This window comes from Hippocampus bargibanti, linkage group LG08 (assembly GCF_051943395.1).
Source record: "Hippocampus bargibanti isolate YZ-2025 linkage group LG08, ASM5194339v1, whole genome shotgun sequence".
NCBI classification, from domain to species: Eukaryota; Metazoa; Chordata; class Actinopteri; order Syngnathiformes; family Syngnathidae; genus Hippocampus; species Hippocampus bargibanti.
Window position 1 is genome coordinate 14,760,286 of NC_142741.1, and position 72,089 is coordinate 14,832,374.

At 43.6% G+C, this 72,089-nt stretch overlaps 1 protein-coding gene across 4 annotated transcripts; it reads right to left on the reverse strand.

Moving 5' to 3' along the window:
- Nucleotides 1–892: 892 nt before the first annotated feature.
- Nucleotides 893–48,161, reverse strand: maoa (monoamine oxidase a). 4 transcript variants are annotated; one of them, XM_089003525.1, is made up of 16 exons: nucleotides 48,062–48,116; nucleotides 45,537–45,598; nucleotides 32,632–32,726; nucleotides 30,196–30,333; nucleotides 21,326–21,430; nucleotides 21,140–21,231; nucleotides 20,876–21,017; nucleotides 20,181–20,330; nucleotides 18,095–18,254; nucleotides 17,909–18,005; nucleotides 13,874–13,927; nucleotides 13,732–13,789; nucleotides 6,991–7,088; nucleotides 6,802–6,913; nucleotides 3,363–3,425; nucleotides 893–3,277 (listed from the first exon to the last, which is right to left on the reverse strand). In XM_089003525.1, the coding sequence occupies exons 2-16, from the start codon at nucleotides 45,577–45,579 to the stop codon at nucleotides 3,122–3,124; spliced, it is 1,563 nt and encodes a 520-aa protein (XP_088859651.1). In that variant the 5' UTR covers nucleotides 45,580–45,598; nucleotides 48,062–48,116; the 3' UTR covers nucleotides 893–3,121. The 4 variants fall into 4 exon arrangements, with proteins under 4 accessions (XP_088859651.1, XP_088859649.1, XP_088859650.1 ...); XM_089003523.1 differs by lacking the exon at nucleotides 48,062–48,116 and adding an exon at nucleotides 46,298–46,526; XM_089003524.1 differs by lacking the exon at nucleotides 48,062–48,116 and adding an exon at nucleotides 45,728–46,526.
- Between the last annotated feature and the right edge of the window lie 23,928 nt (nucleotides 48,162–72,089).

The window sequence follows — 72,089 nt, forward strand, 5'->3', positions numbered from 1 at the left end:
CGAAATGAAACAATTATTACCTGCAACACAGTCTGGCAGAAGGGATGGGTGAAGTCGCATGGGTTTCGTCTTGTGATTAACTGCGATAGAAAAGCACATATGCTCCAAAGTTCCACTCGACAAAACGTGAAGTAAATAATGACACAAAAAGTAATCTGGACTCGAAATGAATAAGGGGACTAATTAGATAACACTAGACAGTACAAAAGGGGAAACAAAATAAGATATTGTCATGAAAATGCGCGTTAATCAAGACCAACAGAAAATTGCGACTCACCCTGAATCTCCTCGAGATTGTTCTGGAAACTATGGGCGGGACATAGTGCCACACTGTGCGCCGTTGCGTCACTTCCTTCATAATTTAATAATCTAAGCGCACAACTCCGTTACATATATACACATACATATATATATAGTATAGACACACACACACATATATATATATATATATATATATATATATATATATATATATATATATATATATATATATATATATATATATATATATATATATATATATATATATATATATATATATATATATATATATATATATATATATATATGCGCGTATGCGTATGTGTGCGCGTGTGTGTACTGTGTATATAGGTATATATTCCATTTTCCGATCCGCTTTATCCTCAAAAGGAAGGCTCCACACATCTACACTGTGAGATTGATGTACTAACCACTGGATAACCTGGCCACCCGTGTATATAGATATAATATTTCTGTTATTTCTGTTTAAATATTTTCAAAATGCAGTCTATATGTTTTTATGATATATGATTATTAATTAATTTTTGCCCTCTAGATTTAATCATGTCATTAAAGGTTCAAACGCCAAACACACACGCACACACACATTAAAAATCCCCTAACAAATGGATTGCACGTGTTAAAAGATTTATTTAACTTTTTTTCTTGCTGTAAATATCATCACTTTCTTTTCATCAATCAAAAAAGTACGTACATCAAAAAGGGTATTCTTAAGGTATGTTCACACAAGACTGATATTGTTAAAAGAGGTGTGACATTTTAAAAATATTTTACGCCATGCCAGAATGTGGTCTGACACATTTATTTGCAACATGTGTGAATGAGGATAACAGACAATATCCGGTCTCTTTTACCAGACCTATACTACCTATGAAAGTACAACATTGATGAAACAGATCGACATTATAGGAAAGCAACCCCTCCCTCTGTGAAAAAAAGGCTTTTTCAGGGGGGATAACGGTATTTTCTATCATATGCACTGTGTACTATGTAGAAATGTGCTTTCCCGATGACATTGTTTGGGACCTAAAAAAATACAAATCTTAAATAACCCACTCTTTTTAAGTCGAAAGTTGTATCCAGCCCCTTTAAAGGAGAGTTGCATTATTAATCAAAGAAGTTTCTCAAGCTGAGTGCCAATGATTGGACTCCTCAGAATGCTGACCTCCAGTGTAGACAGTGGGGAGTAAGGAGTGTGAGGAATTTTTAGTCACACAGGCACTTCAGAGGATCCAAAAATATTTGTGAAACACCATCATTTTCTCAAGTTTACACATTTTAAAAATGCAGTGTATATATTTTTGTAATATATGATTATTAATATTCCCCCCCCTAGATTTGATCATTTAATTAAAGGTTAAACAAACAAATTGCAAATTTCCCCATTGTGGAAGTATTAAAGGCTTTCTCATTCGGAATCTAATAAAGGCACAACAAATAACACTGATGAAACAGACACACATTATATGGGACAAGAACAGTCTGAATTTCCCAAAACACATACCGGTACACATGAACACAAACACACACAAATTGTACGACACAAGAGTTAAGTGTGTGAGTGTGTGTTTTTTTTAACAATTAGAATTTTTACAAGTGACGTAAACCTATTCTTTATTCATGTTTTAGATTGATGACAATTATAAACAAAACCTTCATATTTATATCCAAGCAACATTTGTGATTCAAAGATGTCTGATTCTTTAAATAACATTAAAGCGATACAACAAGAAGCACCTTTATGCAAACTGTCAATAGATGATGTATGCAGGAGAAATAAATGGGGAGTGAAAAAATGTGCGCAATTTGACTCCAGGAAATACATTCAAATGCTTGTAATACATCGACAGAATCTCACACTAACGAGCAGCCATACAGCAATCGCTGCATGTCGCTAAAAATACTCCTCATATTAATCGTAAACGTCAAAACTTCCCTGCAAGAAATTCCTATTCACATCTATGTATGGAACATACTGTATTTTCTTTTTTGTCGACTAATCCCATAAATCCATTTTCTTTTCAATTTGTGTTGCTGGGCAACACATTGAGATTAGGGTAAACTGAAACGTGTGTTCGAACCTCTTTCTTTTTTTAATGCTTGCCCAGTGACGAGTCTTGGGTTTACTCTACCTCTTGCCCAAAATCAATGGGGATGTCTCACTTGTGATCCTGAAGACAACAATCGCAATTGAAAAATGGATGGATAAAATTACACTACAGTAAAGTCTCGTTATATCGATATTCTCGGGAGTCGGAAAAAATATCGATATAACCGGACTATCGATATATCCGATCCTGCGGCATGTAAATGTTCTCCTTGCGTTCATAGAAATAGTATCGTAATAAGCAGTACTATCGATATAACCGATATCGATATAACGAGACTTTACTGTATTTTCATGATGACATCTTGTCGCCATCTTGTCACACTGTCACCATCTGCAACGGCCCAGTTGCTGCATCATCACAGTAAATCAGCACCGAAAATCACTAGTGTACACATTGTCCCCCCCCCCCCCCGCCCACACACACACACACACACACACAGGCAACAGAACTATAGATACATATATCTGAGCAGGATCAGTTTTTTAAAAAGTCACATAATTGGCAAAGGCATGGAGGTTAGTTGGGAATGTATGTTGTGTGTGTGCGCGCATACGGATGGACATTATTATAACAAGAGGTATCCATGTAGCTTAGCTATTCAGATTGCCATCTGTATAATTTTGAAAATTGTACCTATGAATCAACAGTTAGCACACTTCTTTCCATGTGTAAAATCGCGCTCAGCAAGTAAGTACACAAGTGTAGTGTTGAGATGGCAGCGCTGGTATCTAACAACGAGGGATGAGGCCTTTCTTGTAGGCGGCAACACCAGCCACTGTGGCGACAGAAAGAAAGCCACACACTGCCACAAATTTGACCAGACCACCGACTGAAGGCAAGTTCCTGTCCCAGAAGGTGGTGACAAAGGGGCGAGCTGGCACGTCCTGTTGGAATGGGGAAGAGGCAGGGCTAGAGTCACACGTGTCAGTTACGGATGTGTGGAAAAACATTTCGAAAGACTCTTTTCACCTCTGACTCCGGCTCTGTCTGCCAGATCTGGCTGCGGTGGATTTTTCCCATCGTGCACAAAATCTGCAGCACAGTAAATAGTGGTTATTGTGCCATTTGGGAAGTGGGCTTTACAAAAATAAAATCAAGATATTATTTACATTTTCGAACAAAATGCCCTTTGTTTTAATTTACTTTGAATTTTCCCTTGATTATTACAGCTAGGCTAATGTAATGTAAGGCAAAGTAATATATGGTGATGTAACATCACATATTTTTTCATGTCATTTAAAGGACAACCGACGCCTGCGTTCAAGTTGTATCCATAATTAAAATCACTTCAAATGACTTCTACTGAGCGTATTTTACAAAGATTGCACCGCATATAGCTATATGTTATGTTTTAAGACTCACGCTGAACATTCAGGAAGTCTTGTTTTGAGTTGGTGACGATGCCTACCGTGACGTCACGTCTGGCACGCCCCTGACCGAGAAAGCGACACACAATGCATTTTGGGTACTTTGTTTGGTCTGAAAACATTGTGTTGATCTGTATTGATGGCAAAATTAGAAGGAAAAACACATTAATAACGCGATGGTGAATTGTTGTGTGTCGCTCCAACACTACCAATTGCGGTAACACCGTAAAAAAGTGGACACAAATTCTCAGCAGACAAATCAGCCCATTTCCAACGGAGCTTGGGCTCCATCTTGTGCATTTTCTGGGAGCTACATTGGAGTCCAGACGACTCGAATTGATACGGAAGGACTTCTTTAATCGATTGCAAACATTTATGTTTTCCTCTTCAGAGCTATTTGAATCATATTCATAACTGGATAAGTAACAAGCAAGCATCTTCTCCGAATCTGAACTCTGTGAAGCCATTGTTTTGTGTCTGGAGTATCCTGGCGTGACGTCACGAAACTCGCCATTTCCAAGGTTATTTTGAAGCAGTTTTGGGACACTAAGTCATTTTTATTGCCGTTTTGCATTTGACTAAAAAGATCAGCCTGCTTGTTTTGGGTATTTTAGATGATATAAAACGTTTTTCTGACGTCAGTTAGGAAACAAAAAAATGGTGTCGGTTGTCCTTTAAGGTGACATAATGTAATGAAACATGATGTGAGGTAGCTCAACATAAGGTTATATGATGTAAGGAAAGCTCACATGGTGTAACATAACAAGGTATCATCACTCAGTAACAGTCACCCAAGGCAATATCATGTAACAGATGTCATGTAAAGTCATCGCAGAAGGTCATTGGAAGAGCAGTGTAAAATTCACGTCAGGCATTTGCTTGGACATTTCACCAAAATGTTGTGAAATGTGGCATTTACTATTCTTCTCTTACAGTTTGAATCTATCTCCTGTAAATATTGGTAACCACCAACCATACCACCAGATATGATTCCTATTTGCCATTGCATCCCAACAGTGATATTTACAAAATGACAAGACAATTTTATTCTCTTCTACAGTAAAATATTTAGGACGGATTTGTATTGTTGTGATAAATCATCAAACAAGAGTTGATTCAAGAGGCAAACAGGACACTTGAGACACTCTCTGCCAGCAGTGTCAGGAAAATAAGTACAATATCAAAAGACATTTATTTATGATTTCTTTTAAAATAGATGACTAAAACAAAATATTTAAAAATAAATTTGTAGAGCGAAGGGATCGTATGTCAACAAAGCCTGTTAAGAAATCCCAGTACGTGGTGCGATAATCTTGAAAGGTGTCTTTTATGGGCTGTGTGAGGGACACATGAGACATGTATGGATTCACAAGTGACTTTCGGGTTCCATCAAAGCGAATTAAGGTGGGTCGGAAGCCTTCCAATCACGCAAACAAAGCCAAGCTGATCCCTGGTGATAGTGAGTGAGTGCCAGCCAACCTTGTTATATGTAGGAAGCAAAAGGGTATCGCATGATGCTAATGACGTTAGCATGGCACCGGATGCTCCGCATAAATCAGAAGAAAGGAAATTGCGTCAAGCCATATGTGATGTTGGTTTTCCTGAGATTTAAGATTAGAAATTTGTGCATCGGCAGAGACATCCTTTAACAGTACAACATAAGCACCGTGGTTTATGACAGTCACAAAGTTACGAAACAACCATACATTAGGAAATTAAGTATTTATATAGACACTTGATATTCCACAGTAAAAAAAAAGATAAAGACTGTACAACGAGATAACACATCGCGTCATTGCATGGCATAGTGTTTTATGGCATCATACTGTATTGAAAAGGTTTCTTCAGCCGTCATTTGTACTTCTTTGAAGGTGTCAGACATTTCACTTCTTATCCAAGATGCTTCGTCAGCAAACTAAAGTCTTACTGGTAATTTCGGCCCTATATATATCCCTACTGTCCAGACGTGGCGGTGCTGGTCTCTGCCTCGATTGGTCCCTACTCTCAGGTTGAAGGGAGCAGAGGACTACTCCCTGCGGCTCCACTGATGACTTCTATTGTCCTGCCTGAGTATGAGGTCTACGACTGGCCATTTGCTTTGGTATCACGTCATCAGCATAACTAAGCCTGAAGAGGTGATACCAGAGCAAATGGCCAATCGTAGACCTCATACTCAGCCAGGACAAGAGAAGTAATCAGTGGAGCTGCAGGAAGTAGTCCTCTGCTCCCACTAACCTGAGAGCAGGGACCAATCATAGCAGCGTCCGGCACCGCCACATTTGGACAGTAGGGATACATATAGGGCAGGAACTACCAGTAAGACTTTAGTTTGCTGACGAAGCATCTTGGATAAGAAGCGAAACGTCCGACACCTCCAAAGAAGTACAGATGATGGCTGAAGAAACCTTTTCATCGATGGACCACTCCTGTACGACTGAGAGCTTACACAGACGTATCATACTGTGTTGTACCATTTGAGTCATATTGTAGGTTCATTTTGGACAGTATTATATTATATGCTATGGAATATTATGACTGGTTGTGATTGGGTTTATTGTCTCTGTTGGTGCATCTGTCCATTAGCCTATCTCTTCCCGTATACACTATACAACGATATACGATATTGCTGGTGACAAAACATACTGTCCAAATTTGCTCAAGTGTAAATATTCACACCGCTCATTTTCCCCCGATGTTACTGATTAAAGTGTAGAGAAGAGGGAGGAAAAGGCCAACATCAGGTGGCCATGCCTGTTAGTGGAGGCAATACCCAAACCTGGCTTATCGAGACATTTTTTTGCTGCGAAAGATCAGTGGGAGCTGATGGGTACCAGCAAACCACTGGGAAAGTAGCTTTCGTGGTTGCTGAGGTTCTTTCTACATTCAGTCACATCTTTAATTATCAGGTACCCTAAGGAGAGTAAAAGCAAATGCCCACCATATGCCGGCTAACTTTTTAAACAAGCTAAAATTCTGAAACGCGAAACGACAGCTACATTTTTCCAACATACAGTAGTCTGATATGTTGTGTGTGTTCTGACCTCTCTGGCTGCCCTCTCTCCAGCTTGGACAGCACCTTCCATGTAGCCACTCCACTCAGTGGCGGTCTCGGTGCCTGCAAAGTACAACCTGCCCACTGGCTCTCTCAGCACCCTGCAGGGAAGACACAAAGAGGGTTTCACTGCTGTTTATCATAGACACAGCTCATTCATTCATTATACAGTACTTACTTTCCAAACTGCGTGAGAATGCCTGGGGGGAAATATGCGGTGTAGCACCCTCCTGAGTACTGCTCTTCACACCAGTTCTTCTCCTCGTAGTGGATGGCCTAATGCACACATCAATAGCTTGATTTACAAGTATCACAAATTGTAGATGTGTGTTCACTCTCACTCTGAACAGACTCTGAACTGTTTGTGAGTATATTTTGTGTGATTTATTAGATCTTTTACAAAAGCCCCAAAAAGTTTGTGCTAAATGTAAAACTGAAACAGTTCTGGCTAATGGAACAGATTGGAGAGTAGTTCAAGTGCAAAACAAAATTCATAATAATGGAATTGAAAATGTAATATTTCATTTGCACTATGTTCCTCAATGTCAATGCTAGCCCCATTTGACCAAAACTTTCCTCCGTCAAGTCCTAATAACTTTTTTGGAAATTTGAGGGTGACGCAGTGATCCAGTGGTTAGCGTGCCGACCTCACAGTGTACAGGTACCAGGTTCAATATCAGCTATGGTGCCCCCTGTGTTTGTGATGTTCTCCTGTGTGCGTTTTCTCCAGCTACTTAGGTTTCTTTGAAATTATCCCTCGGTGTCAGTGTGAATGGTTGTTCATTTGCGTGTGCCGTGTGATTGGATGGCAACCGGTCCAGGGTGTCCCCCACCTACTGCCCGAAGACAGGTGGAATAAGCCCCAGCAACCACCCACAACCCTTGTGAGGATAAAGCGGTCCAGAATATGAATGAATAAAAAAACATTCACATGGGGTCGCTGGAATTTCTTACATATTGCAACAGCTTTCTATGAATGAAACATGGAAACTGATAGAGATTAGACAGAATATAAGAAGTTATCATATTTAAAAGTTTCATGCTGTTTTATGCTTAGTCAACACTTGTGACTCAATACACAATTGAAGCACAGACAATCAGGTGGGGTCAATCAGGTCAACAGACACAGCAAGTTAAACGGTCGGCTTTACATGAGTAATTTAGGACTTGGGGAAGTCCTTATCACAGGTGTGGTGGATGGGGTGTATGGGAGAGGTAGTACCCTTGAGGGAGATACGGTCGCAGCTGTATTGCTGATGCTTTATAGCTGGTTGATCCCTAACTGGTCCTCACCATCACCCAGCTCTTGTCTATGGCTCCAAGTAGTAGAGGTTCTGCGGCCACACCACGGCAAACTGCTTCGACCGGCAGGCTAAACTAGACAAGGGTAACCAGGGGGGGCTCCGGAACCCCTGGTGAAGAGCTTGGAGAGGAGATAGGCACCACCAAGTTTAATTGCCTACTGAAATGTCATGATGTACAAACAGTCAGGATCACTCATGCCGGATCGGTCGAGGCCCGGAAAAACAACCACCGCGCTACCCACAGATTTGCCCCAGGGTGGGGACGACAAGTATGCTACTGGGACAAGAACACCATCAAATCACAGACTCCCAAGGAGTGATACCATTATTGGTACATGGAATGTCCGCACACTGTATGCCTGTGGGAAAGTGAAAGAGCTGACCCATGAACGAGACAGATACAGGTGGGATGTCTTGGGACTGGAGGAGGTCAGGTGGACCAGCTGTGGCGAGACAACCACAGACGAAGGCCACAAGATATGGTATAGTGGAAAAGAATCTAGACACCAACATTGAGTTGGCTTTATTGTCAACATGAGCAAAATTAACTCAGTCATCAGCTGCACGCCTATATCCAGCAGGCTCATCAGCATCCGGATTGCTGCGCGGCCCATGAATATTACCATCATCCAAGTGTATGCCCCAACGACGGACTATGATGATGATGCAGTAGAAACATTCTATGTGGAGTTAGAAAATTCCATTAAGGCAACACCCAAGAAGGACTTTCTCATTGTCCAGGGAGACTGGAATGCCAAAATAGGCACAGATGCGTATGAGCACTGGGAAGGGACAGCAGGGCGTTTTGGGATAGGAGAAACAAATGATAGAGGCTTAAGACTTCTGGAGTTTGCAAGGAGCCATAAGCTCACCGCAGCCAACACACTGTTTCCACATAAAACCTCCCGCAGAACGACATGGCATTCACCAAATGGTGCCATACACAATCAAATTGACGATATCTTGACCCCTCGAAGATTCAAGTCAAGCATAAACAAAACCCAAACCAGGACGTTTCCTGGCGCAGACGTGGGAAGTGACCACGATATGGTGCTGCTGACACTCAAACTCAAACTCAAAAGCCAAAAGCAAGACGGTTCACCACGAATCAGGTTTAACTTAGAAAAACTGAAAGACCCACAAGTTGCAGGAATATTTGAGGCAAGCATAGGAGGAAAATTTGCCACCCTTAACCTTCTACAAGACATTGACTCACTGACAGACGCTATGGAGAGCACATTTGTGGAAACAGCGACTGAAGTACTAGGGAAGTATAGGAAGAAGAAGAAACCGTGGGTCACAGATGACATCCTTGATCTGTGTGACCACAGAAGGACACTAAAAAGGACCAAGAAGGATGACCCAGAGGCTGCGAAACAGCACACTATGGTGAACATATATTAGGAAGAGGATGAGGGAAACAAAGGAGAAGTGGATCAAAGAGCAGTGTGAAAAAATAGACACAGGTATACGACAGGGCAACAGTAAAGCAGCATACGCCACATTGAAGGCTTTGACAAAGACACAGCAACACACTGCAACAATAATAGAAGATGGGGACGGTGCTCTGCTAACCGAAAAGTCAGCAGTAATCAGAAGATGGACAGAGTACTGCCAGGAACTCTACAACCTCAAAATAAAACCCAACCAGAACATAATCACTGACGCCGCAAAGGTCACCAGCGAAGATGACGACGTGGCAGAAGTGGAGGAGGCAGTAAGGAACCTGAAGATCGGCAAGTCACCTGGCATCGACAACATCCCGGCTGAACTTTGGAAACATGGAGGACACGAGACAATTAAAGCAAATATTTGGAGAACCAAGCAATGGCCCCAAAAATGGACACAATCTCTGGTTATCCCTATCCCTGAGAAGGGGAACTGAACGCAGTGTCAGAACTACAGGACCATCAGCCTGATCTGCCACGCAAGTGCTGCTAAGGATCATCCTGAACAGACTAAAGAGTAGGGCAGAGGAAATTATCGCAGATGAGCAAGCAGGATTCCGACCAAAAAGGAGTACCACAGAGCAGATTTTTAACCTCAGATTACTTATCGAGAAACACCTCCAGCATCAACATGACCTGTTCCACAACTTCATCGACTTTAAAAAAAGCCTTTGACAGGGTGTGCCATGAGGGGATGTGGCAGATGCTCCGAAACTACAACTTCAACAAGAATCTCATCCAGGTCATTCAGTCACTCTACATCAACTCAAGCAGTGCAGTTCTCATGAACAACACCATGGGGGAACTTTTCAAAACATCTATCGGTGTCCGACAAGGCTGTCTTCTGTCCCCCGTCCTATTCAACATCTTTCTGGAAAACATCATGGATGAGGCCCTGGAAGAGTTTCACACCTCCATATCCATCGGAGGAAGACCCATCTGTAACCTCCGGTTCGCTGATGACATAGATCTGATGGGAAAAAGCGAAGCCGAACTCCAGGAGCTTACCACCAGACTGGAAAAGGCAGCGAGGGGTTACGGTATGCAAATAAGCGCAGAGAAAAGCAAGATACTGGTCAATAGCTACAATAAAACAACACCAACAAAAATCACAATGAACGGGCAAACCCAAGAAGTGGTGAAGGATTTCAAATACCTTGGGTCCTTTGTGAGTGAGGATGGCAGCTCCACAAAGGAGATTAAATCACGAATTGCAATAGCAACATCAGCCATGACAAGACTGGCCAGAATTTGGAGGAGCAATACCATCGGCTTTGCAGTGAAGGTCAGGCTGTACAAGTCTTTAGTACTGTCCACTTTGTTATACGGCTGTGAGAGCTGGACACTTACAGCAGACACGGAGCGCAGGATCAAGGCGTTTGAGCATAAGAGCTACAGAAGGATGCTCAATATATCGTACAGGGAACACCGGACAAATGACTACGTCAGACAGCTAGTCACCACCCTTTCTGGAGACACAAGAGCTTGTACTCTCAATGGCGAAACGTCGTAAAATGGCCTGGTTTGGCCACGTTATAAGGCATACCTCACTATCCAAAATCATCCTGGAGGGGACAGTGGAAGGGAAGCGGAGAAGAGGAAGACAGAGGAAGTGCTGGATGGACAACATTAAGGAATGGACAGGCTGCAGCTTCCACACCCTGCTACGAACTGCTAAAGACCGAGAGCCCTGGAGATCTCTGACTGCCCAGACGTCCATCATGTCACCCCATGGGATGAGTGAGTGAGTGAGTGAGTGAGTGAGTGAGTGAGTGAGTGAGTGAGTGAGTGAGTGATCACAGGAGTAATTTAGAACTTGGGGAAGTCCTTATCTCAGGACTAATTTAGGACTTCAAACTCCTTATCACAGGAAGAGGTCATTAGCCAGGTTACAATTTTATCAGTTCATAGGAAAAACCATGTTTTATTGCTTACAGCTGTTGGTGCTCAGAACGTCCAGAGGTGTGGTATTATAATCAAGATACAGTAAAGTCTCGTTATATCGATATCGGATATATATATATATATATATATATATATATATATATATATATATATATATATATATATATATATATATATATATCGATAGTCCCGGTTATATCGATACCATTTCTATGCACGCACGGAGAAAATTACATGCAAACAGGGTCGGATATATCGATAGTCCCGGTTATATCGATATTTTTTCGGACTCCCTTGAATATCGATATAACGAGACTTTACTGTAACTATGTTTTACTAATGTATAACTTTAATTTGCATGCACTCTCAATAAATAGGTTGGCAGAGGGACGCAGAATTCAGACGTATGTCATGGGTGACAATATTTCTGGTTCCGAGTCTCTGTCCACAGTGTCTGACTGTCATATCTCTGACATAAACCAGGTAGCTTTAGCTCATCTGTGGCCCTGGCAAAGTTGGATGAAGCTAACCTATATTTTGTGAGTGTGTGCGCGCGCGCGAGTGTGTGTGTGGGTTTTAAGTCAATAACTGCCATAATTAACTCATCCATATCTTGTACCAGAATAAACAGAAGAAGCCATTATTCGTAAAAAACACTGAGCTGGTATTGGGAGTTTCCTCTCTCCTCTCTATTCTCTGACACATGGTTCAGCCTCCGAAGAGTTGCAGGAAGCAGTTATAGGGCAAGTCAACCCAAAAATGTAAAATAATGTATTCTATGAAGTCCCACGAGTCTTAACATGGCATTCTGATTAATATAAGCTTCAGAAAACAGGCAAGCAGTGATTGTTCGTTACCCGAGCCCTGAGCAACTGTGATGTCATTTTCAGTTGGCAAAATGGGACGAAATGACCGTCACACTAAAATGGCTAAACATTGAAATGTTTTTGTTGCTCAATTGATGCATCACAAACAATATTAATCAGAATGGCGCAAGTAAATTTCAGGGATTTGATTCCCCTTAAACTGTCACATCATCCATGATTGAATTGAATGACTATCTTAATAAAATAGTACCTTATACATGAACTTGCCACGAGAGCCATTGTAAAACGGGACACAATGTACATCAAACGTGACAAAATTTGAGAGGACCAAGAGATAATGAGGAAACTGCTTCCCATCGCTCAACACACTTGACAGGACAACCGACATCACTTTTTTGTTTCCTAACTGATATCAGAAAAACGTTTTATAGCATCTAAAATACCCAAAACGCGCAGTATGATATTTTTAGTCAAATGCAAAACACCAATAAAAATGACTTAAAATGTGCTGAAACTGCAAAAAAATTAAACCGGAAGTGGCCAGTTTCAGGAGGTCCCGCCCCCTTGTTCGTGGTGTCACGCTAAGACGTCTTGCCTTGCTCGAGAATCAAAACAATTGCTTCAGATTTGGAGAACATGCTTTCTTGTTACTCATCCAGTTATGAATATGATTCAAATAGTTCTGAAGAGGAAAGCATACATGTTTGCAATCGATTAAAGAATTTATTCTGTGTCATTTTGAGGCATCAGGACGGGGTGGGGGGAATGTCACACCCAAAAAAGGCAGAAGATGGCGACAGAGCTCCGTGTGGAAACGGGCTCAAAATTTTTGTCACAACACACAAGGATTCACCATCGCGTTATTTATGTGTTTTCCTTCTAATTTCGCTATCAACACGGATCAACACGTTGTTTTCAGACCAAACAAAGTACCGCAAAATTCATTGACGTGATTAAAGGACTGCTACAGTGTGTCCTTTCTCGGTCAGGGGCGTTCCTTCAGTGACGTGACGTGAGGACTCGTCAACAACTCAAAAACAAGACTTCCGGAATATTCAGCGTGAGTCTTAAAACGTAAAATATGTCTATATACGGTGGAATCTTTGTAAAATACACTCAGTAGAAGTCATTTGATGTGATTTTACAAATTATGGACACAACTCGTCGGGAGGCGTCGGTTGTCCTTTAATTAGTTTGCCTTGTTTCATTTCCCCAACTAGTTTTGACACGTTTTGCACATTTTGTGTTCTTTATATCAGACATTGTGTGATTTTTTTTTTTTTGCTTTGACCATCATGATGTGTGCAGATTCGCATGCAAAACCTGTCAATATTGTCCCTCTTTTTGTGTGTACAAAGCAATAAATCAAGCCCATAGGGTTTACAGAGACTGTCAGAGATTGCATTCCCGTTTGTGTTCCAGATTCCAAACTCACATGCAAAGCTTCTTCAGTGCCCAGCACTTTGGAGAAGCTCTCACAGATCCTTTTGAATCTAAATACGAGAGAACGTTGTGGGTATAGAAATGAACATGTGATCAATGTTTGTGTTAATCTTTTGTCCCTGCGATCACAATACCTCTCTTCTTTGGTGAGCCCGCAGAACCTTCTACATTTGCGGGCCAGGATAAATCTGCCGGAAAAAAACAAAAAACATTGTGATCTTAAAATTTGCCTTAAAGGACAACCGACGTCACTTTTTTGTTTTGTAACTGACACCAGAAAAATGTTTTATAGCATCTAAAATACCCAAAACACGCAGTATGATATTTTTAGTCAAATGCAAAACACCAATAAAAATGACTTAAAGTGTCCAAAATCTGCAAAAAATTGAGCTGCGAATTGGGCATTTTCAGAAAGTCCGCCAGACGTCTTGCATTGCTAGTGAATCAAAACAATGGCTTCAGATTCGGAGAATATGCTTTCTTGTTACACATCCAGTTATGAATATAATTCAAATAGTTCTCAAGAGGAAAGCATACATGTTTGCAATCGATTAAAGAATTTATTTGTGCCATTATGACGCAACATTGGGGGAAAATCTCTCACCCAAAATAAGAGGCACAAAATGGCGACATCCTGTGGGTACATCCGTTTACACAGGCTGATAAATTCCTTATATGGCGCTTGGACGCCCTCTTCTGGCCTTTTGGCGGCTTTTGGGTGCAACACGAGGTCCCCAGACCAAACAAGTACAGCAAAATACATTGATGTGACCGCTATAATGCGTCACCAACTCAAAAACAAGACTCCTGAATATTCAGCGCGAGTCTTAAAACGTAAAATATAGCTACATGCGGTGGAATCTTTGTAAAATACGCTCAGTAGAAGTCATTTGAAGCCATTTTATAAATTATGGACAACTTGTCCGGAGACGTCGGTTGTCCTTTAATTGTACATTAAGTGCGGGTTTATGGACAATGCTGAAATGTTTTGAGGTTATGAAAGGAGCTAGTTAATGCTAATGTGATGAACAATCTGTACAGATTATGGAAACAGACTCCGGTTTACTCTCTATTCTCATCCTCCTCGACTTGACCGCAACCTTTGACACCATTTCTCACCCCATTCTGCTCAACAGACTTTCCACTTGAGGCATCACTCACACCCCACTTCGCTGGTTTCACTCCTCTCTCATTGGCCACTCACAGTTCATCCAAATCAACTACTTCACTTCACTGTCCTCTCTGGTTGTCTTGTGGTGTGCCCCAAGAATCTGTCCTGTGGCCCCTTCTCTTTATTATCTACCATCTTCCGCTTGGCAATATTTTCCATAATTTTGGCATACACTTTCACTGCTTCGCGGATGACACCCAATTCGACCTCTCCAGCAAACCCAACGCCTCTCTTCCACCTTCATCCCTTTCACAGTGCTTCTCAGAAATTAAATCCTGGTTTTCCCATAACTTCCTCAAATTTAACAGCATGAAAAACTGAACTCCATGTTGGTACAAAATCCACCCGACACAAAGTCAACAGTTACTCTCTCACTATTGACAGTTCAACTGTGTCGTCCTCCCTTCAGGTCAAGAGCCTGGGTGTCATCCTCGATCGCTCACTATCTTCCTAGTCCCATATAAATAACATAACTCAGTGCGCATATTTCCACTTCAGTAACATCAATTGTCTCCATCCCTCTCTCACCCCTGACACCACTGCTATCCTCGTCCATAGTCTTCTCACCTCCCATATCGACTATTTATAACTTTTCGGTGTCAATTAAAAAATTCTACATAAACTCCAACTAGTCCAGAATTCCTCAGCCCGGATCGTCACAAAACCCCCTTCCTTTCCCCACATCATCCCATCCTCCACCAGCTCCACTGGTTCCCTATCAAAATAATAACTTAATTCAAAATACTTCTATTTACATTTAAAGTTATCCATAACCTTGCACCGCCTATCTGTCTGACATTCTTCAAATTTCCGTTCCCTCCCGGTCCCTCAGATCCTCATCCTCCACCTCTTTGTACCCTCTGACCGTCTCACCACGATGGGATGCAGAGTTTTAAGCCGCTCTGCTCCCAAACTCCGAAACTCACTTCCACCCAACATCCGAAATATTGACTCTCTTCCCACCTTCAAATCCCACCTCAAAACCCATCTACAGTAAAGTCTCGTTATATCGATATCGGATATATCGATAGTCCCGGTTATATCGATACTATTTCTATGCACGCACGGAGAAAATTACATGCAAACAGGGTCGGATATATCGATAGTCCCGGTTATATCGATATTTTTTCGGACTCCTTTGAATATCGATATAACGAGACTTTACTGTATTTAAAATTGCATTCACAGTTTAGTTTAATCAGTTCTTTTATTATTTATCATTTTATTCATGGTTTTATTGTTCTGGTGTTTATTGTTCTTTTAATTGTAAAGTGTCCTTGGGTGCTTTGAAAGGCGCTTGTAAATTAAATGTATTATTATATGGCCGTGGGAGGTGCTGGAGCCTAACCCAGCCGTCTTCGGGCACTAGGCGTGGGACACCCTGAATTGGTCGCCAGCCAATCGCAGGGCACACAGAGACAGACAACCCTCCGCGCTCACACTCACACTCACACCTATGGACAATTTAGACTGTTCTATCAGCCTGCTGTGCCTGTTTTTAGATTGTGTGTGTGGGGGGGGGGGGGGGGGGGGGGGGGGGGGGGAGGAGACCAGGGGACCTAGATCAGATCCAAAGGGAGTTTGTCCACACAGGGAGTGTGAAGCAGGATTCAAACTCAAAAACTCTGCACTGTGAAGTCGGTGTGCTAACCACTGGACTACCAGGCCGCTCTATAAGCAGAATATTTACTGTCAATATAAGTATATTCTGAGCAGCCATGTAGTCGAGTGGTTAGCACAATGACTTCAGAGTGAAAAGGGGATGGGTTAAATACCCACTCTGGTGACCCTGTGTAGAGTTTGCGTGTTCTCCAGGTGCTTCGTTTCCCCCCCATTCCAAAAAAAAAATCATACACTGCAGGCTGATTGAACACTCCAAATTGACCCTACGTGTGAGTGTGAGCGGGAATGGTTCGTCGTTTCTATGTGCCCTGTGATTCAGGGTGTCCCCCGCTGACTACCCGAAGACAGCTGCGGTGAGGAATAAGCGGTTCATAAGCAAAATGAATGAATGAGTAATTACAGTAAAGTCTCGTTATATCGATATCGGATATATCGATAGTCCCGGTTATATCGATACTATTTCTATGCACGCACGGAGAAAATTACATGCAAACAGGGTCGGATATATCGATAGTCCCGGTTATATCGATATTTTTTCGGACTCCCTTGAATATAACGAGACTTTACTGTATATTCAAACAAATTATTCTTAATAACCACTTGCTGGCATGTAAATCAGTCAGTGATCCTTCCATTGTTATTTCAGGCCAGCCCAGTGCGATGTCATCTACAGCAGCCCATCAGTGTCAAGAGCTTACTTAATTGCGTTACTGGTGAACTGGTGGTTGGTGAAATAAAACACTCACACATCTCATTGCAGTCTGTAGGGTATTCAACTGAGTTTTTTTTTGTTTTTGTTTCTCCAAAACTCAAGTCGGCTGGTGCTTCATGTGCGTCTGACGTAGCATGTACTTCAGGCAGACTGGCTGTCCCTGCCCATGGCAGGTACACCGTGATAGCCTGAAATAATGAGGTAAATAAAACCTCACCTAGGATGTCAGATTGGCTGTCAATCCTGGTGACTTGTAATCATTTACATTGAAGGTGCATCGCTGTCATTATTTATTTAGTATTATGTTCATGTAGGTTTTTTTCTATTTTATGTCTGACGCAATGTTGATTTTATTGTTTTGCTCTTATCACTTTTATGTAACGTCCTCTTATACTGCCTCTTGGCCAGGGTGTCATTATAAATGAAAAAAATGTTCAGTTGACCTACCTGGTTGAATAAAGGTTGAATAAAATAAAATCTGCGTTGCGCAAACTTAACAGGTAAAAAAAAATGACAAGAAAAGAATGACAAGAAAAGAAATATGTAATCGAAAAACCTGACGTGCTTGAAAAATAAGTTTTTAAAATCAGCATCAAAATGACATTTTGGGGCACAGAAAAAAACATCCTGGATAAAAATATGGTTTTCGGACAGTGCATTCACCCCATAAGGGCCGGCATACTGCCATCAGGTTTTGTGTCATCCAATGTCAGTCCAATGGGCGCCCCCTCGTCCTCGATCACCATGCTGCCACACAATCCTGAAGAAGACAAGCACCGTAAAATTGGGAGAAAAAAAAAACAATCAAAAGAAATTACCAAGTTCTTTCCACTCCCTTGTTTCAGTCACCTTTTTTCCTCCAGAAGTTCTCTTTGTAGTAGACCATGCACTTGATGACCGAGCCCATTGGGACACGATTGATGAGCTGGTTCCTCAGTGGGGGTAGCTCGGGGTTAAAGTGCATCTTGAGGTTGAGAACAGGGGGGGTGGCCAAAATCACTAGCTTGGCCTAAAGATGTTAAAATTAAAAGCAGGTAGATTGTAGCATGCAGCAATAGATAGTTATTGCATTTGGAAATCTGAATTATCTGTGTTAGGACTGCAAAGATACACGGTAGACATTTGAATAATATTTGTTTTTAAAAAATAGGCCACAAGAAACTTCCAGGTGGTAAAAGGAGGTGAGAACCACTGACCCCAACTCAAAACATCAGAACATGATTGCATTTGGGGTTGCAGTGTCAGACATAAACCCAAAAGGTTTAGAAGTAAAAAATAATGACTCAATAGTGTCAACTTCAGTTTCGGCATTCATCCTCACTAGCATTTGGCCTGCTGTGAAACAAATAGCCTATTGAGTGGTTACAGAAACTTGTTTTCATCGGATACAACCTCCTTATTTATACATTATGAAATAATGTACAGTGATACCTTAGCTTACAAACTTAATTGGTTCCCAGACAGAGTGTGTAAGACGAAAAGTTTGTATCCCAAAAATAAATTTCCCATAGGAAATCATTAAAATGAGAATAATCCGTTCCCAGGTCCCCATAAAACATTATTTTCTACTTTCTAATTTTCTAAGCCTTAAAACTACACAAAACATTATCTTATGTGTAATAAATGTGCTATGGTATTATGATTAAAGACATAAACTGTACTGTCTAATAAAGTTGTTTTATTTACCTTTGTGAGGGTTGTTGATGGCTTGATGGAATGGAGTGGCCACTTTCATCAGTATTAAACACTTGATGAGGAACGTAACCTTCTTTCACCATCTTGAGGAATGATCCCTTGTAGGTACTTTCTCTGCGATAATTTTATCTAATTCCTCATCAATTGTGTTCTGTTTAGCTGGGTTGATAGCTTTTTGCATCAAGTGTACAGATGGCTTGTGCCGGTTGTTTGTGGAGCCTGACTGATGGGATATTTTAACCTCGCAGTCTACACTCTGCCTTTGAACTATCAAAGTTGAAATTCTCTCACTGTCATCTGCCTGTCTCTAATGTTTAAACCACCTCCCCTCACTGCTGCATCCTTGACCAATAACGTGGCTTTAACCGAAGACTGGGTGGGGAATAGAGGACAAAAAAAAAGTTGGCAGCCATTTTCTTTTTGGAGAACGGCTTCACTCTCTCTGTGTAACACCCACCCCCTCATTGCTGCATTTTTGACCAATCACGTGGCTTTAACCGACGCCTGGGGGCGGCAAATAGAGGACCAAAACAAGCCGGCTGCCATTTTCTTGTCAGGAGAACGGGCTCGTTCGCGAACGACACATCACTCATTGTGGCAGCTCCGTGTGTAACCCGAAAAATAGCTCGTATGCCAAGGTAAAATTTTCATAAATTTAACGTTCGTAAACCAAAAAGTTCGTAAGCCAAGGGGTTCGTAAACCAAGGTATCACTGTATTTGTATTTTATTTTCACTGCCTAAAACACCCAGTAGAGAACAGTGCGAGTTAAAAAAATGTTTAACAATATTCAAACTTTCCAGTAGGAGGATAATGGTGTGCAAGTGATTATGTTCATAAGCCACAATGTTAGTTTAAACGTTAAAAGGGATGTGAACAAATTGGGTGGTGAAAATAAATTGGCTAAAAATCATGGCTCCCCAAAAGAAGTACGAAAGCTGGGGTATATTTTATTAAACAAAGACTGTTTTTGAACCCATACACATGACACGTGACATGAACACTTCTTTTTTTCAACTCTGGTCGACAAACATTTACACAACTAGCTCCATGGATACATGAATATGGAATACGACATGCTCCTTTTGCGCTTTATGCAAACAGCTAAGCTAAACTTAGCTAATGTGAATGCTTTCGATGGCAAAGTTGTCTTTGTCAACATAACCATCATATTTGGTTACTCTTTGTCACACCTGAGAAAGATTTTGCCACCTGAAAGAATGGGTGAAATATCCTGTTACCATGTAGGTCTGTTTATCCGTTGTCTCCACCAGCACCATGTCGCCACTTTGGTCAATCCTACAGACCGGAGATTGTAGCTTGACCCGATCGCCCAATTCTCTGGCCATGAACTCGCTGATCCTACCCGATCCACCCACAAACTTCCGCTCCTGTGGGGGATAGAGAGAGCAATTACATTGTGGTATTCATTTGTGAATAAAGTTGGAATGTTCTCGACTGGACATAAAACAATACAGGTTCATAAACTGGTCGACTCGGTGGCATATCCGCTTCATCGTGCAGAGGTCATGAGTGCAAACTCCAACTTCCTGTGTGGGGTTTTCTTACTCTCCCCGTGCCTCGCACATTCCCAAAATGTGCATGTCATGTTAATTAGATACTGACTATTGTGTAATTGTCAGTGTATGGTTGTTTGTCTATGCGTTTCCTGGGAACTATTTCAGGGTGTCTGCTGCCTACTGCCCAAAGACAACTGGGATAGGCTACAGCATGCCCGCAAACCTTGTGAGGATAAGCGTGTTAGAAAAAGGATGGATGATGGATGGCTACATATGTACCCACGTCCACAAAACTTAGACATCCCCCTGGTTGTAACGTATGTTCAGATTGGACGATTGCAGAGTTCACAAACATGACATCATACTATACACATAGGCCAGTGAAAGTGCTCACATTCATAAGGTAAGCATCATACCTGTCCTCCATTGGTTGTGGAGAAGATCCTCATGGTTCCTCCTGCCTGCTTGATGTACCACAAGAACCAGAGGGCTGATACCTCGTGGGGTTCGGAGGTCACGTTCACGTTGACAAATAACGTGGCGAAACGACGGGTGGCGCTTCAAACAAATAAAGGCAAGGAGGGGCATTTGGGATAGAAACTGCGCAACTATAGGCCATGCTCAATTGATCTTTTCTTGACTGAAGACAGAGGTGTGACTGTTTTGTTTGTATGTATTACCTGGTCCAGCAGATGTTCTCTATGAGCTGCTGCATGCTCATCTTATCCCACTCCTCAGCATGGGGGGCTTTCCAGGGGGCTTCTCTGGGGATCTGCAAGCAATAAAAAAGTCCCCCTTGAAGAAAAAAATCATTTTTCTACAGAAAAGAGGGGCATGTAAATGACACAAATGCGTCCGGATATTACCTCCTTGCCCATTTCGTCAAAGGTCCTGAACAGATTGTTGAAGTCCAAAAGGATGATCGGATTCCATGTGGGTGGGAACGACGCTTTGTAGGTGGACGACTTTCCCTAGAGACACAATGTAAAATTGATTTCTGGATTCACCTTTCAGTTACATTTTACCAACAGTAGGCAGAACGTCCTTTTATTTGCCAGAAACATCGTACGACCCCGAGTAACATTTCTTACATTTTTCAAGGCTTTCTATGAATGAAACATAGACACCGGGTAGCTTTGATCCACATCTGTGGCCGGCCAGTCTGTCAGAGTTGAATGCAGTTGCCCTGGATTGTGTAGGTATGTGTGTGTGTGTGTGTGTGTGTGTGTGTGTGTGTGTGTGTGTGTGTGTGTGTGTGTGTGTGTGTGTGTGAATTCCAGCATCAATGAGCCTTATTCCAGCTGCACCCCATCAAGTATGCATCTGTTTAAGTAAGGTGTGGACATAATGTACCGAAGGTTATGTCCATTGACCTTGAGTTTGAATGAACTTCACACAAATACACCAGTGGATAACAGTTATGTGCTCTTTAACACGCCAGACTGGTTTTATCATTGATTGTCTGATTGACATGCATGCACGCAAGGACACGTACACGCTTAAACACACATAATGCAAACAATGATGCATAACATTTCATGGTCATGACTGCCATAAACGCTAGACTTTATCTTGACACGAAGGGTGTTGAAGTATTTTTAATTTCACATATTGTGTTTATTAAACCACAAGCTTTGATGGCTGGTGAGGCATTAATATTACAGTCAGGTTAAATATTTAGGAGTTGAACACATTGGCATAGTGGCCATTACAAGAGTAGGCATACATTTAAAAAATATTTTAAAGATTATGTCTGCATTCTTTTTACATACAATATTTGGCTTTAAAGAACATGATGATCTTTTTTTTAAACACGCAGGTCAGTCAAAGAACAACCAAAGAAATGTCTCACTTCCAAATGTAGTTTCATTTTGAATTTTGGATTATTTGTTTTGATTATTATTTGTTATCGAATATTGCCAGTCAATAGCAGTGTCTGAAACTTATGACAAAAAGTTAGCGGACACCAGGCCAGACAACTCTGAAAAGTTGCCTGCCCCATTTTTCACAACTTGAAACACAACTAATCGCAAAAAAAAAAAACTTGTTGCGAAGTATAAAGTATTTTTTTTTAATTAAGGAAGTACCTACCACAAATGCTCCCTTGCTTAAGTTATGGTAAATATCCTTTGCTGCAAACGTTCGTTTGGCAATTTGCATACTCGGCACGGCAGCCAATCAGAAGCCTGTTTCGTGCTTCACACGATACCGTGACTGTAAAGTGTACTTGAGAGTTTTGAAAGGCACTTAGACAGAGAGTCCACGTGGCTTGTAGCGGTTTGCTTGTAGTTTTGCTTTATAGAATAAAACAAATGTTTGATTTGAAAATAATCTTTCGTTTTTTTCTTGAAGAAGTTGTCGGCCACCCGGGCCGAGACGTTTTGAAAGTTGTACGCCCGACGTAAAAGTTGTAAGCCCCGGGCCTCCGGGCAGACGTTATTTCAAACACTGTCAATAGTCTTTCTTCCTTCTTTCAGTCACATCCAAATTGAATGTTTGAAGTCTTTTGAACTCACCTTTACCTTATTTTTGGACTCCAAAATTTGGGGTCAAGAAGAGAGAAAAGAGCCTTCTGTTTTAGTCAAGTGGTTTGACCAACAGATGGCACTATTGAACGCTGATATATCTGCTTTTTGTGGAGGGATTACCTGTTCATAACCCGAGGTGAGCCTGGTTGCTCTCTGCTGCACTTTCTGTATCTCCAATGTATTTGGACAGAAAATATGTAAACTCAGCAGTTTTAACAATTAAATCATGGACATGAATGAATTTCAATGTTTTTGCTCCCAATGCTTCCTTGAAAATAATTGTAAAATTTGAACAGCCCTTCTGACATTTCATTTGGTTTCATGGTCACCATGGCCCTTCGAAAGGAAACCATCACTACGATGCAGCACCCGACAAAAGTTAGTTTGCCACCGTGTCTGAAACCACATTTTATTCTTTGGCTTTTGTTTAGGCATTAAACATTGTTTTGGTTGATTATTTTGTGTTTTCTACTGTTTTTATGTGAACATTTTAATCTAACTGTCTTGATTGTATGAATACATTTTGTTGACAGATCTTTGTATGCAGCTGTGGTTGTTTTTAAGTGATCTAAAAATACAGTTGCGTTTATTGCTTTTTTTTAAACAATAAAAAAAGTAATTACATGAAATCAGATATTGATGCCAAAAATGCGCTAACGGTTCTAGAATGACCAATACATTTCAAATGTGTTTTGTACTAATATAATTACTGTCAAAACACATTCAGATGATGATGATTGCAAAATGTCTTCCACTTTACTTCAAGTGATTTAATACTTTGTATGACAATTGTGCTATTGTTAAAGGCTGGACATTTGAACTATTTCTTAACACTTATGAAGACAGTTTGATTAGAATCTCACGCGGAGAATGTTCATTGTGACAAAGGTCAAAGATTGTCATTGATTATGCAAAACAATTTTTCTTGTGTATGAAATGGAAAAAAATGAAAGCATCTTCAAATATTGTTTCTCTATTCTTCTGAAATCCATTAGTGTATACTGTATAACCACATTGGTGGTGATTACTGTATTTAGTTTGTATCACGACATAACAGGCAAACCACACACACATGCACTTTCTGTGTAGCTCTCTCGTTTCTATTTATCATTGTATTTTATTTATTATTGTATCTATGCTTGTCTGTGACTGAAAAGTGTCCTTGAGAGATTTGAAAGGCACTTATACAGTGAAACCTCGGTTTACAAACCCCTTGGCTTACAAACTTTTCAGTTTACTGATGTTACATTTATGAAAATGAATGATATTTTTCGGGATACACACGGAGCTGCCACAATGAGTGATGTGTTGTTCGCGAACGAGCCCGTTCTAACAATAAAATGGTGGCCACTGTTTTTGTCCTCTATTCCCTGCCCCCAGTCTTCGGTTAAAGCCATGTGATTGGTCAAGAACGCAGCAGTGGTAGATGGGGTTACAGACAGAGAGAGAGTGAGGCCGTTCTCCAAAAAACAAAATAGCTTCTTCGGTTAAAGCCACGTGATTGGTCAAGAACCCAGGGGTGGGGGGTGGGGGGTTAAACATTAAAGAGACAGGGAGACAGCGTGAGAGGGAAAAAACACACACACGAAAGGGAGATGACAGAAAACAAACAAAAGTGAAATAGTGAGAAAATAGATAGAAAACAGTGAAATTTGGACCCATTTCAACTTTGATAAAAGCAGAGTGTAGACTGGAAGGTTAAAATATCCCATTAATCAGGCTCCACAAATAACCCGCATAAATCATCAGTACACTTGATGCAAAAAGCTATCAATCCAGCTGAACAGATCACAATTGATGAAGAACTAGATACAATTATCACAGAGAAAACACCTACAAGGGATAATTCCTAAATATGGTGAAAGAAGCCCATGTTCCTCATCAAGTGTTTAATGCTGAGGAAACCGGACACTCCATTCCATCAAGCCATTAACGACCATCACAAAGGTAAATAAAATGACTTTATTGTACAGTACAGTTTATTTCTTTAATCATAACACTATAGCACATTTATTATACATAAAATAAGGTATATTTTGTGTAGTTTTAAGGTTTAGAAAATTAGAAAGTAGAAAATTATGTTTTATGGGGACCTGGGAACGGATTATTCTCATTTTAATGGTTTGCTATGGGAAATTAATTTTTGGGATACACACTTTTCGCCTTATACACTCTGTCTGGGAACTAATTACGTTCGTAAGCCAAGGTCCCATTGTATACACACAGTATATATTGCAGAGATAAGTCACATGACAATCCTGTGATTTTGAAAGGTGTTCAGAAATGTCTGCTGCCACAAGCAACCGTTTATTAGTGTTTCCATGGCAATAATGATGAAGTGAAAACACACACACACACACACACTCCCACACACACACACACACACATACGCGCGCGCATTGCGTGAAGGAGGAAGGGGATGCACCGAAGCATCTGCTTCTTCACCCGAGAGCAGCCAATCGCCTTTCGCGCAGCTGAAAACAGGACACAGGCCTAATGCGAAGTCCTGTCGGTGATGGTATGGTAAGTAAAATACTGGGAACGGCTCAAGAGCTGAATCATAATATCCTAATAATCATACTGCTCATTTGATACTTGCATGACAGTATCAATCAGTTCTACATTTACAGCTCTCATTCTTTTATGTACGTAATGATCATCCAAATTGCATTCCTTCAAAATAAAGCTATGGCTCAATCATTCACCAGCTGTATCATCCTTTTTAAATACTGTAAATGTCTCGCTTTTTAGTCGAACACCGGCACCCCGCTGCAACAGTACACAATTTCGTGTCCTTCAAATTAATTGGCATGAGCAATTGTTGTACATTCCGATCTCGATATCTCCGGATTGATGTGTCTGCATGCTGGTTTAATCACATGGTGTGAACAAGCTCCCTGCACAAAATCAAATGCAATATTCCATTACGTGGAGACATCGTCTTTTAAGTCATTCACGAATTTATTCGGTCATTGAAAACATGATGTAGAATGCTATTCCCGAATTTGTTCAGGTTTTGTTTTTTCATGCCTGGGGTGCCGATAAAGCGCCATGGCCTCTGGCAATGTTTTTTCTTTTCCACAAGGGGGCAGCATTTCCCTTTTTTCCATGTTAGTGCTTTGTTGCAGCTTCAGCTGTTGTTTAAGCGCTATAAAAACTAATATGTCCAGATCCATATAATTTAGGAATTAACTATTTTTTTCTGATGAAAGAAGAGTCCAAGGTTTCTAAATATGTATTGAATGTTTATGTAGTCCTAAAACTCAATATTCTGTGGGTCCTGGAATTCAAGCGACAATGACAAAAATATTGGCATTGGAGTGGACACATTTTTGCACGTCTGGCAGTGAATGAGTTAATAAAGAAAAGGATTTCATTGCAGTTAGACTCTAACTGTTAGAGTCTAACTGTGAAGACATATGACAAGCAATATTATGTGTCCATGTTCACGAGCGTCATGTAATTTTAGTTCTTCTCATACTTTTAATTGCTCTGAATTACATATGTGCTTCAAAGGTACTTTTAAATATAAGATATTTGTGTCGACCACTTTTGGCAGGAATACATACAAAAAGGAAATTAAGGCACACAAATAACATGGCAATAAAGATCAGAATAGCACTTAATAACATGATGTTTGTCACAATTGCAATGAAGCTGTACGATACTACTGGAGTGATAAAGCCTACTGTAAAAATATAATAAGGTGATAAAATGTCTAATAAAAAGTCTGCTGGCCAATGAGTGACATGAAAGATTACAGTGCTGACCGCTGCAGGGCTCAGAAGCCTGCCGATACTGAAAGCAAGCACTGGCCTTTTGGATTACAATCTGCCAAGGAAAAGCTGATTAGCAATGCTGCCACGCTAGCAAGGATAGCCCCTGATTACACAATGGCTGCGCACACGTGCTGAGTCGCTAAAAGTCCACCGCCATTCAAGGCAGCAATTGCCTTCCAGGTCACCAGCAGTTCTCTTAAGTATGTCACTGTCTCTTTAATAACAGCCTTTAAGAGACATGGGGACTGTCTTTCTGAATAAACCTGCTGAGGTGCAGCTGGCTAAGGTTTGCTTGTCAAAATAATGTACACAACTCATATTACCATGCAACATTATCAGATTGGAATAAAAAGGTTAACCTATTTTTGTTTGTTGTTTTCTTGGCTGTAACAATCACACATGAGAATATTTTTAATTACTTAAATCATTTGTTAAATAAGGGAAATTTGGTGCATTCATTCTTCCCAACTGCTTATTCCTCATGCAAACTCCACACAGGGTGGCCGGATTTAACCCACAACCTCTGAACTGTGAAGTCGACGTGCTAACCACTTGACACCCCGCCCGCCCCAAATTTAGTGCATAGTTGAGTACTTATTTTATGGTTCATGAACTATGGTTAATCAACTCAATCAAATATAAAAAAAGCCGATTTTCGTATTTATGTAATTTGCAGTTTTGTAATGAGACATTTTAACTGTTAAAACAAAAGAAACACAAAGGAGGATGAACTTTTGCCACAAATATAGTCTCTTTTACCCATGCTTCCTTTTAGATCTATTTTATGTCAATTATGTATGCTTGTTTTTAGGCGTACATTTATTTTGCATTTTAAGTACTACTTGTAAAGTGTATGTGTGCGCTGAAAAGCGCTTTTGTTTACATCTAAATACTTTCTTATTCAACATATGTAAATTAAAAATGTATATTGTGAAACAAACAGAACACCTTTGTTGTTTGTGGCTAGTGTAATGTTTAAAAATGAGTACAAATATTATTTCAACGCTAATCTCATCAGCATGTTCAAATAGAAAGTCTTACGTGTCACTCGATAATCGAATATGCAATCACTTAAAATTGGCAACAATTGTGTCTTATCAAGGCAGGCAATAACATTGATGTGCAGAACTTTCAAAACTAGCAATATTAAATAAGTATAGAAATGTGAAAAAAACTGGACACTTGTAAATATGGGTTGATGTAATACAGCTACATATATCAATATGCCTTTCTTGATACTTGCACTATGTACAGGTTTTTTTTTTATGAAACGGTTTTGCACATTTACAGGATAGTTGACATTTTTATTTTGCTACGCTTAGAATATCTTGTTTTCTATCCTTTCACCCCATCACCCCACCCCCTTTCAAATTGATGCTGTGGACTGCAAATTTCCCCATCGTGGGACGAATAAAGGTTTTCTGATTCTGATTCTGAAGTTATCACTACTGTGTCTTGAGGCCATCGTTATTCCGATGTATCCTTTTCACACATGTATAACAACATACTTTGTGACATAGTGCTGAGCTTCTGATGGGGCCCACGGCCAGGAAGCTACAAATGGATCATACTGTGATAGTCGTTAGGGGAAACGCACTCGCACAATGGCTCATGTTAATAGTATGTTGAAACTAATAGCGATGTTTAAATTTAGTTCGATTGGTGGTGTACGTAGCCTGATCCTCCAAGTCTTTCTCTGATGTTATGAAGCGGTGACTTAAGCCACATAGCCGAAAACCAGATAAGATACACATGCTGGAGTCAGTCATGTGATTGAGAGCTGGGGTAGAAACATGGCGGCAGCATGAAATCAAATCATGTGGATGAAGAAAACAGCATTAAAAAAAGCAGAGCATCAAATGCTAACAAAAGACGGAGCAACAGCAAAGAAAGATGGCCTTTTTCTTCAAGTGCTTTCAGCAATCCTTTCAGACACAATAAAAAAAAATGCATCATAGCCCCCAGGCAAAGATGGGCATCGCTCATCTCCAAGTACACATGGGATGGTTACGGAGGGATTGTTTGTTTGGTGCTGGTTCAAAATCTTTTAGATTTTATTTCTAGATGAGTGTATGCTGTTATCTTTTCTTCCGAAAGATGGTTTGGCCACTTATTCCAAAATGTTATTTATATATTGTGCACCATGAATTTTTTTACACACATGTGGGATTGATTCGTGGGAGGAGCAGCAGCATTAGTAGAAAAGATTAGACTTCTGTCACCCTCACCACTAAGTCAAGCTTTTCCATGGGAATTCCAAGGCATTCCCAGGTCAGCTGAGAGACAGTTGTCCCCAGGCCCTCCTCCTAGTGGAATGTCCCTGGATCACCACTCCCAGTGGCTCTTCTGTAAGGACCACATGACCAAGATACTCACTTTATCTCTAAGAGAGACGCCAGACACCCTGCTGAGTAAACAATTTTTAATCACTTGAATTAGGGATCTCTTCCTTTCGGTCATGACCTATAGCTCATGACCAAAGTGGAGGGTTGTAACATAGATCAACCGGTATATTGAGAGCTTCAAATTTCAGAACAATAAAGTCTGCATTGCTGCAGATGCTCTTAGGATATAGGTATATGTCGATCTTCCGCTCCATTCTACCCTCACTCGTAAAGAAGACACCAAGACACTTGACTTGGAGGAGAATCTCCTCCCTGACCTAGAGAGGGCAGTCCAACCTTTATCAAGCATGGTCACAGATTTGGAGGTGCTGATTTTCATCCCAACCTCTTCATGCTCGGCTCTGACTCACTCCAGTGCGAGTTGGATTGCAGCTTAGTGAAGCCAACAGTACCACATCATCTAAAAAAAAAAAATCAGTGATGCAATACTGAAGCCAACAAAACCAGACAGCCAACACTTTGCCTCTGACTGGCAATCTGGCCATAAAGGTTAATGAACAGAATCGTTATAATCGTTGCAGCCTCGGTAGAGACCACTCTTCACTCGAAAAAAATCCAACTTCCTGCTGGAGATGGGAACCAAACTCTGACATCGGCCATACAGGGATCGAACAGTCCCTAAGCAATCCCCCGAAAAATCTCAGATGGACACAATGAACACCTACTCCAAATGCACAAAACACAAAGAGACCAGTTAGTCAAGGTCACATGTATCAGCAAAGACCGCGTAGACTCCGTAGAGGGTGTATAACTGTTCGACTGTGCCAAGGGAAGAAAAAAAAAAAAAAAAAAAAAAAAAAATCACACTAATCCTCCTGAATCTGAGATTCTAATTCCCGACAGACTGTCCTTTCCAGCACCCTGTGCATAGAACTTACCAGGGAGGCTCAGGAGTGTGATCCCAGGTGGAAAACACACCCATAGACCTGGTGAATGTCAAAATATAAGCCCCCATCCCCCCCCCCCCCCCCCAAAAAAAAAAAAAAATAAACAATCAATGTACGAATAATGTTTGAACACTCACGTTGACATAATGCAACAACTGCTCTTGCTCGTTGACTTTGTAGGTCTTGACACCATATTGCTTCGCCAAACGAAGAATGCGATTCTGTGTCGGACCAACGTAAGCACCACCCAGGTCCACCCATTTGGTCTCCTTATTCTAAAATAAAACATCATATAAATGCAGTTAAGACAGTGCATAGTTAATTGTCATAGCATTGACTCGGGTAGAAGGAGGCATCTTTTATTGATGGCTTTCCTCGCACCATTTGTGCAAATGCAAGGGTTTATGGGTTGTTTGCAGTTGTAATGCTGGTCAGGAACACTTTCATATACAGTAAAAAAAATGTGATCCTAAAAACTGAAAGAAATGTGAAATGTCGAAGATTAAATCATTTAAAGGACAACCGACGCCTCTGGACAAGTTGTGTCCATAATTTGTAAAATCACTTCAAATGACTTCCACTGAGCGTATTTTACAAAGATTACACCGCATATAGCTATATTTTACGTTTTAAGACTCGCGCTGAATATTCAGGAAGTCTTGTTTTCGAGTTGATGACGATCCCTACGTGACGTCACGTTTGGAATGCCCCTGACCGAGAAAGCGACACACAATGCATTTTGCAGTACTTTGTTTCGTCTGAAAAGTTCCCAGCAGACAAATCAGCCCATTTCCAACAGAGCTTAGGCGCCATCTTCTGCATTTTCTGGGTGTTACATTGCCGTCATTGACGGCTGGAATTGATATGGGAGGACTCCTTTAATTTAATCGATTGCAAACATTTATGCTTTCCTCTTCAGAACTATTTGAATCATATTCCTAACTGGATGAGTAACAAGAAAGCATCTTCTCCGAATCTGAACCCATTGTTTTGATTCTCGAGCAAGGCAAGACGTCTTGGCGTGACGTCACGAACTGGGGGCGCGACTTTCTGAAAATCGCCAATTCGCAGCTCAACTTGTTTTAGCACACTTTAAGTCATTTTTATTGGTGATTAGCATTTGACTAAAAATGTCAGGTTTGGGTATTTAAGATGCTGTAAAACAGGGGTGCTCACACTTTTTCAGCATACGAGCAACTTATAAAAACTACCAAGTCAAAATGATCTACCCACGACAAAAATGCAAAACATAATTATTTTCAAATGTTTTAAAGATTCTTTGTATGTACAATGTATATTGATGTACCTTGCATAACTGAATAAGCCAATATTGCACAACACACATAATAACTACATATACATAACATAATACATAACTATTAACATTTTTTGTAATTACCTGAGTTTACTTTGATGACTTTCACTCAATTGAATCAGCCAGGGATGCATAGTCCTGACAGTAGCTGCTGACAGCCAGCCTCAAGCACATTTCCAAATGTTCATCATTCATGGTGGAATGGTATTTGGACTTAATGATCTTCATGTAGGAAAAGGCTGACTCACATAAATAAGTGGAGCCGAATAATGCAGTCAAGGAGGTAGCACATTTCCTCATGTTGGGGTACTTTTCCTGTGTGAGTAAGTTACGGAACTGTCCATGAGCCCTGGACTTCAGCAGAGAACACTCACAATCGTCGATGTCTTTCCACATTTGCTGGGTTAAATCCTCAGCCGTGGCTTCACAGCGCCGTGTAACTGTATGTCTTGACAGCTGCAGAGCTTTGATTGAAGATAATATCTCTGCCTTATTTGTAAAGTCTCTGAACAAGGAGTCAGCTGCTTCAACGAATGCTTCTTTTACCATCTCTCCGTCTTGGAAGGACTTATTGTTTTTAACGATGGCGTGACTCACCCGCAACGATGCTTCGGTGGCGGCTTTCGCTTTTGAAGTATGTTGAGTGAAAAATAAGTGCTGTGGACAACTGGGATTTTAGTTCGTCCACCGTTCTCTTTCTCAGCTGGCTTTTCGGCGTGAAGTCAATGTCGTATTTTCCATGAACAGTCCGAAAATGGCGCTCCACATTTTCCCATTCTGTATGAAAGTAACATGTTTTGCCCTCTTACTTGGTCCCGCTTTCTCACTCATTTTGCTCACCATATGTTTTAGCAAGGGCTTAAAATCTGAGGTAATTCGCTGACTAGCTTGTAAATTTTGCTGCGTTTAGCGCCGTTGTTTACGCATGCACGGCGACCTAAAGGTAAAAATTCAGTTGGCATCTGAATGGTTGCCCTGTATGTCAATCAGGTGACGGGACGTTTGATAGGCTGACAAATGTTTTTTTACTGTCACGCTGCGATCGACCAGTACTACCTCCGCGATCGACCGGTAGATCGCGATCGACGTAATGAGCACCCCTGCTGTAAAACGTTTTTCTGATGTCAGTTAGGAAACAAAAAAATTGTGTCAGTTGTCCTTTAATTATTAATTCACAATTTAGTTGTAGTAAAGTGTCTTTCATGGGAGAGCAAGAAAGCCCTGAGACCAGTATCCTCACAGGACCTCCGGTACTTACCTGCACAGTTAACGTTCGACCACCAACTCTGTCGCGGGCTTCCAAGACAACGGGACTGACGCCGTTCTCCAGCAACAGCTTGGCTGCACTCAACCCTGACAAAAGAAAAAGATGACCTCATGAGTCACAAGATAGTCTGATTTATGCTTAGTTGTCCATTTCATCGTTACATCTGACAAATGCAATGCGAGAAAGGAAGAGGTTATCGCGACTTCACAACAGATACAGAGAAAGTGATTTTTTCTCTTCAATTATAAAATGTTGAAAGGGAAGGTCTTAAGCTTTCACCCATGAACTAGAAAATTGTTTGATTTTTCTTCTTTTCCTTTCAGCTTTTCCCTTCAGTGGCCGCCACAGCGAATCAGTGTCCTCCATCTAACCCTGTTTTTTGCATCCTCTTCTCGCACACTAGCTACCTTCATGTTCTCTTTGACAACATCCAAAAACCTCCTCTTTGGGACTCCTGCGTGGCAGTTCAAGGCTTCTTCCAATATATTCACTCTGTCTCGACTGGATGTGTCCAAACCATCTTAGTCTGGCCTCTCTGATATGGTCCGCTGACTCACTTTTTTTCATTTCTATTAGAGGAAAACAATTAGCTTTTTTTACCATTTGACTCAATTGAATTCTGTCTGCGGTCTGTCATACCGCAGAAACAAACATTGTCATATGGCAGTCTCCGAGGGTCTTGTCAAAGAAACACAAATGTGCTTTTTTCATTTGAGTTCAATGATTTTTCTTTGTCCTCTTTAGTCAGAATAAAACTAATCTTACATCATCTCTGTAAACTATGGAGCAGCCTGCTCGCTTGATCAAAAAAATGCCATTCAAAGTTTTTGTTTTTTGCTGTTGTTGTACATAGAGAGAGGCAGCTCAACCCCACATTTTCTCTACGTATGTATGTGACATAATTTCAAACAAGCCTACCAGCTACAACCTATCTAGAAGTGGGAGCTTACAATCAAACCAAGAGTAAGTATACAAAAGTGATATAGATATTTCAAGTGACAATAGATGTTAAGAATGTTTGTATAGTGAATTGCACTGACAGTTGTTGCAATTAGTTATCTCAGTCAGTAAATTTTCTGCTGTTGGGGTCTACTATTGATGAGGATAAATAAACAAGAATTTGGTGATTTAAAACTGTCCTTACTGTTGTTAATAATGTACAGTAAAGTCTCGTTATATCGATATTCAAGGGAGTCCGAAAAAATATCGATATAACCGGGACTATCGATATATCCGATATCGATATAACGAGACTTTACTGTATTTCTTTTCTTTTCATTTTTCCTGTGAAAGCATTATTTTAGATGAAACAGAATTTGTTTTATATCAACCACCATCAATACAGAAATGGTCTAGTCACATGCAGATGGATATTTCAATCCTGAGTAGCTTGATGGATTCTAGTTCTGTTAGTTTTGTTTTCTTATGATCCGCATGAATCATTTTGACTCTCGTTTCTACTGAGTAAACTTCACTAGTTAGTCTTGTTCATCCCACCCTTTTCCCTTTGTGTCCAACAATAAGCTTCATTCAGCTCAACCTCTTTCATTTTTGTCACCACAGTCAGATTCAAAAGAGTTAGACTATATTCGACCCATATTCCAACTTCAAATGTGTTGAACTGCGGTAGCCGACATGATGAACACTTGAGAAAATCAACACAGGTCAGACAAGAAGCCATCATGTGATGTAAGTAAAATGGGCAGCTTGAAAACCCTGGCAGTCTTTTCAATATGACTTCAGTCAGAAGGAACTTGGGTGCACGCACGCACGCACGCACGCACGCACGCACGCACGCACGCACACACGCACGCACGCACGCACGCACGCACGCACGCACGCACGCACGCACACACACACACACACACACACACACACACACACACACACACACACACACACACACACACACACACACACACACACACACACACACACTGCACACCCACAATGTCTGCCTGGGTGGTACTGGAGAATGTCAGATGAGGAGCCAGTTGTGTGTGTTTTTTAAAGCATAATACCATCTGTGTTTTGCTGTTCATGTGAGGTTGGAATTATATTCCTGACAAAAACAAGCATGCAAAAAATATAGATACTGAGTCTGGACCCTGACACAAAACATGCATAGGGTTAGAAAGTTCCACGGATTTTCACAATTGGAAACTTAAGTGGGAGTTAAATAGTGGGATCTTACCTACTTACAAAATTACAGGTTGGCTCAAAAATGAATTAGGAAAATATGCATAATCCCATATTTAAATAACCATATTGGATGTAAGTTACATTTGAAGGGATGTGGTCAATTTACAAAACTGTCATTTGTATGCAAAATGGCATCCAACAAAGACGGACTGACAGGCTTTCTGTGGGTATTAATAGAATGCCTCCACATTTGAAAATTGAAGCGCATAATATGGTTGAAGAAGAGGCTTGAGAATCTTAAGGGAAGCCACTTAATTCAGGGATCTTTTGAGATGATTAAGATAAAAAGTGAAATGACACCAATTCACTGTTCCTGCATTCTGATCCTTTTCATTGGAAATACATCCATGGCCTAAATTTCAATATGTCACTGATTAAGCGTAAAAAATAAAATGAACTGTCTTTTTTTATTTTTACAATGTTTACCCAGCCTTTGGCTTGAATACACTTTCAGCCTTCTTACTGCTTCCAAATCCCTCAAAGCCAAGCTGAGTCTGTAAAGGTTTATGTGACTTTAAACATCGTTTGGGCTGCGTTAAACCAACTATTGGGCCCTTCTTAGACAAACACACTCAGCCCATCCAGGCTTTAGAGAACACATTAGCCGTGGACACAGCGGCCCTCGCAAATCCACAACGCTATTAAAGTGATGCTATTACCTGTAGCGAGCTGGGAAAGGTCATTGTCTGTCTTTGGAAACAAAGAGCATCTGTATGTTGCTTGTTTATGCCCACAGCTATAAGGCGGATGAAGAAACAGTAGCTGCCTATTAGGATTTTCCTTTGATAAGATTGTTTGGTTTGATAAAAAAAAAAAAGCTAGAATTATTATTTTCTTATTTGAAAAAAACCACTGAGAGCAACTAAGAAACAAAGCTATTCTTGCATGAATTGGCACAGAACAGGAGCACCAAGATAAAAAGGCTGAAAATTAGAGTAAGAGCTTTCATCTTTTGGAATGGCTGGGTACTTTGTACAAAAAAAAATTGATATTGTAATTTGATTTGCAATGCTTGTATTCAGTCATTGTCTCATGTATTTTTGAATATTTATTGTTAAACACAATGTTATGTTAATTATGCCTTATGGGATGCCAGTCCCAAGCCCGGATAAATACAGAGGGTTGTGTCAGGAAGGGCATCCAACGTAAAAGCTTGGCCAAAACAAACATGTGGATCAAACCTCTAAAGATGGAGGACACTGATCTGCTGTGGCGACCCCTTGAAGGGAAAAGCCGAAAGGAAAAGAAGAAGCGAAGGACTAAATAACATGAATTAATATTTGAAAAGTTGATGTATGACAATTACAAGTATAAACGTAATAAAAACACAATAAAGTATGTTCCATGGCAAGCAGTGTTTTGAAATTTGAGGTTTTTTTTTATACTCCCACATATCCTGTATGTGGAAGCTGAGAGAAGTGGGGGATCATATATTTGAAATCGCTGATGGTGTACAGTTGGTTGATTTGCTTTTTGCGGGTCATAAAATTATGAAGTGGGCTAGATTTGGCGCCCTGGCCTTGAGTTCGACACATGACCCTAAGGGGACAAGTATTTAAATTAAACATTAATTAGACAGACAGACAGACAGACAGACAGACAGAGACAGAATAGATTTGCTTGTTAATAGTCACACACACCCACAGACAGACAGACAGTTAATAGTCACACACACACACACACACACACACACACACACACACACACACACACACACACACACACACACACACACACACACACACACACACACACACACACACACACACACACACACACACACACACACACACACACACACACACACACACACACACACACACACACACACACACACACACACACACACGCATACACAGCAGTTGGGAAAGAACCCAGCAACATGCCGTTCCCTTGGCAACGGCAGTGCTCCTAATGGTTAATATGAAGTCACTTGGCAGAATTCAATGTTTCCCACTCTTCATATACTCCTTTCTGCACGCACACCTTTAATATTAAACCTCTTACTTTTATTCTTATTGGCCTCTATATTCTTGTCAATCACAAGTCCAGCACAAAGTGCAGTCTTAATGTGCGTATGGGTGGGCTCCACTTATGACTACATTCATCGATAGTGGAAGTCCAGGGTGGTGTGTAAAAAGCTGAAAAAAAGGCCATGAATGAGGGACCCCTGCCATGTAGATGAATTAGGTGAATTAGTCCAATGAATGACAATAAAATACATTTTCATTTTTTCTTTTATTGTGTTCCTCTTGATGGAAAGCAAACAAGAAATCCAAGAGAAGTGGGTCTCTTCAATCATGACATGAGAGGCTCTCTCAGTTGATCTCATTGATCCACATGTCCTTGACTGAGCATGTTTATGACCCTCTGCTTACTGCCTTGTACTGAGCATTTTAAGGAGAATGAAGAATTTTAATGTTACACTGTTCTGGTACTGCAAAAACTATCCAATGTTTTGCGTACAAAACACAACAGGGTAAACAGATAAATGGCCATGTCGAAGGCGGATCCTGCTGGGAAAGAGGTGGCACAAACTTTTAACTTAAAGGTCATAGGTGAAGTAAACGCAACCAACCATCTGTTGAGTAATACATAGGCTAAAACTATTTTGAGCATTTTTTTTTCTTTTTGAATGAAACACACCTAGGTTCATCGTTATACTCATAGCATGTGCTTAACAATAAAGATTTTACGTGAAGTAAAATATTTATTTCAGGATTTTCTAAAATGACTTCACACTTGACCTTTAAAACTTTGAAACAGATTTTTATGAGTAAATATTAGCAGGCGAACTCATGAACTATCTGGAATTTAAAATTATAAGTGTGTCACTTTTCTTTCACTTCAATGTTTTGGTCATTTGTGGTCATTTTTGGTCAGCAAGGTTTCAGTGTTGGTCGTTGGGTCATTTGTTATTCATTTTATGGTCAAATGTTTTATTGTTATTATCATTTTTGCTTATTCAGCATCCAGGTCTGTATTAGGGGGCCTCCATGGACTGTAGCTGGGTCCCCCATTTTATAGCCCCCCCCCCCCCACACATACACTTACACCCTCTTCCCCTTTCACATCCTTTCACTCCTTATGCATTTCCTGCCCACATTCTTGACTGCCCCGATCTGATTTACATCTGCTGAAGCAAAGCAGGGAGACAAATTTCCCTCTGCTTCCCCCTCCTTCTCACTGTGATAAATGGATGTCACAAAGCTTTAATGTTGCCTCGTAAAAGTCATTCGACCCCACCCATGAAGGACCAGTGGCCACGGGCAGCAGTCTCCAGCAGCGAAAGGACAATTGCATTTCAAGTGCGGAGAGAAACAGTCATTTGAGCAGACCGTGACATTTTTATACGTGTAAACAAATGATGTCGTTACAAGGGCCGAGTGTGACACACAAGTGGATTGACGGTAGCTTTCGGGAATTAGCTTGTTTTTTTCCACCGTTCGGGTACACTTGACTAGTATTTGAAGCGACACTGACCTCAATGTCTGAATGAGTCTGACTGACAAGACAAACGCACAGTTGAAGCCAGTGCAATGAGGGCGTCGGCTGCGAGGAGACCAAAACAGAAAGAAAACATCTCTTATTGTTACAACGTGAAAGCGTCAATCATCAGCAAAAGTCTCTCCAAACACTGTGCTAACACCCTACAAAAAAATTAAAAATAATAATATAAAAGTATAGAACCCACCAGAGCACCCCGAATGTTTTGGATGGTGGCTGAGTAATATGCTTTGTTGAAGGTTGTCAAAATGAATCAAGCAATACTGTAGAAAATATTTCCACCATGTGTGGACTCGGAATGCCATTGTATGCGAGCCAATTACAATATTGACTATACTACCATTAGTCAGTGACGTGCGGTGAGGTTCATGGCTGGTGAGGCACTGACGTCATCACAGTCAGATTTACAAACATATGAACTCCACAGAGTATCTTATTCACCATTTGATTGACAACAGTTAATGTGTTTTGTTTAAAATCTCATGTCCGCATTCTTTATACAGTGAGACCTCAACTTACAAACACCTTATCTTACAAACTTTTCGTCTTACAAACGTCAAATTTATGAAAATTAAACCTTATAATAAGCACTATTTTCATTATACACACCCACCACGACTGGCGTAGTGATCTTCGGCGGAAGCGCATGACCGAACAGCATCAGATGTTAAGTTACCAACAGTCCTTATGGAAGGTGACTCTCCTTCCATCAACGACCATCAAAAAGGTAAATACAGCAGTTTATTTATTTAATTACAGTCCTCATGTAATGCGCCTCCCTTTCCAAACAGCAATTCCCTTTGACCTTCGACCTCCAACGCCATTCCATCAAGCCATAAATGACCATCACAAATGTAAATAAAGTGACTTTATGATACAATGCAGTGTGTTTCTTTCATTACAATACAATAGCACATTTATTATACATAGAATAAGTTATGTTGTGTGTAGTTTTAAGGCTTATTTAGTTGAAAAGTATATTTTATTGAAAACCCAGGAACGGATTATTCCTATTTTAATGGTTTTCTATGGGAAATTGTTTTTTGAGATACACACTTTTCGCCTTACACACTGGGAACCAATTAATTTCGTAAGTTGAGGTCTCACTGTATAGAAACAAAGAATAAAAAAAAAATCATTATCATGTTACCTTTACTTATAAATGAAGTCCAAGTCCCTTTGTCTCAATGGAGATCACTGCCAGTGAAGAAAGTCGTCCTTGATCAGTCCTGTTCCGACTGTAAGTTTTCAGTCCTTTGTGCTGAGAATGACCGCTCCACTGATGCTGTAGTAGCTGGAACAGTGAGCATGAGCTGGAGCAACTTTGTCGCTTCAGGAATAGTTTTAATGAGATCCTTCTTGGCCAAAAAGCTGAGAAGCTGTCCAGGAGATTTACATTAATCCCTCACCATTTGTGAGCTATACCGTTTGTGAGTCCGATGTTGGTCTTCCTTTAATTATTTATCTCCTGCTTCGATTGAAAGTCCAGTTTAGAAAATTCTTTCAACTTAGATATGTTATCCACCATTCTGAAAATGGTGGAAGTTGAAAAAGGAAGAGTGTTGCATGACATTTAGGAAGGAGGTAAGACAAGCACTGGGTGGGCAGGAGGTCCTTCCAGATGACTGGCAAACTGCAGCGAACATAATCAGAGACACGGGTCGGAAAGTACTTGGTGTATCGAGTGGAAGAAAGGTAGATAAGGAGACTTGGTGGTGGAACGGGGAGGTGCAGGAGTGTATACAGAGAAAGAGGTTAGCAAAGAAGAAGTGGGACACTGAGAGGACGGACGAGAGTAGACAGCAGTACAAGGAGATGCAGCGCACGGTTAAAGTAAAGGTGGCAAAGGCCAAACGCGTCAGCGCAGAGCGCCGATGCGTATGTGGAACTGTTGCGGCTTGGAATTGAAGCAGATTTATGTGGAACAGGAGATGTGAGACAATCTCTTTTCGTCAATGGATGCTACAGCTGTGTGTTTGCTTTCAACATTTAGCTTGTAGTCGACGCGTACATTCCACCATGATGTCCATGATCCACTGGTGGAAAGACGCTTTGATCCTTTCCTCTTTCATCTAGAACTGCTTCATGTCATCACAAAGAGGGTACAGCAAGGCCTGAAGAATGAATGTCTCTCTGTGTCTTTGTTTTGTCATATAGTCTCTATGCTGTCATATTATTTGTTATTTAGGGGTTTTTTTGTTCTTTTGACTTCAAGACGGCGCCACGAGAGTGGCTGCCTTTCCAGCAGCTCATGTATTTTGTTTTTCTACTTTCATTCCTTTCATCACTTTGCTGCTGTGAAATGTAAATTTCTCCACTGTGAGACTAATAAAGGCATATCCAATCCATCCAATCCAATCCAAACAAGAGGCCTATGATGACTTGTATGCTCGGCTGGACAGCAAGGAAGGTGAGACTGATCTTTACAGGCTGGCGAGACAGAGAGACAAAGACGGTAAGGACCTGCAGCAGGTTCGGGTGATTAAGGATAGAGATGGCAATGTATTAACAGGTGCCAGTAGTGTGATGGCAAGATGGAAAGAGTACTTTGAAGAATTGATGAATGAGGAAAATGAGAAGGAACAAAGAGTAGAAGACGTGACTGTTGTGGACCAAGACGTAGCAAACATTAGCAAGGATGAAGTGAGGAGGGCGCTGAAGAGGATGAAGGGGGGAAGGGCACTCGGGCCTCATGATTTACCAATCGAGGTATGGAAGTGTCTTGGAGAGGTGGCGGTGGTGTTCTGACTGGGTTATTCAACAAGATCTTAGATGGTGAACAGATGCCTGAAGAATGGAGACGAAGTGTACTCGTGCCCATTTTTAAGAACAAAGGAGATGTGCAGAGTTGTACTAACTACAGAGGAATAAAGTTGATGAGCCATACAATGAAACTACAATGAAAGAGTAGTTGAAGCTAGACTAAGAGCAGAAGTGAACATTTGTGAGCAGCAGTATGGCTTCATGCCAAAAAAAAAAAAAAAAAAAAAAAAAAAAGAGTACGGCAGATGCAGTGTTCGCTTTAAGAATGCTGATAGAGAAGTACAGAGAAGGTCAGAAGGAATTGCATTGTGTCTTTGTAGATCTGGAGAAAGCGTACGACAGGGTGCCCAGAGAAGAGCTGTGGCATTGCATGAGAAAGTCTGGAGTGACGGAAAAGTATGTCAGAGCGGTGCAAGACATGTATCATAATTGTAAGACAGTTGTGAGGTGTGCTGTCGGTATGACTGAGGAATTCAAGGTGGAGGTGGGATTCCTCTGAGTGGGTCAGCGCTGAGCCCCTTCTTGTTTGCTATGGTGATGGGCAGGCTGACAGACGATGTTAGACAAGAATCTCCTTGGACCATGATGTTTGCAGATGACATTGTGATCTGTAGCGAGAACTGGGAACAGGTGGCGGAGAAACTAGAGATGTGGAGATATGCCCTGGAAAGGAGAGGAATGAAGATCAGTCGCAACAAGACAGAATATATGTGTGTGAATGAGAGGGATCCTAGTGCAAGAGTGATGCTACAGGGAGAAGAGATAAAGAAGGTGGAGGATTTTAAGTACTTGGGGTCAACTGTCCAGAGCAATGGAGAGTGTGGAAAAGAGGTGAAGAAGCGTGTCCAGGCAGGCTGGAGCGGCTGGAGAAAAATGTCAGGTGTGATGTGTAATAGAAGGGTTTCAGCTAGGATGAAAGGAAAAGTGTATAAAACCGTGGTCAGACCAGCCATGATGTTTGGACTGGAGACAGTGCCGCTCAAGAAAAGACAGGAAGCAGAGCTGGAGGTAGCAGAGCTGAAGATGTTGAGGTTTTCTTTGGGAGTGACCAGGTTGGATAGGATCAGGAATGAGTACATTAGAGGGACAACTCATATTAGAAGAGGATGCACAAAACCAGGATAGATGGAGGACATTGATTCGCTGTGGCGACCCCTGAAGGGAAAAGCCGAAAGGAAAAGAAGAAGATCCACCATTCTGAAAATAAGGCCAAGCAACACGAAAAAATGACTGGATGGTTGCACTTAACTTGCTAACTGTAGCTTGCTGTCACTAAAACTATTATTCTGCAGCCGAGGAGTCACTAGAAGAATCAGTAATCACCAGCGCCCCCTGCCATGAGGCCATGAGCTAGGAGAAATAGAAGGTGCAATTTCACAATTCATTGGCTTAATTATTAAAAGAGTACCAATACAGTGAGACCTCAGCTTATGAACAACTTATCTTCCAAACTTTTTCGTCTTACGAATGTCAAATTTATGAAAATTAAACCTTGAAATACGCACTACTTTATATATATTTTATATTTTCATTTATATACGCACTACAACCACCACGGCTGGCGTAGTAATCTTCGGCGGAAGAACACCAAAGCACACGACCTTCGGATCTGGCGGAGTGATCTTTGGATCTTCGGCGGAAGCACACGACCGAACAGAGCTCTAGCCGGGCCACCTTTCCACAACCCCTCTCATTGAATGCACAGGTCGATCGCCTCCTTGGAGCTTTTTGCTGATAATTTTACTATTGTGGGACCGAAAAAAACCCACCACGGCCAAAGAAGACACAAAATAAAATCATTGTCGCTGACAAGGAGATAATTGAAAAACACAAGGTGTGCATTTGTGTGTTTTAGTGGCCGAACACGGCTATGCTAAGTCAACCATTGCTACCATTCAACAGAGAAGCCATCAAAGGTGCGTGTGTTGCAAAAGGTGTTTTCGTGCTCTCAAAGCGACGGTCTCGGGCAATCAGAGTAGTTGAAAAACTTCTGTTAATTTTTATGCGAGAGAGCACGGCTAATTCACGCCGATATCGCCACGCGGCAACCTGAAAGTTCGGCGCTTATTGAGGATTTTAAAGTCAGCAACGGATGTTTCGAGAACATCGTAGGGCGAGGAGGAGGGGATGGCTGCAGCATCAAGTGAGCTCATCAAGGCAATGGTGGCAAAGTGGAATGGGCAGGCTTTTATCGAACAGTTCCAGATCCAGAAAAGACTGTGGCTATGAGAATCATCAACATGATGAATGATACTGTAATGCCTCAGTTTCATAAGACCTTACAAGTCAGAAAGCAACATGTGTCAATTAAGAGGTTTTTAATCAGCAAAAGTGATGAGGAGTCTCCAAAGAAGCAAAGAGAAGCCACACCAGAGGTTAAGTTAGCAACAGTCCTTATGGAAGGTGACTCTCCTTCCATAAGCCATCACTTACTTCACTTCACTTCACTTCATCCCATGGCCTAGAAGGCCGTAGGGGTGCCATGATGGACGTCTGGGCAGTCAGAGATCTCCAGCGCTCTCGGTCTTCAGCAGTTCGTAGCAGGGTGTGGAAGCTGCAGCCTGTCCATTCCTTAATGTTGTCCATCCAGCACTTCCTCTGTCTTCCTCTTCTCCGCTTCCCTTCCACTGTCCCCTCCAGGATGGTTTTGGATAGTGAGGTATGCCTTATAACGTGGCCAAACCAGGCCATTTTACGACGTTTCACCATTGAGAGTACAGGCTCTTGTTCTCCAGAAAGGGTGGCGACTAGCTGTCTGATGTAGTCATTTGTCTGGTGTTCCCTGTAAGATATATTGAGCATCCTTCTGTAGCGCTTATGCTCAAACGCCTTGATCCTGCGCTCTGTGTCTGCTGTAAGTGTCCAGCTCTCACAGCCGTATAACAAGGTGGAGAGTACTAGAGACTTGTACAGCCTGACCTTCACTGCAAAGCCGATGGTATTGCTCCTCCAAATTCTGGCCAGTCTTGTCATGGCTGATGTTGCTATTGCAATTTGTGATTTAATCTCCTTTGTGGAGCTGCCATCCTCACTCACAAAGGATCCAAGGTATTTGAAATCCTTCACCACTTCTAAGGTTAGCCATCAATGACCATCAAAAAGGTAAATAAAACTTTATTTTACAGCACAGTTTATTTCTTTAATTACAGTCCTCATGTAATGTGCCTCTCTTTCCAAACAGCAATTCCCTCTGACCTTCGACCTCCAACACCATTCCATCAATGACCATCATAAAGGTAAATAAAACGACTTTATTTCATAGCAGTTTATTTCTTTAATTACAGTCCTTATGGAATGTGACTTTTTTTCCAAACCGCAATAACCTTTGACCTCGGACCTCCAACGCCATTCCATCAAGCCATCAATGACCATCACAAATGTAAATAAAGTGACTTTATTATACAGTGCGGTGTATTTCTTTCATTACAATACAATAGCACATTTATTATACATAGAATAAGTTATGTTGTGTGTAGTTTTAAGGCTTATTTAGTCGAAAAGTATATTTTATGGAAACCTGGGAACGGATTATTCCCATTTTAATGGTTTCCTATGGGATTTTTTTTTTGTGATACACACTTTTTGGCTTACACACTCTGTCTGGGAACCAATTAAGTTCGTAAGATGAGGTCTCACTGTATTAGTGTGTTATATACTCTGCATGTACTTAGTATTGGATCACACATCTCGCAGTATTGCACACCAGTATTGAAAACAAGAATTGAGGCTCAGGTGCATATTGAGATGCGACTCGATTCACAACATGAGTTTCTAAGTGTAGCAACCCAGCATAATTTATTGGCTTGCAGTGAGAACAATCTAAGTGTAGATCAATAGTCTTCAGTGGCACCAAGCAATGTTTACCCCCATTTGATACATTGAGCAGATTGTTGTTTTGTCATCCTGTCATTTTGAATTGCGTGGACTAAAATATATCTTGAATGACTCCAATAACATGGTGCATGCATTTCCCAAGTTACAGATCAACAAACCAGACCACACACATGTTGCCTATACAATGGCAAAAATTGTAACCTTCAAACTTTTAGCAATCAATATAGTCCAGTTACTGATACTGATATGAGTCTTTGCATATTTCCAAAAATGGTGCCTCCTAGTAAAAGACTGTAAGCGCCTTCTCCTAGTTAGCTGCTGGACACAGCATCCATTTAAGACTAATAAATGGCTTGCTCAAGAGGTGTTTAGCCCTTGGCAAAATAATAGTTGTAGAATATAACAAAGTGTAACTTTTTCACTTCATGGTCATCGACATAAAAGGATATACTGCTGAGCACATTTGAATTCAATTTTGAGTCAAAATAGACATCCAAACAACAACAACAACAACACCACAAGTGTGGAATTTTCTGATATTAAGGATGAAGTTTTGTTATGTGGCATTCTCCGAACCTCTTTATCCTTACCATTGTTGCTGGGGGTGATGGAGACTATCCAAGCTGTCTTCATGCAGAAGGCAGGGGACACTCTGAAACGGTTACCAACCAATCACATGGCACACAGAGACAAACAACCATTCATGCTCACATACACACACACACACACACACACACACACACGCGCACACACACACACGCGCACACACACACACACACACCTGAGGACAATTGAGAGCGTTCAATCAGCCTGCCATGCAGGTTTTTGGAACATGGGAAGAAACCGGAGGTCCTGAAGAAAACCCATGCGGGCCCTGGGAGAACAAGCAAACTCCACACAGCGAGCCCGAACCCAGAATTCAACCAACGACCCATGCACTATGAGCACCATACACTAACCACTGCAGAATATTAATGATACATTAAAATCTTTGACAGCAACCAAGAAAATTTAGAATGATTTTGTTATTCTTAAGAATGCAGATTTACAGACGCTCCCCAACTTACGAACATTCAAGTTATGAATAACAGTACGTACAAACATTTTGCGGGTACAGTATGTCAAAAAATGTTCAGAGATGCTGTAAGTTAGATTTTGTATTGCGCGTCTTTTTCCGGCCGAGCTTACTTGCGATTAGTTGCGTACTGTGCTACACGCGCATGCATGCACACAGACACATTGGAGGTTTCAATGGCTGGAAGCTTACGTGACGGACACCAAAGCTGACCAACAAGCGCCCTATGCTGAAGCGTTGCCAATTATCAGGCCGATATCCGCCGAGCTTGCTTACGATTGGCTGCGCAGAGTATGCGGGTTGGGAGGAAATCCCTCTTCGCAGTTGAGGCTCAGAGGAGGAGACGAACGGTGATGCATAACAAAAAGTAATGGCTGCTGGCACATAATTACTGAATTACGCATATAGTGCACTCATTTCTGCTGCATAAATATTATTTATTGACAAATATGGCACCATCTTAAGGGTCAATAACACACTGTACCAAAACGTCCTAATTTTTGTGCTTCTTCAGTGTCTTCCATATCTTCAGAGGTTTGATTCGTATGTTTGTTTATATCTAGTGAAAAATATTGCATGAATATGAAATAATACAAAATAAAAAGAGAATACTTAAAGGGCAACCAACGTCACTTTTTTGTTTTTTAACTGACATCAGAAAACCGTTTTATAGCGTCTAAAATACCCAAAACACGCAGTATGATATTTTTATTCAAATGCAAAACACCAATATCATCACTTTGCTGCTGTGAAATGTAAATTTCTCCACTGCGAGACTAATAAAGGCAAATCCAATCCAATCCAATAAAAATGACTTAAAGTGTCCAAAATCTGCAAAAAAATGAGCTGCGAATTGGGCATTTTCAGAAAGTCCCATGCCCAGTTCGTGACGTCACGCCAAGAAGTCTTGCATTGCTGGAGAATCCAAACAATGGCTTCAGATTCGGAGAATATGCTTTCTTGTTACACATCCAGTTATGAATATGATTCAAATAGTTCTGAAGAGGAAAGCATACATGTTTGCAATCGATTAAAGAAGTCATTCCGTGTCATTTTGAGGCATCTGGACTGCAATGTAGCGTCCCACAAAATAGGCAAGAAAATGGCGACCAGCTCCTGTGAGGAATGAATCAGCCCGTTTCCACAGGCTGATAAATTCCTTCCATGGATCTTGGACTCTCTCTTCTGGCGGCTTTTGCGTGCAACACAGGGTTTTCAAACAAAACAGTACAGCAAAATACATTGACGTGATGGAAGGACGCTACAATGCGTCTTTTTTGCGGTCAGGTGGGGGGGTCCTTTCATGACGTCACGTACGGACTCGTCACCAACTCAAAAACAAGACTTCCTGAATGTTCAGTGCGAGTCTTAAAACGTAAAATATAGCTATATGCTGTGGAATCTTATTAAAATACGCCCAGTAGAAGTCATTTGAAGCCATTTTACAAATTGTGGACACAACTTGTCCGGAGACGTCGGTTGTCCTTTAAAAGTACACTTTAATACAAAACAGTACAACAAAAATTAGTTGATTGTTATTCATATTTCATATTACCGTGTGACATGAAGTTAAATCCACACGTCTCACTTATCTCACTCGTGAATGGCTTGTTGGTATTATTTGCACAAAGCTACTATTCTATTTTTTTTCAACATGTTCCGCTCGCCAAAGGCAATGACACGTCTGTGTAATTAATAAATAAGCAAGCCAAGCGATAGCAGCCACCTCACCACCCTCCCACCCTTTCTCCTGCTCTTACATAATAAAAGTCTGCTGTGCGTGGATCATTAGCTCTTACTCAACAGGCGTCGTTCTTCTGCTGCTAACTCCTACTACTCACCGTACACACCTATCGTAACCTTGTAAAGGCTATAACATATCGTTTATGTTTGCGGCTGGTACAATAGTAGTACGCATTGCTTACAGTGCAACAATTGTCTCCCCACTCCCATCAATCGCCAGTCAAGCCAATTTAGCAATTGTTGAACAATATGTTGATTAAACATTCAGGGTTATGGTCAAAGCGACGTGCTCCTCACCGGATATTCCTCCGCCGACCACGACCACGTCGTAAATGTTGCCAAGCGCCGTCATTTTGCTCGATGCTTTCGTCGTCTGGACTGCTGCTGCTGCTGCTGCTGCTGCTGCTGCTGCTGCTGCGTCGACTGCAGAGCGCATCTGTATTATAACAGACACGTGTGGGCGGAGGCTGCCGGACGGGCGTGCACCCCTCAAAATGACTCCGCCCCCAGCGTGGTTGTAAAAAAGGGACCTGGCATCAATATTTGCGAACCTCGTGTAGCATATGTATCCCATTCCTTCCATAAAATAAAGAGAAAAGACTCCAATTGAGTAAATAAACTAGATTCACTACTGAATTTAAACAAAGGTAATAAATGGAGGATCTACTTAATAATTACTGTAGCACAGTGGTGAGTCGCCAGGGTCTGCAAGGCATTCTCTGCTGGCCTAAAAATAACTGAATCACTGACTGATGTTAATTATATTTTGTCCATGGATTGTTCTTAAATAATTCCAAATTGTCTTTCTGCTACCTTTCATTTATTTTCATTTGTTGTGCGGCTTCCAGATGTGTGGTATCTATCTTCAGCCAATCATATTCCGGCCATCATTTGTTAACAGGGTAAAAAAATCAACCTGGACACCTTCACAATCAGTTCTGCGGGCCCTGGAGAATAAAAATAAATGTTGATGAAACAGTTGCTTTAACCAATCAGAGTTTGAGTTGGCAACCCAAGACCTGCTGTAAGGTGCGGGAGACGTCAGGCTAGTCATTTGCCAATCATTGTATCACTAGCCGCTAGTGAGGAGAGCTGGTCAGAGCTAGCACACTGTATACATATGTAGTGAGCTGCATCAGCAAATATATTGTTGTGTCGATTTAATAGTGGTTTTGTCAACTAACAATGGCTGAAGAAGGAGAAGAAATGGATTTGGTTGCAGATACAGTGATACCTCGGTTTATGAACCCTTTGGCTTACAAACGTTTTGGTTTATGAACGTTAAATTTATGACATTTTTACCTTGGCATACGAACTTTACCTTGGCATACAAACGTTTTTCATCCACAGAGCTGCCTCAATGAGTGATGTGTCGTTCCCGAACAAGCCCATTCTTCTAACAACAAAATGGCAACTGACTGTTTTTGTCTTCTATTCCCCGCTCCCAGTCTTCAGTTAAACCCACGTGATTGGTCAAGAACACAGCAGTGAAGGGAGGTGGTTTAAACATTAAAGAGACAGGCAGACGACAGTGAGAGTTTCAACTTTGATAGTTCAAAGGCAGAGTGTATACTGCAAGGTTAAAATATCCCATCAATCAGGCTCCACAAACAACCCGCACAAGCCATCTGTACACTTGATGCTAAAAGCTATCAACCCAGTTAAACGTAACACAATTTATGAGGAACTAGATAAAATTGTCACAGAGAAAGGACCTACAAGGGATCATTCCTCAAGATGGTGAAGGAAGAAGGTTACGTTCCTCATCAAGTGTTTAATGCTGATGCAACCGGCCACTCCATTCCATCAAGCCGTCAACAACCATCACAAAGTTAAATAAAACAAATTTATTATATAGTACAGTTTATTTATTTAATTATAATACCATAGCAGATTTATTATACATAAAATAATGTATATTTTGTGTAGTTTTAAGGCTTAGAAAATTAGAAAGTACAAAATTATGTTTCATGGGGACCTGGAAACGGATTATTCTCATTTTAATGATTTCCTAAGGGAAATTATTTTTTGGGATAAACACTTTTCGCCTTACACACTCTGTCTGGGAACCAATTCAGTTCGTAAGCCAATGTATCACTGTATAGTATACTGGTAAAGCCATTTTCAAGACGGACTCTTCAAGAATAGATGGAAATCATTAAGAAAGGTTGGAAAGCTAAGAAGCTAGCAAAAATAGCAAATAAATTGCTATTTCATCGGGAATCTGTCATGATCTGGTTGGCAACCAACGGGGGGGCGCTGTCGGCCCCGGCTGCACTTGCACAGGTGCTGGTCGTCCCGATCAGATTGGCGACCAACGGGTAGCGACGTCAGCCCTGCCGGCAGCCTCGCAGGTGCTGGTCGTTATAATCACTGTCACTTAAAATGACACTCGGCACGACCATCCGGGGCCGGTTCATTGTTTGTTTGCTGCTTGTTTGCTGCATGCATTGTGTATGTGTTTGTTTAACCTTGGCGGACTTTTACTTTTGGTCTTCTTTTGCTACTTTGTATTTTTTCCATTCAGATGATTTTTATGTTTTACTTTTTGTTCCTGCTGACTTTATTTTAATACAATTTGTCAAACAACCTCCTGCTCCCTCCTGCCTGCTTTTTGGGATCCGCACCCGCCATCACCACTTTGCAAACCGTGACAGAATCCAGACATTCATAGTAAAAATTCGAATAGTTTAATGACAGTATTTCTTAAGTTTCTGAAGGTCACACATCATTTCCTGGCCAACGGCATCCTCCAGTGGAAGTGTAGTAAATCACACCACACTCGCAGCTGTGGAGTGATTCTGACGTAGCACTACTGAAGGCCGAGGTTTGACATGCATGGACTGCCGCTGCTGTATCAATTAGAAAATGTAGGAAATCAACTCACCATTGGATTCTCTTGAGGGCGGCACAGTAGTCATGTGGTTAGCACAGTTGTTAGCACATTGTCTTCACTGTGCAGAGGTCGTGGGTTCAATCCCCACCCTGTGTGGCGCTTGCATGTTCTCCCTGTGCCTGTGTTGGTTTTCCCTGAGTACTTCAGTTTCCTGCCACACCCCAGTAACATGCAAGGCTGTGTCCTGGAAGGCAAATACATCCCCCTAAGATGGCTCTACCCAGAGAGAGTCTTGGCCCCACCTGGTGGAAGGCAGCAATTAAACCCACACACCTGCGGCTGATCAGGGCGTCATTGGAAAGCAGGGCTCTTAAGGCAGAGAGCCTTTGAGTGTGCAGTTTGGGGAAAGACAAGCTCGATTGCTGTGCTCTGTGGAGAAGTTGATTGCTGCGTGGAACTCATTGCAGGTTGGGACCACACGACTAGACACTGGATTTGAACCTAGCTAAGGTGGCTAGGCTACATGACGAGGACGTCAAGAGGGGTGAGGCCTAGAGACTCTTGTAAAGAGCTCCGTCTTCAGTTTTACCTCAGAAGAGACTTTATTTGGATTTAAGAAGCAGAAGAGACTTTATTTGGATTTAAGTATCAGAAGAGACTTTATTTTGACAAGTATTGGAAGAGACACTATTCGAACCTTTGTTGCTTGTGAATTCCCCCTGGAACCCTTGATTAAAAACCTTTTGTTTGTATCCAAACCTGTCGTCCATTGCACTTCTTGTCCCGTCCCGCTGAGAGCTAGCCTCTCATGATATCACATATGGTGGAGAATGCGGGCATTAGACAAACGTTAGTAAGTGCATGGACATTGATGGTTTGTGTTATGTTTTTTCTAAAGTGAAAATATCCTCAATTACAAAAATGGAAGACGTTTTGAAAACCCTGCTTGCAAGTCAGGAAGCCCAATATCAGACCAATTTGGCTCTCCTGGAGGAGCAAAGGAGAGCCAATGAACTGAAGGCAGAGGAATTGCTCTTGCAAAAACAAATGGCCGCCAAGAACACACCCCGGGTGAAGGCGGGGGATTTTTTAGCCAAGATGGGGGCGACGGATGATGTTGAGGCGTATTTGCATACGTTTGAAGCAACCGCCACTCGAGAAAAGTGGCCCAAGCGGCAGTGGGTGGGATTGCTTGCACGCTTCCTGACAGGGGAATCGCTGAATGCTGTCCTGGACTTGACCGCAGACAGAGCAGAAGACTACGACTATTTAAAAGCTGAAATTCTCAGCAGACACGGGCTCACCAAGTTCGGGATGGCACAGCGCTTCCACACCTGGACTTTCCAGCCAGACCAACTTCCACGGGCACAGATGCACGAATTGGCCCGCATCGCACGGAAGTGGCTGGAACCGGAAAGGAGCACGGCAGCTGAGGTGGTCGAGGCCATTGTCGTGGATCGCTCCTTACGAGCCCTGCCCTATGAGGCAAAAAGGATAATCAGTCAGCAGTCGCTGACTACTGCGGGTCAAACAGTGGCAGCGGTGGAGCAGTACCAGGCCACAGCGGAGATGCTGCGAACGACCAAGAGGGAAACCGGCAACACACCCCCATCCCGGACTGAAATGGCCCGCCCAAAGTTGCCCAAGCCCGCCAAGATTGCTCCAGGTAGTGTCAGAAGTCCACCCAGGCCGTGGCGGCCGCCCAGTGGCACCGAAACCAGACGATGCCACAGATGCGGAAAGGCGGGACACATCTCATGGCAGTGTGGAAAACCAGCGGAAGAGTCCATGCCGACCGCTGACTCTTCCAGTGCCCACCCTGCTCACTATGCCTCCCTCCTGGGGGGTAGTGAAAGCGCACTAACAAGACCCTCCACCTGTCCAGTGACGGTGAATCACCAGGATGTTGAAGCCCTGCTGGACTCCGGAAGCCTGGTCACCTTGGTGCGCCAAACGCTGTTCGATCCAACCAGGTTATCTCCGGAGAAAACCTTTCCCGTCTCCTGCGTCCACGGAGACACCAGAGAGTACCACACTACGGAACTCACCATGACCACAACCAAGGGAATCATCCGCACGGTAGCTGGTGTGGTTGACTCTCTTCCTGTCCCCCTCCTGATTGGACGCGACTGCCCGGCCTTTCACCCCCTGTGGAGAGAAACACAGGAAAGACTGGCCCGACTACCTCGGAAGGGGAGAGGTAAGACGCGTGCAGTGAATACTCAAGCCTACCCCTCTAATTCACTCTCCCCAGCCTGTGCCCTCCTAGGGATAGCAAATGCACCACCGGAGACGGAGTCTGGCCCAGAGACCGCAGAGGAAACGCCAGCGCCAGAAAATCTCCCGGCTTCCAGTGGTGATGAGAACCCAGGGACCTAGAAGCTGCTTCCTCTAACAGGCCGGTATGGTACAGCCCAGTTACAGGATCCTACCCTTGCCAACGCCATGAAGAATATACAGGTTTTAGAGGGTGTAGTACTGGGGGAAAGGACAAGCCCCACATACCCCCATTTTGCGGTTGATCGGGGGCTATTATACCAGGTTACGAAGCAAAATGATGAAATACGCGAACTACTTCTGGTACCACAACCACACCGAGCTACAGTACTGGACTTGGCACACACACACCTGCTAGGGGGACACCTAGGGGTGGAAAAGACAAAAGAGAGAATCTTGCAACGGTTCTTCTGGCCAGGGGTACACAAGGATGTCGAGAACTATTGTCGTTCTTGCCCCGAGTGCCAACAGGTGGCGCCCAAGCCCACATACAGAAACCCGCTAATTCCCTTACCCATCATTGAGACCCCTTTTCAGAGGCTTGGGCTGGACATAGTCGGACCCCTACCAAAAAGTGCGAGGGGACACCAGTATATTTTAGTAATGATGGATTATGCCACCCGGTTCCCAGAAGCTGTCCCCCTCAGAAAGGCTACCACAAAGCAGATTGCAAAGGAACTGTTTGCTCTCGCCAGCCGGGTAGGGATCCCAAAGGAAATACTGACCGACCAGGGAACCCCCTTTATGTCCAAGGTCATGAAGGACCTGTGTGCCCTGCTCAAGGTCAAGCAGCTGAGAACCTCCATCTACCACCCACAGACAGATGGATTGGTAGAGCGATTCAACAAAACACTCAAGGCCATGATGAGGAAAGTTATCAAAGAAGATGGCCGAAACTGGGATCAACTGCTCCCATACTTGCTGTTTGCCGTGAGGGAGGTACCACAGTCTTCTACCGGTTTCTCACCCTTTGAGCTGTTGTACTCTTACAGGCCCCGGGGACTGCTGGATATTGCCAAAGAGGCTTGGGAAGAGCAGCCGTGCCGACAACGTATCCTCATCGAGCATGTGGGGGACATGCGGGAAAGGATGAAGGCCATTTACCCCATAGTGCGAGAACACCTGGAAGCGGCCCAACGACAGCAGCAAGCCTCCTACAATAGACCTGCCCAGCCTCGAGAGTTCAAGCCAGGGGACCGAGTGCTGGTCTTGGTACCAACCGTGGAGTGCAAGTACCTGGCATCCTGGCAGGGGCCCTTTGAGGTCATCGAACGCGTGGGGGAGGTAAACTACAAGGTGAGGCAACCTGGTAAGAGGAAACCGGAGCAGATTTATCATGTTAACCTCCTAAAGAAATGGCATGCCAGAGAGGCGCTGTTTAGTTGCCTACCCCCCAGCGAGGCAAAGGAACCGGCCAGAGAAGACCTCCATACGGGTCCAAATTTGTCCCCACACCAACGCCAGATGACCCTCGAATTGGTGGAGCGTAACCAAGACGTCTTCTCCTCCATACCTGGACACACGGACGTGGTGCAACACGACATACGCACCACACCTGGAAAAACGATCCACCAACGTCCATACCGGGTGCCGGAGGCCCGTAAGGCAGCTATTCAAGAGGAGATACGGAAGATGCTGCAACTTGGAATAATTGAGGAGTCCCAAAGTGCCTGGGCAAGTCCGATCGTGTTGGTTCCCAAGCCAGACGGGTCAATACGATTCTGCAACGACTATCGGAAGTTGAATGAGGTGTCTGAATTTGATGCGTACCCGATGCCTCGTGTTGATGATCTTATTGACTCCTTGGGACAGGCACGTTTCATCACCACTCTCGACCTCACAAAGGGTTATTGGCAGGTGCCCCTGACCCCGGCATCAAAGGAGAAGACAGCCTTCGCCACACCTGAGGGGCTCTACCAATACACCAGGCTCCCGTTTGGTCTACATGGAGCACCCGCCACGTTTCAGCGCCTAATGGACCGGATTCTCACCCCCCACAAGAGGTACGCAGCAGCATATTTAGATGATGTCGTCATACAGAGTCCCGACTGGGAGAGTCACTTACCCCAGAAAAGCAGGTCTCACAGCGAACCCGAAGAAGTGCAGGTTGGCATTTGGCGAGACCAACTACCTGGGCTACACTATAGGACGGGGGCTGGTGAAGCCTCAAGAAGCAAAACTACGGGCTATACGAGATTGGCCCTAACCCTTTACCAAGAAGCAGGTGAGGTCGTTCTTAGGCATGGCTGGCTACTATAGACGCTTTATCGCTGACTTTGCTACTATAGCAGCCCCCATGACAGAATTGACGACCAAAAAACACTCCCGATTGGTTAAGTGGAGCCCAGAGGCCGAAATGGCCTTCGCCAATCTAAAACAGGCGTTATGTTCCAGCCCGATCCTGGTGGCACCAGACTTCAGCAAGGACTTCATGGTGCAAGCGGATGCATCAGAAGTTGGTCTGGGGGCTGTACTCTCGCAAGTCCATGGAGGAGAGGAACATCCCATCCTGTACCTTAGCAGGAAGCTGTTGGAGTCATTGCGCTTCTATCTCCTGGGAAGACGCTTCACGGTGGTCTCTGATCATGCTCCTCTCCAATGGATGGCCAGGAACAAGGAGACCAACAGCAGAGTAACAAGGTGGTTCTTGAGTCTGCAGGCCTTTAACTTCTCTGTGGTCCACAGGGCTGGCAAGCGCCAAGGCAATGCGGATGCCCTCTCCCGAAGGGAGGCCTTCCTGGCCTGTTTCGCATCCTTCACCCCGCCGAGGACGTCGGTCTCAAGGGGGGGGATGTGTGATGTCACGAGAGGCTGTGTCCTGGAAGGCAAATACATCCCCCTAAGATGGCTCCACCCAGAGAGAGTCTTGGCCCCACCTGGTGGAAGGCAGCAATTAAACCCACACACCTGCGGCTGATCAGGGCGTCATTGGAAAGCAGGGCTCTTAAGGCAGAGAGCCTTTGAGTGTGCAGTTTGGGGAAAGACAAGCTCGATTGCTGTGCTTTGTGGAGAAGTTAATTGCTGCGTGGAACTCATTGCCAGTTGGGACCACACGACTGGACACTGGATTTGAACCTAGCTAAGGTGGCTAGGCTACATGACAAGGACGTCAAGAGGGGGTGAGGCCTAGAGACTCTTGTAAAGAGCTCCGTCTTCAGTTTTACCTCAGAAGAGACTTTATTTGGATTTAAGAAGCAGAAGAGACTTTATTTGGATTTAAGTATCAGAAGAGACTTTATTTTGACAAGTATTGGAAGAGACACTATTCGAACCTTTGTTGCTTGTGAATTCCCCCTGGAACCCTTGATTAAAAACCTTTTGTTTGTATCCAAACCTGTCGTCCATTGCACTTCTTGTCCCGTCCCGCTGAGAGCTAGCCTCTCATGATATCACATAATATATATATATATATAGATAGATAGATAGATAGATATAGCGCCTGGAAACCTCACTTAATAAGGCATCAGTTTGGCATGTGGGAGACGAGGGTTCGCTTCCCACTTGTGGCAGAGAAAATGAGCACAAAAAAACATCACCCAGTGTGGGTCCTTGGGCAAGACCCTTCACGCTAATGCCTACCTCATAAAAATGATGAGAGACAATAAATGGAATGACATACCGGCTCAGACGTCGCCCGGCCAAACAAGGTCTGCGTCAGGTGCTGGGGAACCTGAGTACCCTGATGAAAAATGAGCTACTGGAACAAAGTGGAGATGGACGAGATGCGATAACATGGCTCTGTTGGAATGCTACTACTCAAGCCACCCTAGTCAGAGGGGTTACATGCGGAGAATGGGGGCAACCATGAGAGCCACGAGATTTATTACCCACCATGGAAAAGACAGTTGGAGGCCAAGATCAAGGCGGCTCGGAAAGATGTGAGTCAATTGACGGAGATCCAGAGAGTTGTGAATAAAAGGCCAATACACCATCTTGGATTCATCCAAGATGGCGCCGCAGATGGCAGCCTCGGTCACACGCTCCCTAGTATTGTTCCTGGTTTTGTCATTTCCATTTGTTTTTTGCGATCCTACGCGACTCAGTTACACGAGGGAAGAGTTACTGAGCATTGGGGAATCCACTCTTTTCACTGACTATTTTCACTGACGCACCAAAATCTACAAGGTTTTTCGGGGCTGCTCGCGAGCGGCGTAGCAGCTCTGTATGGAGCTTTGAGACGCCGGCGTAGGAGGGGGAAGCGAGCCGGCGTGCTCGTCAAGCTACGGCAGCGTGGATTTCGAACGCCGCTCCCATCGATCCACCTCGCTAATCTACACTCACTACCAAACAAGATGGACGAACTTCTGCTTCTCACAAAGACCAATACAACGTTTGCCCGCTCTGCTGCGCTGTGCGATCACTGAGCCAGGTCTCAGTGACCGCCACCCGGATTCCGCGCTACACCTACCCGGATTCCGTCTCCTTTGGGCCGACCGTGACACGGAGCAATCGGGGAAATCCAAAGGCGGTGGACTATGCTTCTACATCAACGAAGAATGGTGCACAGATGTCACGATGCTCGACGCACACTGCAGCCCTGGTTTGGAATCGCTGTCTCTCAACTGCAAGCCATTCTACTCGCCACGTGAGTTCGCTTCCTTTATTCTCGTTGCCGTGTACATCGCGCCACAAGCTAATGCTAACGCGTGTATACAAACGCTAGCGGACCATGTAAACCATCTCGAACTAAAATATCCAGAATCACCCCTGATCATTTTGTGCGATTTTAATCAAACACGTATAAACCGTGAACTTCCCAAATATAAGCAGCATATTGACTGTTTCCCCAGAGGAGAAAACATTCTAGATCATTGTTACACAGCACTCAAAGGCGCATACCGGTCTGTTGCGCATGCAGCATTGGGTCTTTCTGACCACTATTTAATCCACTTAATTCCCACATACAAACAGAAACTCAAATGTGTAAAACCGGTATTCAAGACAGTTAAAGCATGGACAGATGAAGCAAAGTTATCGCTACAAGAATGCTTAGACTGCACTGATTGGAGCGTCTTTGAAACTTCAACGGGCACATTGGATGAATACACCGACACTGTAACATCATACATCAGTTTCTGTGAGGACATGTGTGTACCAACAAAGTCCTTCCGCTCATTCAACAACAACAAGCCATGGTTCACTCCCAAACTCAGGCAGCTTAGGAAAGAGAAAGAATCCGCATTTAAAAGCGGCGATCGAGCATTTTACAAACTCGCCCGAAACAGGCTGACGAAGGAAATTAACATCGCAAAGAAAAGTTATGCGAAGAGGCTTAACAAACAGTTCTCCGCTAACGACTCTGCATCGGTGTGGAATGGCCTGAAAGCAATAACAAATTATCGTTTACCTTCCCCCCAAGCAGTGTACAACAATGGTATGGCTGATGAGTTAAATACATAATTTTGCCGATTTGAAAAGGACACCCCCATTTCCCTGGTCTGCCCACCATTACCAGAAACTCCGCCCTCTGCACTACAGATCCACAAACTGGACGTTAGACGGCTCTTTAAGCAGCAGAAGATCAAGAAAGTTGCAGGAGCTGACAGAGTGTCCCCCTCCTGCCTGAGAGTCTGCACTGACCAGCTGGCTCCGGTCTTTACACAAATCTTCAACAGATCCCTGGAGCAGTGTGAAGTTCCATCCTGCTTCAAACAGTCTACTATCGTCCCAGTTCCAAAGAAACCAGCACCCTCGGGATTGAACGACTATAGACCTGTCGCTCTGACTTCTGTGGTCATGAAGTCCTTTGAACGCCTCGTGCTGAACCACCTAAAGAACATCACCGGACCTCTGGTAGATCCTCTTCAGTTTGCCTACCGGGCAAACAGGTCTGTGGAGGATGCAGTCAACATCGGACTGCACCACATCCTCGACCACCTTGACAACACAGGAACCTACGCAAGGATCCTGTTTGTGGACTACAGCCTGTTTGTGGACTACAGCTCTGCGTTCAATACTATCATCCCAGAACTCCTCCTCCCCAAACTTCTCCTGTCATGATCTGGTTGGCGACCAACGGGGGGCGCTGTCGGCCCCGCCTGCACCTGCACAGGTGCTGGTCGTCCCGATCAGATTGGCGATCAGCGGGTAGCGACGTCAGCCCTGCCGGCAGCCTCGCAGGTGCTGGTCGTTATAATCAATGACACTTAAAAGGACACCGGGCAAGATCATCCGGTGCCGATTCATTGTTTGTTTGCTGTTTGTTTGCTGCATGCATTGTGTACGTGTTTGTTTAATCTTGGCGGACTTTTACACTTGGTTTTCTTTTGCTACTTTGTATTTTTTCCATTCAGATCATTTTGATGTTTTACATTTTGTTACTGCTGACCTTTATTTTAATACAATTTGTCAAACAACCTCCTGCTCCCTCCTGCCTGCTTTTTGGGATCCGAACCCGCCATCACCACCTCGCAAATCGTGACAGAATGAATCGGCCAACCATCGGATCCCGCAGGTACATCGGACCCGTCTCATTTCCACCCTGTGCCTGGCAATGCTACGTCCACGTTAGCGCAAGCATCGTCGCGTTTGAATTGCGTCACTCGACGAGCCGCAACGTCCACGTAAACGTCCGGCCGAGACCTCCTTCCAGGTGGCCGTCCAGGGTGACACTGGGTGACTGGCATTGCACGCCCACGTCCAGCCACGCTGTCGTCGTGCATGACGAATTGAGTCTCATCCACGACGAGCCGTGCAACGTCCGCGTCAATGTCAGTCCGAGACCCCACTCACCGCTGGATCCCGGAGCGGCTCTGGACTGGTCTCGTTCCCCCGGAGCCGGGCAGTTCACGCCCACGTCGGCGTCCGGCCGAGACCTGTTCCCATACGGCCGTACGGGGTGCCATTCTGCGCCTGGCAGTTCGACGTCCACGCAGAGCCATGCGCCGTCGCGTGAACGTGCGAAAGGGATCGCACTCACGCCCACGACGATCCGGGCCGCGTCTTCGTCCACCCCAGGCCGAGTCCCGTTCCCATCAGCCCGCCGCCCGTTGTATGCTGGAGAGGCAGCGGTTGCCCTCTCCACCGACCGTTCCCTGGCGAGTGGACCTTTTGGGAGACTGTTGGGACTTCTGGAAGCAGCCCCTTGAAGGGGGGGTACTGTCATGATCTGGTTGGCGACCAACGGGGGGCGCTGTCGGCCCCGCCTGCACCTGCACAGGTGCTGGTCGTCCCGATCAGATTGGCGATCAGCGGGTAGCGACGTCAGCCCTGCCGGCAGCCTCGCAGGTGCTGGTCGTTATAATCAATGACACTTAAAAGGACACCGGGCACGATCATCCGGTGCCGATTCATTGTTTGTTTGCTGTTTGTTTGCTGCATGCATTGTGTACGTGTTTGTTTAATCTTGGCGGACTTTTACACTTGGTTTTCTTTTGCTACTTTGTATTTTTTCCATTCAGATCATTTTGATGTTTTACATTTTGTTACTGCTGACCTTTATTTTAATACAATTTGTCAAACAACCTCCTGCTCCCTCCTGCCTGCTTTTTGGGATCCGAACCCGCCATCACCACCTCGCAAATCGTGACATCTCCAGCTTGGTGTGTCCCCCACGATCTGCCAGTGGACGCTCAGCTTCCTGACAGGACGGACACAACAGGTCAGACTGGGAAATATATCATCCACAACACGAACCACGAGCACTGGAGCCCCGCAGGGATTCGTCCTCTCTCCATTGCTCTTCTCTACACGAACGACTGCACCTCAACGCACCCAGCTGTCAAATTCATAAAGTTCGCAGACGACACCACGGTCATCGGTCTCATCAAAGACGGCGACGAGTCCGCGTACCGACAACAAGTGGAGCAGCTGGAGCTCTGGTGCAGCCATCACAACCTAGAGCTGAACACGCTCAAGACAGTTGAGATGATCGTGGACTTCAGGAAACATCCATCACCACAGCTACCCCTCACACTATCCAACTGCCTGGTGTCAACCGTTGAGACCTTCAAGTTCCTGGGAATCACAGTCTCCCAGGACATGAAGTGGGAGGTCAACACCAACTCTATCCTGAAAAAGGCCCAACAGAGAATGTACTTCCTGAGGCTGCTAAAGAAGCATGGCCTGCCACAGGAGGTGCTGCAACATTTCTAAACGGCTGTCATCGAATCCATCCTGTGTTCTTCCATCACCGTTCGGTTCGGGGCCGCCACAAAAATGGACAAAATCCGACTTCAACAGACAGTTAGGACGGCGGAAAAAATCATTTGCACCGCCCTACCCACTCTCGAGGACTTGCACACTGCAAGAATCCAAACTAGGGCGCGGAAAATCCTACTGGACCCTCCGCACCCTGCCCACCACCTTTTCCAGCTACTCCCCTCAGGCAGGCGCTTCCGATTCATGCGCACCAAATCCAGCAGACATTTAAACAGCTTCTAAAGAGGTACACGAAAGAGAATAAGGCCAGAAGGATAAACAGGCTGTTCGCAACACAACCTGCGAAAGTGTACGGTCAGTGGCAGGGTTCTAACAGCAGAACAGACCCTCCAAGGCTGGAAACTGAAAGATACTGGAAAGGCATATGGGAGAAGGAGGTCGCACATAACAGCAGTGCACAACGGCTGGTGACTCTGAAAGAGGAGCACAGCAACCTTCCTGCACAGAACCCAGTTACCATCACAGCGGCAGATATACAAGGAAGAGTCTCAGGTATGAAAAACTGGACGACACCACATATGGTCCACACCTACTGGCTAAAGAAACTCACAGCTCTCCACGAGCGCCTAGCAGCACAAATGAAGCAGTTGCTGATGGATGGGACTCACCCAGGATGGCTAACCGAAGGGCGAACAATCCTGATCATGAATGATTCCTCAAAGGGTGCAGTTCCTTCCAACTATCGTCCAATAACCTGTCTCTCCACAACATGGAAGCTCATGTCAGGCATCATTGCGGCTAAGATAAGTGGACACATGGATCAATACATGAGCAAAGCACAGAAAGGCATTAGTAGAGATACTAGAGGTGCCAAACATCAGCTGCTGGTTGACAGAACAGTCGCTCAAGACTGCAGGTCCCGACATACCAACCTGTGCACAGCCTGGATTGATTACAAGAAAGCATATGACTCGATGCCACACACATGGATCACTGAATGCTTGGAGTTGTATAAGGTCAACAGGACCCTGAGAGCCTTCGTTGCAAACTCGATGAGGATGTGAAAAACCACACTTGAAGCCAATGGCAAGCCACTAACGCAAGTGTCCATCAAATGTGGCATATATCAAGGTGATGCACTCTCCCCACTGCTGTTCTGCATAGGACTGAACCCCCTCAGCCAGATAATCGCCAAGACAGGCTATGGATACCGCCTCAGAAATGGAGCTACGATCAGTCACCTCCTCTACATGGATGACATAAAGCTGTATGCTAAGAGCGAAAGGGACATAGACTCCCTGATCCACACAACCAGGATCTACAGCAGTGACATCGGAATGTTATTCGGGCTGGAGAAATGTAGTCGGATGGTGACTAAGAGGGGCACGGTAGTCCACACTGAAGGGGTCTCACTCCCTGAAGGAACAATAGCAGACATTGAAAACAGCTACAAGTACCTCGGTATACCACAGGCCAATGGCAACCTCGAACTAGCAACAAGGAAAGCGGCGACGACCAAATACCTCCAGCAAGTGAGGCAAGTCCTCAGAAGCCAGCTCAATGGCAAGAACAAGACCCGGGCAATAAACAGCTATGCCCTGCCATTGATCAGATACCCTGCAGGAATAATAAGGTGGCCAAAGGAAGAGATTCAGACCACAGATGTTAAGACCCGAAAACTCCTCACCATGCACGGAGGGTTCCATCCCAAGTCCAGCACCCTGAGACTGTACACAAGCCGTAAGGAAGGAGGCCGGGGACTAGTGACTGTGAGAGCCACTGTCCAGGATGAAACATCCAAGCTCCATGAATAAATCAAAGAGAAGGCTCCAACGGATGATGTACTCAGAGAATGTCTCAGACAATGGGGAACAGAGGATGAGGTGATGGAAGAAGGACAATCATGGGAGGAAAAGCCCCTACACGGGATGTACCACCGAACCATAGCCAAAGTGGCTGATCTCAAGAAGTCCTATCAGTGGCTAGAGAGGGCTGGCCTAAAGGACAGCACAGAGGCACTCATCCTGGCTGCCCAAGAACAGGCCCTGAACACCAGAGCCATAGAGGCAGGGATATACCACACCAGACAAGACCCAAGGTGTAGGTTGTGCAAAGAGGCACCTGAGACAATCCAACACATAACTGCAGGGTGTAAGATGCTGGCAGGGAAAGCCTACATGGAGCGCCATAACCAGGTGGCTGGAATAGTCTACCGAAACATCTGTGCGGAGTATGGACTGGAAACCCCAAGGTCAAAATGGGAAACACCTCCCAAGGTGGTGGAGAATGACCGAGCAAAGATCCTGTGGGACTTCCAGATACAGACCGACAAGATGGTAATGGCCAACCAACCAGATATTGTGGTCATAGATAAAGGGGAAAAGAAAGCCATTGTCGTGGATGTAGCGGTCCCGAGTGATGGAAACATCAGAAAGAAGGAACATGAGAAAATCGAGAAATACCAAGGGCTCAGAGAGGAGCTGGAGAGAGCCTGGAAGGTAAAGGTGACAGTCGTGCCTGTGGTGGTCGGAGCACTCGGGCAGTGACCCCCACACTCGACGAGTGGTTGCAACAGATCCCAGGAACAACATCGGATATCTCGGTCCAGAAAAGCGCAGTGCTGGGAACAGCACGGATACTGCGCAGAACCCTCAAGCTTCCTGGCCTCTGGTAGAGGACCCGAGCTAAAATGGGGGACAGACACCACCCATGGTCAAAGTCAAAGTCAAAGTCAGCTTTATTGTCAAATATGCTAATATGCATGACATACAGCACAGATGAAATTACTGTCCTCTCGGACCCAGCATGCAAGGCACTTATAATTACTTAACAAACATAAACATGAAAACTCCAATTTGCCGGGAGAGGGGAGCCGCTGCGTGTTCACGCGCCGCCATCTTGGGGAATTTTTTTTTGAAAAAATAACAAATATGACAACACAAAGACACAGAGTCATTCATTCTTCAGGACTTGCTGTACCCTCTTTGTGATGACATGAAGCAGTTCTAGTTGAAAGAGGAGAGGATCAAAGCATCCATGTCAGCAGTGGTGCAATGGTGGGTGAGACGCGGATTATTATATATATATATATATATATATGGACCCGCGTGGGTTTTCTCCGGGTCCTCCAGTTTCCTCCCACACTCCAAAAACATGCTTGGCAGGCAGATTGACCACTCCAAATTGTCCCTGGGTGTGAGTGTGAGAGTGACTGTTGTATGTCTTTGTGTGCCCTGCGATTGGCTGGCAACCAATTCAGGGTGTCCCGCGCCTCGTGCCCGAAGACAGCTGAGATAGGCTCCAGCAACCCCCACGACCCTAATGAGGAATAAGCGGTACGGAAAAAGAGATGAGATGAGATATATATATAAACAAAAAAATCCTCGTCTCACCCCTTGGGTGGTGTCTGTCCCACATTTTTTAGCTCGGGTCCAGGAAGCTTGATGGTTCTGCGCAGTTTCCGTGCTTTTCCCAGCACTGCACTTTTCTGGACCGAGATATCCGATGGTGTTCCTTGGATCTGTTGCAACCACTTATTTCATTTGCGGATCACTGTCCCGAGGACTTCAACCACCGCAGACACGACTCTCCCCTGCACCTCCAGCTCCTCTCTGAGCCTTTGGTATTTTTCTTGTTTCTCGTATACCAATACAAATTCAAGATATAAAAATGCATTTATTATTTATTAATGACAGAAAAAAAGTTCATAAAATTAATTGGCTAAGTATACTTAATATTTTTTTACTGTACATTTTACCATCACGACAGACAGATCGACAACTAACCAAACTATATTTCCCACACCACTGGTTGAACAAGCAATGTCATGTTATCATCCACAGCCCGTGATGGCCAAGCAGGCGTGTAATAAAGAAATTAACATGTTGAGTCGTGTGTGTATTACCCTCCATGACAGTTCGCGGAACCACTGAACATCCCTAGACCGACTCACCGAAACCTAGAGTTCAATCGAATCTTAGTTAAGGACCACTGCATTGGAGTGACTAAAAGTGACATTTATGTGATGAAAAAAAAACTCTCTTCACTTTAAACTTCATTAGAGTCTACCATTGACGTTAGCGTTTGAAGGCTCAAGGGATTTACTTGAGTTAGTAGTTTATGGATTAATTTTAATACTATCACATGCTTTCATATGTCAGTGTGCCACACATATGACGTGGCCAAGTTGATCTGTCATACAGTGTGTGAGTTTCAGCAATTTGCTCTCATTGGTGACCAACAATCAGCGACTGTTTTTGTTTACAAAATTTAGATCACCGATATCTGTGGGAAAACGTTGCAGATGGAATAACATATCAACAAATTGTGCGTGTGTGTGTGCGTGCATATGTGTGTGTGTGTGTGCGTGCGTGTGTGTGTGCCTCGACTGGGATCACCACCTTATCGTGGTGAGGCACTTTGCGCGTCTCCGTGACCCCGAGAGCTATGTCGGCTGGAGTCTTGTACTCCTGGCAGGGTCACCCAAGCCGAACAGGTCGGAGGGTAGAGGCCAGACAAAGAGTGATCCCAAATCCGCACCCGGGGGTAGGCGTAGGCGGAGTCCAACAGATCGGACCACCGGCAGCCCCTTGCAACCGCACTCACCTGAAGGTCGTCTCGAGTCTTCACTCTTGCCACTGGAATACAGTGGGTGCGGCCAAGTATGTGGGGGAAGGAATTGCGCGCCCCGTCCCTCACACTAAATCCACTAGTAGCGCAGGTTTCAGCTTCCACCATATAAGTCCACTGGCGATAGGATAAAGTGACGGGGGCAGGTCATGGATGTGACTGGAAGCTTCTAGCTTGATTCCTACACAGGGGCGGTACAGGATTGATGGTCGTTGCGAAGATGGGATGGAGCAACATTATCCTTCGGCAGCATCCTGTGCGTCTGAGCAGCCCTATTCAGGGTCCGCACTGCTCACCCCTTATAGGGGAAGGGTCTAGAAAAGGTGACCTAAACATTGCTTGTTCCACCACACCTGGGTGGCCCACCGCAGCCACCAAGGCATCCCCCCTCTGCGGTCGAAAACGAAATATAATCAAACCCATGACTATGAACCTGGCTTCCTGGAATGTTCGCACCCTCCTCGATGCTCGAGACGGGATGGAGAGACCTCGGAGACGAACTGCCCTCATCGCACATGAGCTGAGAAGGTACAACATCGATATTGGCGCACTCAGTGAGACTCGGTTCTCAGGCGAGGATTCACTCACAGAAGTTGGTGAAGGTTACACCTTCTTCTGGAAGGGTCTCCCAGAGAATGAGCGAAGACTCCATGGAGTTGGCTTTGCTGTGAAAAGCAGCTTACTCAGTAACATCCCTGAGTCCCCCCAAGGCATCAGTGAACGGCTTATGACCTGGCGTATTCCCCTGGTAAAAGGTCGCTTCGCAACTTTAATCAGCGCCTATGCTCCCACCTTGGATGCTGACGATAACACCAAAGATGCCTTCTACGAGTCCCTGGATGCTACCATATCCAAAATCCCTGCCTCTGATAAACTTGTTCTGATGGGTGACTTCAATGCCCGAGTAGGTACTGATGCCAGGCTCTGGAAACAAGTAATCGGAAGGCACGGGACGGGGAAAATAAACAGCAATGGCCTCCGACTCCTCACTCTGTGCTCTGAGCATCAGTTGATTGTAACTAACACCATCTTTCAACTGAAAAAGAAATACATCACATCATGGATGCACCCCAGGTCCAAACATTGGCACTTACTGGACTACATCATCACAAGGCAACGGGACCAAAATGATGTCTGCATCACGCGGGCCATGCGTGGGGCTGAATGCTGGACTGATCATCGACTGATCAAGTCCAGGCTCAAGCTGAGAATTCGACCTCCTCATAAGAAACAGCAACCCCAAAGGCGTCTTAACACCAGGGCCCTGGAGTCCCCAGAATGTGCAGCCAGCTACCGCCACAAGCTGGCAGAGGGACTTGCCAGCCTGGACAACGACACCAGTAACGGTGACCTTGATGTTGAAAGCAGGTGGAAAAAATTGAGGACAACAATTCATCAAGCTGCCTCTGAGACCATCGGCTTCACTCAGAAACGTCATCAAGACTGGTTCGATAACAGCTCAGCTGCCATACAGGAGCTTCTGGAAGCCAAGCGCAAAGCCCATACCACACTTCTCTCCAACCCTCATTCTCCACTTCTCCTCTCTCACTACAAGGCCATCCGTGGTGAAACACAGAAACAGCTGAGGATGATGGAGAACAAGTGGTGGCTCAGCAAGGCCCAAGAAATCCAGAGGCATGCAGACAACAACAACACACACGCCTTCTATGATGCTGTAAAATCCCTGCACGGCCCACGAAGACAACACATTGTCCCAGTTAAATCTGCAGACGGTTCTGTACTACTGAAGGACAAACAGCTAATACTTGAGCGCTGGGCAGAGCACTTTGACTCCCTGCTCAACCAAGTAAACCCTTCAGACACATCTGTCCTTGACTCCCTCCCAGAGCTTCCATCAGTTCCCTCCCTTGATGAACCTCCTCAGTTCACAGAGGTCCTCTCTGCAATCCGGAGCCTTAAAAACAACAAAAGCCCTGGCCCTGATGGACTTCCAGCTGAGGTCTTCAAGAGCGGCGGTTACCTCCTGACACGGAAGCTTTACCACCTCATCTGCAACATCTGGCAAAACGGGACACTTCCTCAGGAATGGAAAGACAGCAACATCGTCACCATTTACAAAAGGAAGGGGGACAAGTCAGTCTGCGGCAACAGCCGTGGCATCTCCCTACTTTCTGTTGCTGGCAAGATTCTTGCAAAAGTAATGCTGTTCCGTCTTACATCGCACATTACCGAAGACATCCTCCCAGAGACACAATGCGGCTTCAGGAAGGATCGAAGCACTCTGGACATGATCTTCGCTGCGCGCCAAGTTCAGGAGAAATGCAAGGAACAAAACAAGGACCTCTATATCACCTTCATTGACCTTACAAAGGCATTTGACACAGTTAACCGTGACATTCTCTGGACCATACTGCAGAAATTTGGCATCCCCTCCAAATTTCTCGGCATCCTAAAACAGTTCCACAGCGGCATGCAAGCAACTGTACTTGTTGGTGGCCAGCAATCTTCCCCGTTCCCTGTGGAAGTCGGGGTGAAGCAGGGCTGTGTACTGGCCCCTGCTATATTCAACCTGTTCCTGATGGCAGCTACGCTCCTCTTCCATAAGTCCATCCAGGAAGGTGGCGGCGTAGAAATCCAATTCCGCCTGGATGGTAACCTGTTTAACATCAGACGCCTACAGGCCAAGACCAAGACCCTGATCAGCGGCATCCACGAGCTACAGTATGCAGATGATTGTGCTCTGCTGGCCCACAGCCCAGCTGCCATGCAAAATGCCCTTGATACCATGTCCTCCGTCTACCGATCACTCGGTCTCGTGATCAACGTAACCAAAACGGAGGTCATGGCAAAAGAGAGTTCTCCAACCCCAGCGTTCACCCTCAGTGGCACACCCCTCAAGGTTGTCCAACAATTCAGCTACCTCGGCAGCATTCTAACACCCTCCTGTCTAATTGATGATGACGTCCAGGCCCGCATCCATCAAGCCTCCAAAGCTTTTGGCAGATTGCGTACTCGTGTGTTCGAAAACAACCACTTAAGAACTCCAACAAAAGTCGCAGTCTACCAAGCAGTGTGTGTGTCCACGCTGCTATATGGCGCAGAAGCCTGGACCGTCTATCGACGCCATGTGAGACGCCTTGATGCATTCCACATCAGGTGCCTCCAACGAATCCTTGGCATCACCTGGCAGGATCGTGTTCCACACACCGACATCCTTCAACGCACTGCCTCCACCAGTATCGAGGCCATACTGGCAAAGAGGCAACTTCGGTGGGTTGGACATGTCATCCGGATGCCTAGCTGCCGCTTGCCTCGACAGGTGCTTTATGGACAACTCTTGTCAGCGAAGAGGAAGCCTGGTGGTCCTAAGCTGCGATACAAAGACCAGCTTAAACAGACTCTAAAGAACTGCAACATCAAGCCCAGCGATCTGGAGTCTGCTGCAGCGAACAGGCCACTGTGGCGCTCCTTATGCCACGAAGGGGTGACACAACTTGAAGACAAGCGCACCCAGAGGAGGATCGTGCGGCACGAGCAAAGACACCTTTGTGCTGCTTCAGTACCGTCTCGCCAGCCCGGTCCTGGCCTCACATGTCCTGAATGTGGCAGGATTTGTGGCTCCAGAATCGGGCTTCATAGTCACCTACAGTGGCATCGCCGCCAGCGCCAATAACCACTGTCCAATACCCCACAAAGCAATGGAAGCGACGTCATCCTCGACTTCGATGGACTGCCAAGAGAGAGAGAGTGTGTGTGTGTGTGTGTGCGTGTGTGTGTGTGTGTGTATGTGTGTGTGTGAGCGAGAGCGTATGTGAGACCAAAATGTCTATTTTGAGACCATAATCTATTTAATCTAAACTTTTGTGCGCATCAATCCATCCATCCATCCATCCATTTTCTTATCCACTTATTCTCACGAAAGTCGCAGGGATGCTCGGCTCTATCCCAAATGACTGCATACGATGTCCCAACCCGACTGGGCAGTCGGGTTGGTACATCCTGAACTAGTCACCAGTCAGTTGCTGGGCAAATAGAGGGATGAAAAAACATTCATATTTACAACGCACTGAGTGGGACCCGGTTCAACACAAGTCTGACAAATGTGTCAGCGACACGACTTACATAAATGTGTGATTCATAAAAGAAAGAACAGAAATACAAGACACGATTGCTATTTTGACATATATTCTAGCTGCAGGAAAATGTCAAGTGAAATAAAAATTTGCATCATTCCAAGTCGCCTGACTTAAGTCTGTATCTCACTTAACAGAAGGCCGAATGTTGATCTTTCATCAGAGTTCGTTGCAGTTTTCAAACATTTAACACATGTTGAACATGTTCAACAAGAATAACGATTGCCTTTCAAGAACCGTGACGAAAAAAAAAACAAAAAAACAAATAAAAGGAACATTTGAAACATGCAACCTGTCACCGCTCAGCGAGATCCAGGCTTTATATCACTACGACCTCTTATTTGAAAAAAAAGGAAACGTGTTTAAGTCTAAGTGTACAAATTAGTACACTTGACTGACTGAAAATATAATAAACGTACTAGATTGAAATGTGTCACTGCACATTTATGCGCTCAAGTCATGTGTCATTTGTGTACCACTAGTTGAAATATTATTCTTGATTGAATATACGCAGCCCCCCCCCCCCCCTCCCGCGACCCTAATGAGGATAAAGCGGTCTGGAAAATGGATGCATGTCGATATATTCTGAGTAACAACTTAGTCATGCAAACTGAGGACCAGTTCCATCAAGAACTGGAATCAGTGACGAAGCTTGCTTGAAAGCACGATGCCTCTATGATCCCATCTTTCCAGTGTTGAAAGGTTCAGATTCATTGCATTCGTTCACACCACCCCCACTCAATTACAGCACACTCTGTATGAGCACCCATTTATTTATTTATTTATTTGTTTATTTATTCATTTATTTGTTTATTTTTACATGACAGGAACTTGATTGGCTGGCAACCAATTCAGAGTGTCCCCCGCCTGGTGCCCGAAGACGGCTGGGATAAGCGGTACGGATAATGGACCACTGCTATGATACTATGATATCACTGTGGTAAACGCTGTCCTTGGAAGTTTAACTACTTTTGCATTAAGAATGACATTTTTTTTTTCAACAAAACAAACAACATTTGCATTGATGAAAAAGTATTTTATGTTTGTTTTCATGAAAGCAAATGTACTGTTGTAGCAGTTGAGGAAGGAACGATCGACTGGAGGTTGTCTTTATTCCAACTGCTCACTGCTGGTCCTAGTGCCCGCCCAACTGTACTTGTTTCACATCCACTGGACCACGTACATTTGTGTCCATATGAATGAATGAATGAATGAATGAATGAATGAATGAATGAATGATATGCATGAAAATACAGAAAATACAAAACTTCCATTGGAACTGTTTGCCTATGGTAAGCGGAAAGGTGTCTGATCATCCTGTCATCGTATGCAGTCGGGCACAACAAGACAGTGCTCTGTGCGTGTGAGCATGAGCGTGCAATATTCAGCCAGCAGAGAGCAGCAAGAAGCCTGAAATGACAACTGAAATAACTCAGACGGTACATTTTTACAAACTTGAAAATGTTGTAATAATAATAATAATAATATCATCATCATCATCATCATCATCATCATCATCATCATCATCATCATCATCATCATCATCATCATCATAATACATTTCATTTATAAGCGCCTTTCAAAACTCTTTTTTCTGGTAGGGCCATGGTTTCTTTCTGTCAACAGATCACATGAATGGTTGAAAACATTTTCGAATTACTATTTGTCTTGGTTTCATTTTTTTACAACATTCCAAATTCTAGCACTTAAAAATGACTTTTTACATCCACAATAGCATTTTCACTGTTACAGTCGCACTTGTCTTTATCTGTATTTCCTAAAAATAATCAGAATCAGAAAGCCTTTAATAATACCACAATATGGAAATTTGTAATCTATATCCAGCAAAATTGAAAGGGGTGGGGGTGGAGAGGACAAAAAAAAAAAAGAAATGTATTGCATGTCAAAAAAATATCTCAAAAGACTGAACTGTACAACTGCACGAATAGAAGAGAATCTGATATGATTCTACTTTCCAAGAATGAAAATGTTTAATCTGTTATAGTTGAATCAATATTCATTTTCCAATTTTATTATGTATACTTTTTGTCTAGAAGCAACAACATGCTGGAAGCAGTTTTCTGATATATTTATTTACTTTTGTCAGTATAATAAGCAGTGGTGGGTCGTCGGGGCCTGCAAGGCCTTCTCTGCTGGCCTAAATACATCTGAATCACAGAATTGTGAATGTGAATTATATTTTGTCCACGAATTCTTATAAAATAATTCCAAATTCTATTTCAGCTTCCTTTTATTGCTTTTCCCTTGTTCTGCTTCAAGATGTGTTTCGTATTAAAGCACAGGTGTCAAAGTGAAGGCCCGCGGGCCAAATCCGGCCCGCCACATCATTTTTTTCGGCCCGCGAAAGCAAATCAAACATGTTAAATTC

Excerpts from the sequence above, each read along its gene's own strand:
- maoa (XM_089003523.1), bottom strand. The coding sequence starts at position 46,425 with ATGCGTAATTCAGTAATTATGTGCCAGCAGCCATTACTTTTTGTTATG. Across the intron at positions 30,334-32,631 it reads GTCGAACGTTAACTGTGCAG|AATAAGGAGACCAAATGGGT; the intron begins GTAAGTACCGGA and ends GTTTTATTTTAG. Across the intron at positions 18,006-18,094 it reads GAACTTCTGGAGGAAAAAAG|GATTGTGTGGCAGCATGGTG; the intron begins GTGACTGAAACA and ends TGTCTTCTTCAG.